Source organism: Xenopus laevis, chromosome 5S (assembly GCF_017654675.1).
Source record: "Xenopus laevis strain J_2021 chromosome 5S, Xenopus_laevis_v10.1, whole genome shotgun sequence".
Lineage (NCBI taxonomy): Eukaryota > Metazoa > Chordata > Amphibia > Anura > Pipidae > Xenopus > Xenopus laevis.
In genome coordinates, this window is record NC_054380.1 from 6,468,639 (window position 1) to 6,540,727 (window position 72,089).

Below are 72,089 nucleotides of genomic sequence, written 5' to 3' on the forward strand. Positions count from 1 at the left end.
CTCTGCGAATATTTTGGCAGAAAGAAATTCGCAGCGATAACGTGCGATAAAATATAGTCGCATTTACCGTGCTTTATTAAATGGACGCCTAAGTATTGTCATTCTTCAGGAGTCTTGGCTGAAGGTCAGGCAAGTTTTGCACTGCAGTGTTGTGTAGAGTATGTGTAGTCAGAACCAGCAGTTGAGAGAATAACAAAGGACAGATACTGATCTGAATAGCAGATATTCTCTTATACTGTACTTTGGTTTATCCCCCTTTAAGGTGGGGGACATGCGGGTGGGGAGAAAAGTACAGTTATCCAATCACACTTATGATACAACAAGTTCTAGCATGAGATTGGGCTACATGCCAGCTGGGTGGCACCAAATGACTGGGGGTTAATTGGCTATATAACAAGTTGGCATGTTGTGCTTGTAACAGCTGTGCCATTCATTAGCACTTGCCATTTGGGCTAAATGAAGCTTCTTTGGTATTCTCACATTTCCCTGCACCCAGTTGTGGGAATTCTCAGGGGATGAGACACCCCAAGGGACTGTAACTCTCCTGATACACCAATAACCTCATAAACCAAACCCCCCACCACATCTTGGCAGCTTTCCTGGAAGGGAGGGGACGTCAGAACAATGTTATATACATTCCAACTTAATTCGGCCACATTATCCAACCAATGGGAAGGCCGGCCTGCATCAGCATACTCTCGGCACTGGAGACCAGTCAAGTAGTTGCTGTGGATGCCAGTGGTTTATTGGCTAGTGCAGGGAGGTAGTGGAGGGGAGTACGAGTCTGGGAGAAGAGGGGGGAGGACACATTGTTTCTTGTGTTAGTAAACAGACATGCATGCTTTATTAACCCTTCCATTACTGGGTGCCGTGCACACTTTGGACTAGGTGATAGGGTGCATAATGTACTAAGACTCCTCTAGCAGCACCCTAGATCTCCCAGACCCTCTGGACGAAGTCCTCTAGCTTCACCCTTTAATTACCAAGCCCTCTCGGCGCACCCTATACCCCCCAAGCCCTCTAGCATCCCCCTTTAATTTCCAAGCCCTCTAGCCACACCCTTTAAGGTGAAGACACACAGAGCTACTAGTAGCAGCTACTTGTTGTACCCTGCCATAGACAATAATAAGAATTGCCCCTGCCAAAAACACAAGTAGTGTCTTAGCAAAGACAATTATCACTATTTTGCACCCATTAACTCCCAAGCACTCTTCATACACCCTTTAATTTTCAAGCCCTCCAGCTGCACCATTTTAACCCGCAGCCTTCTAGTTGCACCCATTTATTCCCAAACCCTCTAGCTGCACTCTTTTATTCCCAAACCCTCTAGCTGCACCCGTTTATTCCCAATCCCTCCAGCTGCACCCTTTTATTCCCAAACCCTCTAGCCGCACCCTTTTATTCCCAAGGCCTCTAGCTGCACCCTTTTATTCCCAAACCCTCTAGCTGTACTCTTTTATTCCCAATCCCTTTAGCTGCACCCTTTTATTCCCAAACCCTCTAGCTGCACCCTCTAACTGCCAAGCCCTTTAGCTTTACGTTTGTCATAGACAATGGGGCATATTTATCAAATAAAGACGTTAGAGATCACCACAGTCCTATAGTGTGAAAATCCACCACTCTCCATTCACACCAAACTTCCTACCCTATGGCACTAGCACCAGAATACCACACCCCATTATGCACATCAATGTACCCCTGGCTTATTGGTTACCTTATCCGCCCCCCCCCCCAACTGATCACATATCTTTTGTCCCTCTCTGGTACACAGGGAGCTTAGTGTCCCCCAAGCATTTCCTCCTGATCTCTAAAGGAGCAGAATCAGACTGACCCCGTCTATCTGATGATTTCCAGCGTTATAATTTAATCAGAAATGAGCCAATGTTGTCCCATCTGTCTCCTGGAACCATAACAGCCATATGAGTGCTGCTTTTTCTTCATCATCATAATCATCAATCAACTCTCAGCAATTTTTATAGAGCCAGCCCATCCTAACATACCCTCTGTACCCCCATCCATACTAATCTACAAAGAGCCTCATCATCCTTCTTCTACCTTCATCCCCCCAATTATCTCGTCTGGGAAACCCCGTAAAAAATATCTGTAGCCTCATCCACATCACTAGTGCCCCAGGCACCCCAAGACAATCAGTCACTACTGCTCCTGGCAATATAACTAGCCATCTCTGCCTTAAGGAGGCCATATAGGGGCAGATTTAAAGGAAAACTATACCCCCAAACAATGTAGGTCTCTATAGAAAAATATTGCATAAAACTGCTCATATGTAAAATCCTGCTTCATGTAAATAAACCATTTTCATAATAATATACTTTTCTAGTAGTATGTGCCATTGGGTAATCATGAATAAAAAATTGCCATTTAAAAAAATAAGGGCCGCCCCCTGGGATCATATGATTCACGGTGCACACAAACAAACCATACTTCATAGGTCACATGAGCCAATTAACAGACAGAGTTGTGTCTTTTGCTTTCACACTTCTTCCTGTTACAGTTAGAGCTGCAGTATTTCTGGTCAGATGATCTCTTCCTGTTACAGTTAGAGCTGCAGTATTTCTGGTCAGGTGATCTCTTCCTGTTACAGTTAGAGCTGCAGTATTTCAGGTCAGGTGATCACATCCTGTTACAGTTAGAGCTGCAGTATTTCTGGTCAGGTGATCACATCCTGTTACAGTTAGAGCTGCAGTATTTCTGGTCAGGTGATCACATCCTGTTACAGTTAGAGCTGCAGTATTTCTGGTCAGATGATCTCTGAGGCAGCACAAAGACCATCACAAAATGGGGGTTCAAGGCAAAAGATGTAAAAGGGAAATATTTACTTATATGGAATATATATTGCAGTTTGGTTAAATGCCACTTAAAATGATATAAACTATCTGTTGCTTAAGTATTCATTTTGAGGGTAAAGTTAAGCTGCTTGTTCAGGTCCTTTAGGATCAGGGCACACAGATTGAAGGCATTAGCCTTTGGCTGTATCTTACCTGGGGGGGGGGAGGCTACTAATGGTTGTGGGAGTTGTGCACCCATAGGGCCTGGACAGAACACCTGTTCACACAGAACTGAAAGTGAATAATAGGGAGCCATACACTAAGATTCACTCATTTGGTGAAGTCGCCAAACAAGTAAATCTTTCCCCTGACAGGCCCACCTTGGGTGCAGGGCCCCTACCTTACTGATGGAGTGGGTGCATTGCCCTTACCTTACTGAGAGAATGGGTGCGTGGCTCCTACCTAAGGTTGCCACCTTTTCTGCAAAAATATACCGGCCTTCCTATACAGTATATTTATCTTTTTTCCCTATTAATAACATTGAGATCAGCCATCATTTTTACCGCCCAGGCCGGTAAAACATCAGCCAGGTGTCAACCCTACTCCTTACTGAGGGCAAAAGGTGCATGGCCCCTACTGTACCTTACTGAGGGCCCTACATTACTATGTGTAACAATTAGAAAATATTCCAGTGTTGCTCCCAAGAGGAGATGTAACTTCAGCTGATGTTGAGATGAGGTTTCAGTACCATAAATTCTATGTTTTTAGTTTCCTGTTATTCAGTGCAGAACCAGGAGACTCACCAGCACACAAAGGGCTAATCCCATTCTCTACCAAGCAGACGAGCAAAGAAACAGTAATGTGGGCAAATCATATAGACTTCCCTGCAGCAGTTCTGGGTATTGAGGATGCGTTGTGATGTGCGAATTTGCCCCTAAAAATTTGCTAAATTGCCGAAAAATACGCAAAACGCATTGAAGTCAATGGGCATCAAAAAAAATCTCTGCACGATAATTTTTTTCGCTACAAAGACATTAAAGTCAATGGCCGTTTTTTTTCTTAAAGGAATAGTTCAGTGTGAAAATAAAAACTGGGTAAATGGATAGGCTGTGCAAAATAAAAAATGTTTCTAATATAGTTAGTTAGGCAAAAATGTAATGTATAAAGGCTGGAGTGAACAGATGTCTAATAAAACAGCCAGAATCCAACTTCCTGCTTTTCAGCTCTCTAACTCTGAGTTAGTCAGCGACTTGAAGGGGGGCCACATGGTACATTTCTGTTCAGTGAGTTTGTAATTGATCCTCAGCATTCAGTTCAGATTCAAAAGCAACAGAAATGACCCATGTGCCCCCCCTCAAGTCTCTGATTGGTTACTGCCTGGTAACCATTCAGTGTAAACCAAGAGAGCTGAAAAGCAGGAAGTAGTGTTCTGACTGACATGTTATACATCAAATCACTCCAGCCTTTATACATTACATTTTTGGCTAACTAACTATATTAGAAACATTTTTTTATTTTGCACAGCCTATATATTTACCCAGTTTTTATTTTCACACTGAACAATTCCTTTAAGGTGACTTTTTTGTCCATTAAAATCAATAGGAGTTTCTTTTCCTGCTGTGATTTATCACGGCGAATTTTCCTGTGCCTAATCTTTTGCAAAAATGCCAGATGGCGAAATGCGGAAGTTCGGTGTAAATCCATGGCTGGTGGAAAAAATTTGCCCATTACTAAGGATGAGGAGGGGCGGGTTTAAGTGGACTGGTTAGTTGTACTTCTATGTAACTGCACTGCTTTCTATTGATACTTGTGACCCAATAAACTTTATGGGCCAGAGTGAGAGCCATTTAGCAGTGCCTTCCATTGCAAATCTTATCTATTCTCTAATCTCACCCTATCTCTGATTCTATCGGCTCCCCACGAGGCTGTGACACCATTCCAGCACGTGTGCCAGTTGACCTTTAAACATAAACTCATCTCTTGCCAACCCACTTTAGTGTCCCCTGCACGGGCCCTAAAATGATCTGCCCTAATAAACTCTCAACACATCATGCACTGAGCGATAAAAGTCCAATAAATCGGCCTCGATAAGATGGAAAATGCTGCAATGTTTGACTATAAGCCAGTAAGCCCTTACTCAATAGGCCAGGACATTACATTATTTGCCATTAACAACCCCCCATAATCAAATTAAACTGTTGTAAAAAAAAAAAAAACCTTAAAAAAAAAAAGAGTTTTATAATTTATTGTTTTAGATAAAAAATATAAAGATAAAGGGAACTTCCTATAGTTGCAGAGGAGATGTCATAGGCTGAAAATGGAGCCATGACAGCTTGTTAGATAGACTTAGAATAAGGTAATGGCATTTGAACTACGGTGTACAGGTATGGGACCTGTTATCCAGAATGCTCAGGACCTGGGTTTTTCCGGATAATGGATCTTTCTGTAATTTGGATCTACATACCTTAAATCTAATAGAAAATCATATAAACATTAAATAAACCCAATAGGCTGGTTTTGCTTCCAATAAGGATTAATTATATCTTAGTTGGGATCAAGTGCAAGCTACTGTTTTATTATTACACAGAAAAAGGAAATAATTTTTTAAAGATTTGGATTATTTGATTATAATGGAGTCTATGGGAGACCGCCTTTCCGTAATTTGGAACTTTCTGGACAACGGGTTTTTACGGATAATGGATCCCATACCTGTACAACATTTCTAACATACATACGGTATATTCATTCATCAACAGGTGCCATGATGTGTGGTTCATTCTGCACACAACCTCCCCAAGCAGACAAAGGGATCCGTACATTCATTTTCATTGACCGTTTTTAATAAAAACAATAAGCAACAGAACTTTTCAATGATATATTTATACTTTAGTTTAAAAATAAATATTTCTAGAGGATAATCTTAAAAGAAAGTGTTAATGACTTTTTTTTTGTATCTTTTTACAATTACAAATCAAAGCACCAATAAATAAAGACATAATATTACAATTAAAAAAAAAATTGTTAGGCACAATTATTTCATTACTTTTTTTGTCTTTTTATCACTTTATTTACAAAAAAAAAAAAACCCTAGCTCTTCCTTAATACACAAATATACATATATGAACCCCACCCCCGGCCCTAGTGGAGCACTTAGATGGATGGGGCTAATAATTCAATCTATGGGTTAGTAAGATAGTGGTAAAATAGTCAGTAGCAGCATTAATGTACCAATCCGTTCCATAGAACCACTGCACATTCACATGCCTTGGCCAATAGCAAGCGACACCAGACAGCCTTGCACGGGGGGGGGGGGGATATAAGGTCCCTGACACTGTGGGTGTATTATACTTATAGGGCATAGAAAATATGGGAATTTGTGGATAAATTAAGCTTTCTCAGACAGTAGACACTGGAGGTTGGGGGGATACTAAGTACCATGATTCACATACAGGTCATCATGGTCTCAATGGAACACCATGCTTCCCAATACTTCCCAATGCTTCCCATTGCATGGCTCTCTCACTTATGATAAAATATATTTTGCAGACCACAGTTTTTGTGTTTTTCTGGGCATTGTAATCTGGCCAAACCAACCCAAATCCCAGTGTGTATAGGCAACAAGCTCATCTGTAGGCAATACACAACTGATATACTACATACATACATACTCTTATACTCTGCATACCACAGCATAATGCAAACACCCTTCCTTTTCCTCCAGTTACAGCACCCTTATCATTCAGATCAAGGCTCGGCTTTAGGGGAGCCCCAGGTACAGGGGAGTCCAATACACTTGGTGGCAGGTCCCTGCTCATCTGCTCAACATTTCCACCCCACTTGGCTGCTTGATTCTCCATTAATGCTGCACAAGACCATTTCTATCCACAATCATTTTGAATGGATCAGGTTCTCATGTCCATGAGCTCTAACGCTGGAGAAATACCAAGGCTGCACTCACATAACATCACCCTTAGTAACTCTATGATATACTCTGGCCAATAGCTGCAGATCGGCATTAAGCACACTGGGTTATATTCTTTCTGCTTCCGAATATGCTTGGAATGCTTTGCCCTTTGAGCCATCACAATGAGTGGAGGGGTGGATGCCTCCATTCCATTAATGTATGCCACAGTTTGGGAAGTCAGGATATTCTGAGCCTACAAAAGAAGAAGGCATGTGGGTCAGTCCTATGGGTGTTTAAACCACTGCATCCCATGAAACTGCAGCTAAACAGATTGCACTAGACAAGATTGGACAGACTGGGTTGCACAGCAGTAGATATTAACATTTAGGAATAGATCAAAGGAGACATTATTCATTGGACTAGAGCACTTGTTACAATGGACCTCCCAGGCTGCACCAAGACTTAATGTTGATAGAACACTGTTGGCTTAGCAGCACCAACCAATCACAAGAGTAGATATGATGACTTTTTTGCTACATTAACTAAAGTTTAACAACATTCTAAGGTCCTTTCGTGGAATGGGCCAAGACATGCCGCTGCCCTGGGGGTTCTCTTAGATCCCACAAAAAACGAAAAAGGGTCTGGGGGAATATTTACTTTACAATTTATACTTTACGCAGTTGACTAAATCATCTGGTTTAGAGAATACTTTGCTTTTTTGGGGGGGAAGGACACATGTAGTAGTAGTAGCAGAGGGGATTATTGTCTGGTTTGGTTCCTGTGGAACCAAGACGTAAGTGTCATGCCAAGGCACAGGGTTACTAGTAGTAGGGTGGCGTTTAGGAAAGCCCCCGGTGCAATGAAATGTGTAACAGGTTTGGGCACAGAAGGTGAAGTCAATGAAGGAGATTGGCTGAAATGGAACCCATCTCCCTCAGCGATCTCAATGCCTCCCAGTAGCCCAACCCCAATCATAATAGAAATGACCACCAGAGAGAACAGATAAAAACATCAGATAATTTATGAAATTCTTTTATAAATACGTTTAAATTTAAATATGACAAAGAATACTGAACCCTCCCAACACTTGATATTAAATTACCAGCATTAATATTAAATAAAAGTACTGTGTGATGCACTGCACTGATGTATACACACACACACACACCCTGCCGCCTGCTCTCGGGGAGAACCCAATGGATCATGTTCAGTGTTGGGAAATGGCCTCTATTTACATCTGTAAGTTCAGATACGCACACAGACTCATTAGGTTGTGTGTGCTATAGTGACTCCATCTCTCACACATACACACACAGGCCAATATAAATATATATATATATATATATGTCCACACACACACCCACGCACATCCACGCGTACAATCCCATTCCATCCTGAAATAGTCTCAATCAGACAAATCTACGTAGTGCCAAATTCTTCACCAACACAAGGACTCTGTCCTGAGCTACAGCTTTTGGATACACTTTGCCCACATTACAGTAGTTTCTTTAATTATAATTGAAAGGCACTTACTAGTTTCAGAAGGTTAACGAGACCCAGTAAAATGCATTATCGGTATTTGGCACAAGGGGGTTCCTAGGAGGATACAAATTTGTTAGGAAGGGTGCAGGCAGCCAGGCACAGCTTGATTTGTGTATGGAGGGAGTTAGAAGACTTGTTAGAAGTGGGGGAGCCATATTTATGCAACAGAAATACAGGGCAAGTATACAAGTAAGGACATTAACTGGTTAAAATAAAAAGCCCCCCAAGGCAGAGCTATGAATCTGTTTGGCTGATGCCACACCAGGCTGTAAAAATGCAAGCGGAGGAAAAGCTGATCCGCTCCATGGTATAAGTGAATTTCCAGCCTGCGCACACACAGAATAGATTTGGGCTCAATAACGCTTACTGTTGTGTTTCTGAGACGAAATGTGTACGCTCAGGCAGGCACTCGCTTATTTACACCATGGAGTGGATCAGCTTTACCTGCGCTTCCGTTAATACAGCCTGGTGTGGCACTAGAGGGGTTTTAAGTAACACTGATTAATGGTAGATACACCCTACTATATCTTCTTACTATACAGCCAGATATCCAAAATGCTCCGCTGCATAACTTTATGCTAGTTTTTCAGACACTGCTTTTTCCTTCATTCCAAGTCTTTTGCTGTGAAACTATTTGATGCAGGATAAATGAACCTCTTCCGTCACACGCAATCACGGCAGGTAGACATGGTTTTATTTTGGCTGCCCCGAAGTGCAAAAACAAGTGCTGGTGACCTCCCTAGGCTGCATGTTCACTAACTCTCGCTCGGCTAGCACATAGAAGACGTGGTTGCTTAGGTATGTTCACAGCCTGAAATAGTATCATCCCAACAGGTGTATGTGTCTGTATACATGAGTTACTAACGCAAGGTTACAGTGAATGTGTCTTCAAGGACTCCAGTGACACCACAAAGCCATGGGACTCGGATCTCTAATTTATGTGCATGGTTTTGATTTAATTAGCTATATGTGTGTGTGTGTGTATATATATGTATATATATGTATATATATATATATATATATATATATATATATATATATATATATATATATATATATATATATATATATATATATATATACGGTACAGAGACCAAGTAGCTACAGATTTTCACACAGGCTGAGCCAGTCCTGTTTCTAACATTTAACAAACTGCAACTAAATTGTGGAGAGTCTGAAAACTCAACCCACTGGAAGGCAGCCTCACTCAACACAGGCAAGTCTCATTCAAGGGAAAGTAGACTGCACTCATTATGAGTGAGTCCTACTTGTATTACAGCACTTCCACTCATTATGAGTGAGTCTTCCTCAATGAGGTGAGAATAAACTCATTGTATCAGTTCCACCAAACGCCCTTTACTTTACTGCTCACAAACGCTTTTCTCCTGGGTTTCCATGTTGTGCAAAGACCACAGAGATAACATGGGCACTGGCTAAGCACGTGTCTGATAAACTGGAGCCAAAAGGTCATAGAATGTCTAATATTTATAATAACTATGTTTCGATGTCAATCTTGCAGGGTCCATCAAAATAAAAAGCCACAAGGACAGTGTTCCTCTTGCGGTTTCCACGTAATCGAGAGAATGCGCTTTAGATTTGCAGTACTCCAAATACACAGATGAATAAGTACAGTATCTAGAAGTCAATAAAACACTCTCAGAACCTTTCCAAGATACCAGTTCTTAGCAAGTTGCGTGAGGGCACGGACACCTTATATTCTTTACAGCAGGATGCAAGCTTGATGTCTAAACCATTCTCATAAGCAGGAGATATCAATAGAGCACTAAATATCCACCAATCATTTGAAAAGGTTGTATTGCTAAACTGCAAATCCAATGGAAAAAAAAATCTAAAAAGTGTTCTTTATCACCCCGAAGCGTATGCGTCCGTGTGTATGGGACATACAGAGTCTTCACTGATATTTCTCCAGAAACAAAAGATGAATGAAGCCCATGGGGTTCGTGGTGCTTGGTGTTTAGCAGCATTAAACATGTGAAAGAAAAAGGAGAATCTGCAAAGGTGTATTTGTCTTGTCCCTCTTCTTGGAATGCTTAAAACCAAAGTGCTGTGCTGAGTACCGATCCTTCATATCGACTCTGTACTTTGTAGGCAGGAAGACCCTCACCGTCGTGGCTTTTCACATCTGAGCACGCATTGAGAGAAAAGAGGGAAAAAGAACAAAAAAAAAAAAACTTTCATTATACTCACGTAAAAAAATAAGTTCACGAATCACAAATGTCTGCTATTCATTCTAATAAAAAGAAAACACATTGATATGTAAAAATACTAGAAACGTCTCCTGCTGGAAAAGAATGGAAAACAAAGAACATCCAACGGCCAGAGAATGTGAAGATTGTACAAAGTAATAGGATAGTTCTCTGCTGCGGGGATCATACTTTTGCTCTTGATTGGTTACAAGAAGTAGGGATCTCGCACCCCATGCAGAGTGCAACTTTATATTAAACTCTCACCCTATTGGATGTGTCAAATGCCCTAAAGATGCCCTAGTGTGGTCCTAGTGTTATTGGCACGCTACCCATTAATTCATGATAAAAGAAATATACACTTACACCTCAAGATACCGTCACTACGTATCGAATTCCAATCAGTTAATGGAAAAGGCAAATGGTCCATGTAATGGGAATATGATTTAAATAAAGTTCCAGAATGCCCCTTGTAAAAAAGTACAGGTGCAGCTGGGGCAAGGCACTGACTACAAGTACATAGACTTGAGAAACAGGTCTAGACATTAAATCGGAGCTCATCCTTCCTGATGAAACGTCTCTCACTTCGATCGCAGCTCTCGCGGGATCTCCCTCACCTCCCCAAGGAAGTAACAATCACTGCACAGTCTTATCCGGCTCCACGGCGCAGATCGAAGGGAACACAAGAGACGGTATTTTTCAATTTTCTTTCGGCTTTATTTGGCACATCTTAGTGAGTTTCTAGCAGTGGGTTGGTGAGAAAAACCTACGCGTTTCGTGCCCTCCCTCCAGGCACTTCGTCACTTACAATACTAAAACATGAAAAGGGCACAGCCAATTGTTACGTGGGGGTCACTTACATTGCTGTATAGAGGTGTCAGAGCGCAGTGAGCGAGGTCAGCAGAAAGAGTGGCCCCCGTATAAATGGATGGCTCTAGGCTCCTTGCCTCTCCTACTGAAAGACAACACACTGCTCTAATTGTTATTTCTGAGGTTACTGATTCCCAGTACCTTCTCCAAATCTCAAGCAGAAAGCAGAAGAGGGAGATCCAGAGGTTCTGTACTATAACAGCCTATATCAAAACATGTTAACAGTTCTGGGGAAGTAGCGGTTTCTAAACTGCTGATGGCTAATAGAGTTGCCATGGGATGGCAGGAGTAAAGAAGCTACGCTATAAATTCCCCTACACACTGTTCCCAGGAACATACAACTCACCTACACACTGTGCCCGCCAGTTGCAACTCACCTACACACTGTGCCCGGCAGGTGCAACTCCCCTACACACTGTGCCCGGCAGGTGCAACTCCCTATACACTGTGCCCGGTAAAGGTGCAACTCCCTACACACTGTGACCGGCAGGTGCAACTCGCCTACACACTGTGCCCAACAGGTGCAACTCCCTACACACCGTGCCCGGCAGGTGCAACTCAGATACACATTGTAGTCAGATTTTTAAAGTTGTGCCAAAAAGAGACAAAGAAATGCATGTGACAGTGCATAGCAGCATAATATAAACAGTATGCATAAAAAGTACACATTTACATAACATTAGCACACAGAGTTGATGAACCCATCTTCTTCCTGTAGACATGTAGGCTTGCTGGCACTCAATGCTCCTTAGAGCTATTAGGAGCTACAGAGTTTTTGGCTTGCTATTATTACACTTGGATTATTGAAAGCCTGTAAAACCAAAATGTTATGGAACAAGTGACTAAACATTCATTTCATTCAGTATTCCTTTGGCGCCTAAGCGCTCCAGTGATGACTCTTATCCACAGCTTGACTTGGGCCGTGGGAACCAGAGACAGGAATGAGGACTGGATAGGACATGTCTCTGCCGAGTTGGGTGAGTGAGAATGTAAGTGGGTAATTACTATTCCAGATCAGCTAAGTAGCATCTCTCAAACACTCGGGCTGCTCCTCCCCAGCGCAATGAAGAGACTGTTGTTACTGTGTGTATGGGAAGACCATGGGTGTAGAGTTGGGCTCAGTTACTATGAATAAAGGCAATGTCTGACTGAACAGTAGGCCACACAGGGAAACATTGAAAAGTGAGAGCTCCAAGGAATGTGTTTAGCATGGCAATAATCAACCTAAGCCTGAAAGAAAGAATACCCAGCAAGTCAGCAGGAAGAAGCAGCTCTACCCTTGAATGGCATATATTTGTGATATTATCATTGATGCATATGCAAGTGCTGGGTGCAAGAAGAACCAACCTGCAAGTCCTCTCGTTTAACTCTAGCTGCCTCGTTTTGCAACGTGAGTCTGTGTTTTTACAGGAGCATTTACATGTCTGGGGATCTTGGACAAACAAGTGTTTTCTCTGGGATTTCTCTGTGCAAGGCTCACAATGACTGCAAAAAGCAAAAAAAGGAAAAAAAGAGAGTTCTAAGCTACAGCGCATAGGCAAGAGAAAACATGCATGACTCCTGAATACATTGCAAGAAATCCCATATCCCACCCCCCACACACCCACTATGTTACACTTTCTCACATTATATAATAAACAATAAAAAGCAACAATGGGGAGAGTCTAGCGGAAGTTGCCCTGGGCAAACCAGGCTACTGGGAGCAGTAATGTAGATCTAAGTTGCCCATAACAAAGATGGCCACCATATCTCAGACAGCCTTGGAGTCTTGTCCTCTCGTCCTATCCTCTTATTGCTGCATAATGTCAGAACTAAGGAAAATTTGGTTCAATTGCAAAGGACAAGAGACCCAAGTACTTCCAGCCATGGTGATCATTCAGCAAACTTTAGTCTCTCTCCAACTCCCACATCCCCTGAGTGCAAAGTAAAGTGGACATAGCATAGCACTAGGAGCAACATTGCATCTGGAAGGTGTGAAATTTTCATTAACTATCATGCAATCAACAAATATTGCAAAGCCATTCATTTAGAAGTGCAGGGATATGACAGGACACAATCCAGGCAATCTAAGGCAATACTTTATGTAGCGTAATAAATGTACAGTATCAGGGACAGGCTCAGGCAGGGGTGGGTTTTATCCAATGTATGAGAACCAATGGCTGCGATTTAGGATTTTTGGAGTTGGCAAAGCCCTTACTGCTGAAGGTCCTGCACAATATTTATAACATTAACACATTAGGCCCGGTCATCTGTACAAAGTCTAAGAAAATGTTAATTCTCTCACAGTCAGTAGTGAGAGGGTTAAGAGGCAGAAGTAGTCTATACGAGACAGATTCCCAATTATACAGCCTTCCAAATGCAGGATTTACCATTGGAAAGAGAAAGAAGAGAGAATTAGTGGAGTATATTAAAGAGGAGACTGTTAAACATAGAAATTCCCAAGGACAGACAGACAGACAGACAGACATGCTAATGAAGCACACAGCAGGAGACACAGGGAATGCAGACACCTCTCAGAACCAGCCTTGGGTTATTCCAACCTACAAATGTGGGGGCTGAAAGAATTTGGTAGCAAAGCTCAAGCATCTCTAGCAGTAGACTTTTTAAAAAAAAATGCGTGCAGAATGATGGGAGCAACAGGAGATTTGTTGGACTAGTGTGAGTGGGTTATGGAACTGATTGTGTAAAAAACATTGTGCTCATGATTCTGGTGGAACAGTATGCGCCACGCAACTGCCTGTGATCCCACTGTCATCAAACCCAGTTTAGTAGAACATGATTTTTGGGGAACATCGCTAAATGACATTCCCCCCCCCCCCCCCTTGGATAAATACACCCAATAATTCTGCAGCTGAAATGGACAAGCCCCAGAAAAGATACTATTTATACTACAGGTATAAGATCTTTTATCCAAAATGCTTGGGGTTTTCTGGATTAGGGGTATTTCCAAAATGTTACACCTTAAGTCAACGCCTTAAACCAATATGGATCCAGCTCATTTAAGATCGAGTACAAGGTTCTGTTTTATTATTATCACAGAGAAAAAAGGGATTCAGATGTAGAAATGTATATGTGTATATGTGTGTGTGTATATATATATATATGTATATATATATATATATATATATATATATATATATATATATATATATATATATATATATATATATATATATATATATATATATATATATATATATATATATATATGAGAAGAATGGCGGCACTCACAGGATTTTCAGGCCTGAAAATCCTGTGAGTGCCGCCATTCTTCACCTACACATTTACCCTGCTGGCTCGGGCACCCAGGTACTCTATCCTGTAAATGGTGTGCACCTTTGGGACTGTATATATATATATATGTGTGTATGTATATATATATATATATATATATATATATATATATATATATATATATATATATATATATATATATATATATATATATTTAAAATGATAGAAGGACTCGCACACCATTCTTCAGTGAATATAACTGTGGTATTTTATTCTTTAATGCATTAAAGAATAAAATACCACAGTTTTATTCACTGAAGAATGGTGTGCGAGTCCTTCTATCATTTTGTATAACCAATATTGACCTACGCACCCGAAGCAACTACAAATCTGGTAAGAGTGCATACACACAAAAACTTATATATATATATATATATATATATATATATATGCTTTCCGTAAAACGGACCCTATAAGAAAAGTACTTCCCGTGATTTTGGATATTTCTGGACAATGGCTTTCCAGATGGGCTTCCATATACGACCATATATAATGCTTTGCTGCTAACAGACTATAGGCAATGGCATGCTTCCTAATGGTTGGGATGTGAAGCTGTGCTGACCCAGTGACACACACACACTCAATTTTGGCCAATATGTAGCAAAGTACTAGTAAACACTCAGCAGTTAAAAGTTTAGTGTGAACTTTAACCTGTGTCCATGTCAAACGAAGCTAAATGCACCACAAGGCTCAAGCTATCAGGAATGATCTGCCCATTCTCAGCATAAGTACAAGTGCTTCTGATCTATAATGCACTACAGCCTGGCATGGAGCAGTGCCTCGGTTAGTCGGGTTATTAGTAGGTGGTCAGTGGTAAAGTCGGTAATGGTTTGGTCCTGTGGGGACAGTTTTATTGCTCTTAATGTCATTTGTTCAATACAAGCAACATTAATGTAGTTATAGTATTAAACAGGGCACCAAGGAGTTCAGTGACCATATAACTATACAGGTTAAAGAGTTCCAAGGCCAAGTTTCCATAAGACACTACAGAAGTGATAACAGTCATTAATAAGCACCTTTTATTGATTTTACAGCTTCTTCATGGTTTCTGTGAATTACATGGGGATTAAGGTATCCCCTGCAGCAGCACAGGATTTGCATTAGAAGAACACTGGTGTCATCATTGGAAGAGTGTATAAGGATATATATTAAGTGTTATATATATTATATATCATTATCATGGAGACCATGGCCAAGGAAAGTTAATGGCTTTGGATAAAACACCCATCCCATGAGAATAAAGATTAGTAGAGATGGAAGCCCCCAAGCAAAAAGATCTGTCAAACCCCCAAAGTGTCACCAGTAATGTCATATCATGAACATCCAACTCAATGCAATCATGAGGTTTTTAGGAAAATATGTGCTTGATTAGGGTGTATATATATTGTGTAGCATAGGAATGTTCCACTAGCAGCAGGCATGCATGGGACTGCAACATGACACATACATGAACCATAAATCAGTTTTATTGAAGGTGCAAATCTCATGGTTGATGCATAAATATATAATAAATAAATCTCATGAAGACATTAAATTGGGGTAATCAGGTGCCACAAACTGCCCTATGAGAGCTCTCCCTTAATTTATTAGCTGTGAGTTAATTCATGTGCTTCATTAGTGTGATGTAAACCAGTAGGGTGGAGGCGCCTGATTGGACTGGATTTTAGCAAGCATACGATACAAACGTACAAGCGTTTTGGTTTGTACCGGATTTTCTTGCGCTTTCGTTTAAGGCCCTTCCCTCGTTTTGCTTTTCTGAAAGAAAAAAATAAAAGAAGGAGAGACAGAGAGAGAAAGGGCAAAAACCGAGGGAAGACTAAATGAAAGGAAAGAGACTGCACAGGCAGCGGCCATGTTGTTACCCCTGGACATCAGAGCTGCTCAGTACAAGGGCAAGTGTGACTATTGGAAGGTCATTGGATCGGTTTGTCTGGAAAGCTGTAGAATATACTGTATTTCTTTGCTAACTAGAAAGGTGGCCATACATAGCAGATTTGCAGAAGGGTGTTTAGTCATAGAGGCAGGGAGGGTGATAAGAGTCCACTGCTCGGTATTTAATGGAAATACTAAGCAGGAATCTAGGGGCGGGTTCAATTTTCTGCCTGCTGGAAAATATTTCTACAACTAAAGTTGCAATTCCTGAGCTTCAGTGCAACTACAGGGGGCAAAGTTCCTCGTTGTGGGATAAAGTGGATGGTAGGAAGCCAGGCCAGGCATGATTAGCAGCCAACTCTTGGCCCAGTCAAGCCTTGTTTGAGCAACAACTTGGCCTTGAGAAGTGTAAACACTAATACGGAGTGAAATAACGTTCCCCCTCCATCCAGCTGTGGCATCACTCTAGCAAAATATTCTGACTTTAGCACATACATTCTGACCCAGTAACAAACATGGTGACTTGAAGGGGTGTGGGCCCTCAGATGCAGAGAACTTTTATTTGAGCTTTCAGTTCAAATCCCTTTTGAGGTCCAACACAAACTGTACCTTAGCTTATGGCACGGTAACAGGTATATGAATATTCATATAATCATTTGATTATACTCCAAGCTTATGAAGGGCTGCAACTAACCTGGAGCCCAAATCTCACTATAGCTGTGCTGAAACATTCTTTCAACTCTCGAATTAGCAGGGAAAGAATGGGGATCTCCTAAATCATCTTCTTCATAAAGATGTCATGACAGTTGCATTCTGCTCCTACTGACAAGGCATTTGGTGCAAGAGACAATACGACTGAGAATGCAGGGAGAAAGCAGGAGGGCACAAGGAGATAAAATTGGGGCTCAGATCTGCAGCAAACCTGTAGGCAACATAAAGGGAACACTAGCTGGTAGCAGCAAGAAGGCAGAGTGCACCTCTCTGAAAGGGACGGTCTCATTATGAAGCCTCTGGACAGCAGAGGTGACCTTTCTCACACGTGGTTTGGTATAAATAGAAATCTAACAGCAATAACATTGCTCATTTGCCCTTCCTGCTGCACTCACTGAGGAGCAACTGGATTGTGGGAGCAGAATAATGACACTATATCGGGAAGCTACTGTACTGTTTTCATACGGGCCCTTTGCTGCTGGAGCCATACACCTTGTCAATAGGGAATCCAAAAACAAAATCTGTCTCCTAAATTGCCAACATTAATCTAAATTATGTTAATATTCTCTTCTAAAGTTTTTAATATGAAAACATAATTCTGTATTCCAAGTGACCATTTCTGTTTCCCAAGTGACCAATTCTGCATCCCAAGTCAACATTTCTGTATCCCAAGTCACCAATTCTGTATCCCAAGTCACCAATTCTGTATCCCAAGTCACCAATTCTGTATCCCAAGTCACCAATTCTGTATCCCAAGTCACCAATTCTTTATCCCAAGTCACCAATTCTGTATCCCAAGTCACCATTTCTTTATCCCAAGTCACCATTTCTTTATCGCAAGTCACCAATTCTGTATCCCAAGTCACCAATTCTTTATCCCAAGTCATCAATTCTTTATCCCAAATCACCATTTCTGTATCCCAAATCACCATTTCTGTATCCCAAGTCACCAATTCTTTATCGCAAGTCACCAATTCTGTATCCCAAGTCACCAATTCTTTATCGCAAGTCACCAATTCTGTATCCCAAGTCACCAAATCTTTATCGCAAGTCACCAATTCTTTATCGCAAGTCACCAATTCTGTATCCCAAGTCACCAATTCTTTATCCCAAGTCACCAATTCTTTATCCCAAGTCACCAATTCTTTATCCCAAGTCACCAATTCTTTATCGCAAGTCACCAATTCTTTATCCCAAGTCACCAAATCTTTATCCCAAGTCACCAATTCTTTATCCCAAGTCACCAATTCTTTATCCCAAGTCACCAATTCTTTATCCCAAGTCACCAATTCTTTATCCCAAGTCACCAATTCTTTATCCCAAGTCACCAAATCTTTATCCCAAGTCACCAATTCTTTATCCCAAGTCACCAATTCTTTATCCCAAGTCACCAATTCTTTATCCCAAGTCACCAAATCTTTATCCCAAGTCACCAATTCTTTATCCCAAGTCACCAATTCTGTATCCCAAGTCACCAATTCTGTATCGCAAGTCACCAATTCTGTATCCCAAATCACCAATTCTGTATCCCAAGTCACCAATTCTGTACAAAAGGCCGACACCTGCTCCGTGTGGGACTGTCCAGGCTCTGCAAATTCCTTGCCCCAGGTCACAGGCTGGCCCTATACAAACTAGGGAACTGGATAATAAATGGATGGGGGTATACTCCTAAAAAAAGCTTGCCTACAGCTGTACAGCCTGTATATTAATAGATTACAAATAAAGTGTGCACACATTCCCCAGTGGCTCCATGGCCGTTACTACAGGGCAGGCTAAATGCAGCAGGCAATAACCCAAGTGTGGGCTGCTCCTCCCCAGTAACCTTGGCATACCATTGCTTTCAGGCAATATTCTTAGTACTGTCCCTGATCTTGGCACATGACAGTCACAGGTCTGAGCTACCCTGTAGTCTGTTTTAACCATATAGGCATCCGAGGGCCACCCCTTTAAAGCTGCTGCTTTTTCAGGGCAAAAGTAGTTGCTACAACCATAATAAAAATGCTCTGATATTTGTTATTACTAGGGTTCCAGAAGGAGAGAGACTCCAGCCTGTCTAGGACTCTACTTACTCCAGGGAGTTCTGACTTTCAGCTGACCGCTGGGCTGCACAAGCCAACGTTGTTATGAAACCCAAGCCTGGCCCCTAGTTCTGAGAAGGATTCGCTTTCCCTTTCTAAAACAAAGAGGCCTGACAATTACACAAATCTGCAACACGTAGCTTTGTTCTGGGTGCCACTGCAGCTCCTCTTTGTTGCCTGCATCAGAATACATGCTGAGGTTTTGGGCAAAAGCATTTACTGCTCCAGTGCAAACTGACAGGTCTGAGCAGGGTCTGTAAATACATCAGAACCTCACCCCCCTCACCTATAGTCTCCACCCCTCGCCCTATCCACCAACCACTACCGTAGTTAAAAGTATTTATCCTTTAATTTCACCCTCTTGCAAGCATGACAAGCAAGGGAGTGAAAGCAAAGGCTTACATAGTCCACTAGGTACATATGATCCAATGGAAGTCAATGTTGGAACAAGGAAAGAAAATGCCTTAAATGTAGAAAGGAACATTTCCAAGACCAGTATATATTTGGAAAAAGTCCAGTAATAAGGGGTTAATAAGGAAGAGGTAGAACAGGCAAGGGATACAAACATGGAACCTTTGTACAGTTAGAATGAGCAGGCTGTGGGGATGTAAATACAGATGAAGCTGACCCAGAGTATAGATGGCCCAGTAAGCAACTTCAATAGACCTTGGCAGAATTAGTCAACTTAGCTCTCAATTGAATTTGCTGGGGGCCCAGTTACATTTAGTTACATTGGAGGCCTGGTATAACGAATAGGAGAGTTGTGCATGCTTTGCTGTTTTCTGTAACTCTTAGATTTCTGTCTGTTACAAATGAATGTAAATGGCTGTGTAACTTACTGGTGCTATAGAACAAACGATGATGGGATTCTAGGCTAGCCTTTGATTTTGCTTCGCAAGAGTTACAGAAAATGGCTTTGAACTCCTATTAAAGCACACATCTATAAGATAATCTCTCCCCCAATTCAGTAGTTTTGCCCTGACAGTGAGTGCTGCGAGAGAGGGGGAAAAGCAATCACGGTTAGTACTGACCTAACTGAACCTGCTGATTGCAGCCATTGCAGATCAATACAATTAGAGCCAAGCGAGTGCTATAGTTCATTTTAGAGATACAGAAGTCACTGGCACAAGCAATTCCACTAGAGCCTGAATGTGCCCCTTCTTCAGAGAAAACATTATGCATTTCCAAATGTATTGCTTCACATCACACATCAAGCAGCACATATTTCATACTCCCCCACACCAGAGCCGAGGGCTCACACAGGATTGAACACAAAGCCGTCACCACCACCAAGTTATTGCCCAGACATATAACCAATCAAGCACCTAGGGGAGTGGGGGTGATGCAGGTATATTGCCTAGCAGAGTATTAAAACCTCGCACAAAAATTAAACCAAGGACATCAGAACACAGGGAAATAAAAAATGCCTGTTTGGCCAAAGTAAGAGTAGAAGCCAAAAGCAAGCATTGACATTCATACCGCTCCATGTACAATACAGATTGTTGGCCCCATGTCACAGAGTTTCACTTTGTGGCATGAAAAGAGTAAGCTCTGGGCACAAGAGACTGGGAATATGCAGCCTTATTACAGCTGCTGGCCACATATGTAGGTCAGCAGTGATTCCCAGCATTCTCTGCCTCTCAAGGTTTCCAGGCTGTTTCATGAATTTGTTTTTAGCAAAGAATAAAGGCATTTTTGTTTCCATTTATGGTCTGATGTTACCATGGACTGGCCCAACACAAACTCAAGGAGAAAGATCAGGAACGGTTACATCTCGGTTAACCCCAAGCTTTGCTGTAGATCTCGTAGACACTATGGGATTGACACAATGATAGAGGTCCCGCAGCCTGTAACATGCCTCTCAGTGTAACACAAACAGACTGTATGGAGTTAAATGATAATGTAAAGGGCACACTTACTTTTCCTGCTTGATCTTTACTTCTTTCTTTGGTCTGAAAGTGAAATAAAATGATTTAGTCGGAAAAAAAACAGTAAAAAAGGGTACAATTATCTTGGTACCGCTGGGTCACTTTTCCAAGGCTTTCAGTAGGCATAGAAAGCACAGGTAGATGGAAACACATGAGACAGGGGGTACATTTTATTGGATCTAGCTGTATAGATATCAAATCTCACCTGCATTCACAGTGACTGTGCTGCTGAAAGCTCATATCCATTATATGTTGGCTTATATGAGGCTTGATTTTCATTATCTGTAGGGCAGACAAAAACAATGTTAGTGTTGGCTTTGTGTTCATGGAGGTGTTCATGGGGCAGGTGTTTTCCACAAAACATTTGGTTTTGCTGAACAAGGTTTAAATAAAGTGGCATGCATCCACGGTCTGGCTATTGAAAGAACGGCCATGATTACTTGTTTATAAGAAACATTACACCTAATTTATTAGGATTTTATTTTACTTGGAATTGAGGGGCCTGGTGGATATGAGCACAAATCCTTTCACCCATAATTAATTCCAAAGCCTGTATCCCTGAAGCAATTTTGGACTCAAGGTGTTAATAAAGGATCCTGTGCAAACTCCAAGCTGAAGTTTTGCCACATCCGTACTTAATGAGGAATGTTAATTCTCTCAGTTTCACAGAATGATTCACTTGTGCAACCTATCATGTCTACTTCTACCAATCTGGGTGCAGAGGGGCTAAATCCCTTTAATGCCATATTTTGTAACACTTTATAGAAACGGTGGCAGTTGGAATTGGCGGAATAGGCCGACACTGGGAGTGGATTTGAGAAAAAGCAGACAGACTAGAATGATATGCTCTGAGATGCCGCCAACACACAGATAAAAAAAACAAAACTAAAGGTTACTGAAGTGTAGGGAAAGATGACAACAGGTTTGACACACAGCGTTCTCACACTCAACTTCATTTCTGTTTTCACACTTGGCAAAAATGAGCTTGTGGCACACAACTTCTTGGGGGGGGGTAGGATTTTCGGAGAGAACACGAGAAATGGGAAAGTCAGTTTGGAAAGGAAAAGACTAGTAAATATTTAATAAAAAAAACAGAAGCATTAACATATTCATTTAGAAATATGTGTTGGAAGTGGCAAGCAGATTCCATGTTAGAGGAACAAGCGGAACTTGACCTGCTGGATAAACCTCACAATTGCTTGGGGTGATATTCTGCGTTGAACATATTATTCATGTCTATCTTTACTAATAACTACCCAGAAAGTGAAATAAGCTATTCTAGCACAAAAGTAGCCCATGTTATACATTAGCCACTGGGATCGGGCACTGACAATAAAAAGGCTTAAGGTGGCCAAACACAGGGAGATCTGATCTGCCAAACGAGCGGTTCTCTCCCCGATATGCCCACATTGAGGTGGGCGATATCAGCCCTAGGGCCCAATGATCGGATCAGATTGGAGGCTACCCAGGCGGTCGGATCGCAGAACCCCATCAACGAACAAATTTTTCTACCCTGCACGATCGGCATCCGGCCGACTCTCGGCCAGATATCAATTGGGGACGCCCGTCGGATCGGCCCACACACGGGCAATAAGCTGGCTACTTGGTCGGCAGCTTTTATCGGCCCCAGTATGGGGGCCTTAATTATTTTCTGTAGCCCAAGCAGTCTACTATGTCCAAGTAGCAGCTACTGATTTCACTATGTGAACTAGGTCCTAGGCTTCTATCAAAATTAATCACTGGGTTACAGGTATGGGACCTGTTGTCCAGAATGCTCGGGACCTGGAGTTTTCCGGACAACAGATCTTTCTGTAATTTGGATCTTCATATCCTAATTCTACTAGAAGATCATGTAAACATTAAATACAGTCAATAGGCTGGTTTTGCTTCCAATAAGGATTAATTATATCTTAGTTGGGATCAAGTACAAGCTACTGTTTTATTTCTACAGGGGAAAAGGAAATCATTTTAAAAAATTCGGATTAATTTATCATAATGGAGTCTATGGGATATGACCTTGCCGTAATTCTTAACTTTCGGGATAATGGGTTTTTAAGATAACGGACCCCAGACCTGTATTAAATCTAATTGAATTGTACACTCCTATCAGAATACATAAAGGCAGAAGTTATTGATAGGGGTAACAATGAATAGGTCCATTTGATGGTCCTTACCTGCATGGTGATGTTGTAACTTTCTGTGGAAACACATTCTAAACTCTCATCATTGCAGCAACCCGCACATCTCATTAGGGGCACGCAGGATGGTTTGAAGATATACTCCACCTCTTCTGGGTATTCCTGGAATATATCCACCAGAATCTCCCGCACCTGGCACATGCTGCGCTCGTACACTTTTAAGAACTTCACCACTGCACTCGGGAGAGAAAAAGAGAGGAAAAGTTTAATGAATTTCCTGGTACTACTGTACTTTAATTCCAAAATAATTTAAATGACTGCAAGATAAGGGAGGTGCTATGTTCATTGGAGAAGGGTGCATCAGTAACCAGAGACAACCAAGATATTTCTCCTATCTCCTCTTCTGAACTTGGACACCACAGCAACCAATCAGATGATGGACAATATATTGGGATGACTGGGGATTTGGCAGCTGTGCTCTCGATCTCAGTAAGGCACCCCCGCTCCAGGTGTAGGAAATGAACCAATTAGTTAGGGAACTGAGAGAAAGCAAACGAAGAGGCAGAACTTGCTACTAGGTGCTCTTTATTGCACACAAAATGTTTCGGGCCACTTGATAATGGGCTCTTGGCCCGAAACATGTTGTGTGCAATAAAGAGCACCAAGTTCTGCCTCTTCGTTTGCTTTCTCTAATTGAACCAATCAGATGATGGCATATCATTATTCTAACAACACTTACAACGAAAGTCATTTGTTGACCGTTGATTGGTTACAGGGTGAGAGTCTGTGTACAATCCTTTCAAGACTCCTTAACAACTCTAACTTAGGGACGGAGCTTGGGAAATATGTTGGGTTGTGGTTAATCACAAGTGCTGTATTATATATACAACCATAAATACTTTCTTATGCCCTACTCTGTCATTTCATAGACAAGCTTGAGAAATTGTAGCTATGTGGAACCATTTTCCTACAAACAAACTGCCAAATATAATTAACAAAAGAAGGGAATAGGAGGATTCACCTTGCTTTTACACTTAGTTACACCCAGTTGTATATATAAAAATATATATTTATGAAACAAACATTTGTAAAATAACATGATCTTTGGGGCAAATAAAGTGGGATTCCCTTCTCTATGCATGGGAGCTGATTAGATCAGCATTTCTTAGGACAAAGGCCGCTAGTCAAGATCTTTTTAGCCACATGGCGTCTGGATTAGCAGAAAAAATCCAATCTTAGTCACCGCATCCCAGTGTGATTGTTCTACCGGCCACAAGGATTAGCATATAAAGCTCAGTGGCATTTCTCAAAGTGCTTTACTTATGAGATGCATAACCCTAGAAAGGTTTCCTTTGCAGAAACCAGAGAAGCATCACTTTATACTTGTGAAACCAATTGGTTTGCCCCAGTGCCCCAATTTTATTTAAAGGAGGCACTCTAAGGGGCTATATATCCGTGTCAAATCATTTACAGAAGAAATCCCCCTGGAAAAGGGAAGGAAAAATAAAATCAAGCTGTTTATAACAAGTCCTCACTTAACTCCCAGAGTGTGCATCAAACTCCCCCTAAACGCTCCTCTCTCACTTCTAAAGAAATGCAAGCACCACAGCCTGTGCCAAAATGACCCTACACTAAAGACCACCAGAGAAGCTCCTGCAGAACTACACTTTATTACTGCCTCTCTTTCTATTTGTTACCTTCCACTTTGTTTGCACCCAGCCTACATGCCCTCCAAGCAGACTTCTCTGTCCTTTCTGTCCTGCCAAACATCAACTGGTACTGACAAATGGCAATTAATAGCTATATTGGTATAGCAAAATCTGCAAAGTTATTTCTGTTATAAACTTTTGGGGGGGAATTCACAAAAAGTGGAGATAGTCCATTTTTGGAGTGAAAGGGGTGGTAAACTGGTATAAAATACTTTCTCCATATTCACAAACAGAAATCTGCCTAAATTCCAAATCAACTGCCACTTTTCATTTTTCAGTGAAAGAAAGACAGTTTACAGGCAGAATTTGTCTTTCAACCAACATAAAAATGGTGCAAAAACGACATTTTAAATGACATATTCTCCCAAAATTTTAACAACGGAGTAAAGCTCAGAGTAAAGGTGGCCATACACGGGCTGATAAAAGCTGCCGACAGACCGAGTCGGCAGTTTATTGGCCCGTGTATGGGGCCCCCACCCCGACGGGCTTCCCTGATCGATATCTGGCCGAAATTCTGGCAGATGACGATGGGACGGGACTAAAAATCCCGTCCGTTACCCATCGTTAGGATCCGATCGTTGGGCCCACGATCGGATTAGCCCGATATTGACCAACTCAATATTGGGGAGAGAACCGCTCATTTGTCGACATCGCCAAACGAGCGGATCTCTCAGTGTATGGCCACCTTAACTCTTCCCCATGTGTCAGATCAATTCTAAAATAATTTGCTCTGCTTTAGTTCAGATAATCTTCATTTCACACCTCTTGTAGGTGCCCCATTGGGGAATTATTATCATATTAATAAGGATTAGCATTTTATAGTCAGGGCACAATTTTGTGTCTAACCCTATAGGTGTAAAAGCCTAATTAACTAAACAAGTAAAACACGGATTAATCAAAAAAAGTGAATTTTATGCAATTTGATATGTATAAAGTAAAAAGTTTGTAACTCACACTTGCGTTATTTTACTAGTTTTAGATTAATGAATGAGGCAATATTAGCAATTTGAGTGAATATATTATCTAAAGGCAAAGTAAAGCCTCCCAGCCATTTTTTTTTTTAGTTTTAGCAGCACTGAGACACTTGACTTAAGATAATAAAACATATTTTCTAATACAAATCCATATATTTTGCAAAATAGCATTTATTGTATTTAAACCCTTATATCTGGATAGAGAATTGGAATTACACAAACATGTAGGCAGATTTAGAAAGGACAGGTTATCCTGAAAACAATTATGTATAATTTGATGTCTGACTTACAGGTTGTAGTAAGAGCTTAAGACAAATTCAGAAAAAAATGTCTATAAAATGTCGTGCAAAAAACAAAATCTGAAAACTATAGACATTTAATCTAAAAACAAATATAGTTTTTTAAAAGACAAATTCACAAAAGTGGAAATAGAGGTTTGTGAATTTGGTGACACTTTTATCTCCACTTTTGTTTTGTCTCAATATGAGCACTTTTGTGAATTCCCCCCTTTGTGTCTTTCAGCATATGTATATTTTGCCTTGTATTTCATATTAGTCTTATCGTCTCAAGATCCCAAACAAAAGAATAATAAAACACACAAAAGCAGCGTGGCAACATTTAATCTAAAAACAAATATTATGATCCTTGGGTTGAGGAGCTTTCAGACAGCAGTGTGACATTTGGGCAAAGGGCTTTGCCTGTTAAAGAGCCAATTGAAAAAAAACCAACAGACACGTACCACACAATATTGGATTAATCCCCCAGGAATCCAGTAAACCTTAAAGCTGTGAAAAGTAAAGATCTGTAATCCCTGAGCGGAGCTTGGGCGACTTGTAGGCCGTGCCGGCTGAATCTACCTGCTGTTTCAAGGTACAGCGAGGAGACCTGTAGTGCTTGTTAATAACAGCCTGATAAGGAAACCTGTTGCATCATGGAAAAATCTGCCTCCACTAAATGAGAGTCGCTGCGGACTTTAGACAGAGGCAAAGCCATGGGGTTTCACATAACCAGACTTTTATAGGCAAATGTTCCCAATAGTGGTGTTTAATTACAACACATATTTGCTTCTGTCTTTTAGAAGCTGCAGATTATGCACAAACATATAGACTATTATACAAGCCTCACTACTACCCCTAATGCAGGAGCCCTTCTTAGCACCCCAAGCTTTTCCCAGGGAGGCACGGATCACATAGTGACTGTTACAATCTGCTTGGGGGGAGCTCCATTCCCGCTTCCTTGCACTGAGCGCTCCCCACGTTTCAGCCGCCTAAAATAAAAGGGCTGAGTAATGTTGAGCTGGTGGCAAGCGGGATAATAATAGAATAGGAAAAAAGTAACAAGGAGGAATATTATCATGTACCCACAAGCAAAAAATCACTATTTAAATTTCCCTGACACCAGATTTCATTACATTTCCTCCATCCTCAGTGCAGAATAAAAGGCGCATGGACTTTGTAAGTAAAACAGGAGCCCACATTAGCCAGACCACTAGCCACTGTGAGTGGCACCAGCACATATAAATCTCCTGTGTGGTACTGGGCAAGGTCACAGGCCATACATTTGCCCCCTGAGCAAAACTGCTTCTCCAGCACCAGGACAGACAAGTGGAAACAAAATCAAGTTCTGACACAGAATGACTTTTATGAAAAAATATTTTGCCCTCTAATACTGCCTTAAAGGAACAGTAATACCAAAATATGAAAGGGTTTTAAAGGAATGACAATATAACGTACTGTTGCCCTGCACTGGTACAAATGGTGTGTTTGCTTAAGAAACACTACTATAGTTTATATAAACAAGCTGCTGTGTAGCCATGGGGGCAGCCATTCATGCACAGGATACACAGTAGATAACAGATAAGTACTACTATAGTTTATATAAACAAGCTGCTGTGTAGCCATGGGGGCAGCCATTCAAGCACAGGATACACAGTAGATAACAGATAAGTACTACTATAGTTTATATAAACAAGCTGCTGTGTAGCCATGGGGCAGCCATTAAAGCACAGGATACACAGGAGATAACAGATAAGTACTACTATAGTTTATATAAACAAGCTGCTGTGTAGCCATGGGGGCAGCCATTCAAGTACAGGATACACAGTAGATAACAGATAAGTACTACTATAGTTTATATAAACAAGCTGCTGTGTAGCCATGGGGGCAGCCATTCAAGCACAGGATACACAGTAGATAACAGATAAGTACTACTATAGTTTATATAAACAAGCTGCTGTGTAGCCATGGGGGCAGCCATTCAAGTACAGGATACACAGTAGATAACAGATAAGTACTACTATAGTTTATATAAACAAGCTGCTGTGTAGCCATGGGGGCAGCCATTCAAGCACAGGATACACAGTAGATAACAGATAAGTACTACTATAGTTTATATAAACAAGCTGCTGTGTAGCCATGGGGGCAGCCATTCAAGCACAGGATACACAGTAGATAACAGATAAGTACTACTATAGTTTATATAAACAAGCTGCTGTGTAGCCATGGGGGCAGCCATTAAAGCACAGGATACACAGGAGATAACAGATAAGTACTACTATAGTTTATATAAACAAGCTGCTGTGTAGCCATGGGGGCAGCCATTCAAGTACAGGATACACAGTAGATAACAGATAAGTACTACTATAGTTTATATAAACAAGCTGCTGTGTAGCCATGGGGGCAGCCATTCAAGCACAGGATACACAGTAGATAACAGATAAGTACTACTATAGTTTATATAAAGAAGCTGTTGTGTAGCCATGGGGGCAGCCATTAAAGCACAGGATACACAGGAGATAACAGATAAGTACTACTATAGTTTATATAAACAAGCTGCTGTGTAGCCATGGGGGCAGCCATTCAAGCACAGGATACACAGTAGATAACAGATAAGTACTACTATAGTTTATATAAACAAGCTGCTGTGTAGCCATGGGGGCAGCCATTCAAGCACAGGATACACAGTAGATAACAGATAAGTACTACTATAGTTTATATAAACAAGCTGCTGTGTAGCCATGGGGGCAGCCATTAAAGCACAGGATACACAGGAGATAACAGATAAGTACTACTATAGTTTATATAAACAAGCTGCTGTGTAGCCATGGGGGCAGCCATTCAAGTACAGGATACACAGTAGATAACAGATAAGTACTACTATAGTTTATATAAACAAGCTGCTGTGTAGCCATGGGGGCAGCCATTCAAGCACAGGATACACAGTAGATAACAGATAAGTACTACTATAGTTTATATAAACAAGCTGTTGTGTAGCCATGGGGGCAGCCATTAAAGAACAGGATACACAGGAGATAACAGATAAGTACAACTATAGTTTATATAAACAAGCTGCTGTGTAGCCATGGGGGCAGCCATTCAAGCACAGGATACACAGTAGATAACAGATAAGTACTACTATAGTTTATATAAACAAGCTGCTGTGTAGCCATGGGGGCAGCCATTCAAGCACAGGATACACAGTAGATAATAGATAAGTACTACTATAGTTTATATAAACAAGCTGTTGTGTAGCCATGGGGGCAGCCATTCAAGCACAGGATACACAGTAGATAACAGATAAGTACTACTATAGTTTATATAAACAAGCTGCTGTGTAGCCATGGGGGCAGCCATTCAAGCACAGGATACACAGTAGATAATAGATAAGTTCTGAAGAATCCCATTGTGTACTACCGAGCTTATCTGTTATCAGCTGTGTATCCTGTACCTTTTCTCCTTTTCATCTTTGAATGGCTGCCCCTATGGCTACACAGCAGCTTGTTTAAATAAACTATAGTAGTACTTATCTGTTATTTACTGTGTATCCTGTGCTTGAATGGCTGCCCCCATGGCTACACAGCAGCTTGTTTATATAAACTATAGTAGTACTTATCTGTTATTTACTGTGTATCCTGTGCTTGAATGGCTGCCCCCATGGCTACACAGCAGCTTGTTTATATAAACTATAGTAGTACTTATCTGTTATTTACTGTGTATCCTGTGCTTGAATGGCTGCCCTCATGGCTACACAGCCAGTTGTACCAGTGCAGGGCAACAGTACATTATATTGTCATTCTCTTAAAACACTTTAATTTTTTGGTGTTACTGTTCATTTAATCTAAGGGCTCAGAGTGCACACTTGAAGAGAAATATGGTGAAAGGTGTGGGGGGTAATTTGATGCAGGCCGATCTGGCTCTGCTCTCACGTCTGTATTTCTAATGTTTGGAAGCTGCTCATTTACAGGTCAATTGTGCGTCTCAAAGTCAGAAAAGCACTTAGAGATAAGGTCTGTACAATGTGAGACGTGATCTGCTGATGTGGACAAGTTCCCAAGTTGGTGAAAAGTGCTGAATATCAACATCCATTTCTGTCTCCCATATCCTAGAAAAAGCAGACCGGGCACACACATGTGCACCAACATGAGGCTATACAGCAGGTAATGGTGGGGAATGAAGCAGACATTTGGAGGCACATTTATCAGGGGTTCAATTTTAAATACATGTGCGTTTTTTTTTTTTTTTTTAAACTCCCATAAACTCGAAATTCGACCATCAAAATCAATTAATAAAATCTAAATTTTCTCAGCACGGACGAATTGAATCGACCCGAAAACTTGAATCGAATTCAATTCGAATTAGAAAATCTCAATTCGAATTTAGAAAAACTCGAAATGTCAGGAAGGCTGCAAACCTCACCAAATTGATCCCTGGACCTCTACCATTGACTTATACAGTAATTCGGCAGGTTTTAGGTGGCCAATAGTCTAAGTCGAGTTCTTAAAAGGGTCAGAGTATAATACATCTCGAAATTCGAATTGAAACCAAATTGAGTTTGGATAATTCACAATTCGAATTTTGAGAGTTTTGACCAAAAGAAATTTCGAAAAATTAAAATTTTCACTTACTAAATCTGCCCCTAAGAGTTACACCGCACTAGTGAAAAACAAATACAATAAATACAAACACTTTTACAACATCTGCTTTAACCAGGAGACCGTGCAAACCATGTCAACCATGCTATTTGCCTATTGCCCAAAAGGTGAAAGCTGGAAATTGCCTACACTGCCTGGCAGTTTTCTAGAAAACCCCTTAAAATATACCATACTACTGAAACTCAAAACCAACCATATCATTTACAAGCCTTAACGGCATTCTCCTCCAATCACTAGACAAGCTGAGAAAGGGTTTGTTTCCAATCACAGATTGGGACACAGTTTTCTGATCATTGTGCTGGTCTGGATGACCTTCACCTGCAATTGGGAAGCCTGGTGGCATTTGTCTCTATCAGCAAGTAAGCCTCTGTGCCTATCATCAAACATGTTTCTGTAGCCTCACTGTCAGTGTGCAGGTCTTAGTGGCATTTGGCTTCATTAACTGTCACGTCTGAGTGGCATTTGCCCATGATAAGGGCAAACAGCCTTGGAAGGAAAACAAAATGCAGGCCAGCCACCCTTATGTGCCAAGATACTCTTTGAATTCTTTCTCAGTCCATGTCCCATAGCCAAATGTAGATATATGGTCTGAGCAGCCTGCAATAGTGACTTCAGTTTGGCACTTAATCCTATTCCCAATCAGCTATTCCACTGCATCTAACTAAATTGGGGCTAAAGGCAGAATCGGAATATACTGCAAATGCTGTGAGTACAAGAAGGCACATCAAGAGTAGTGAGAAAAATGCAATTTTGAGTGCAGAAAGAGGTGACCGCAGAAGCCACAACTGCACTTACGGAAGTACATGAGCCTGAATGTTTTTGGTTGGTCCCAAAGCCCACCAATTCCATTATACAGATCATCCAGAAGAGGGCAGCATATAAATGGAGGTTATTAAATAGACTGCTAACCCTATCACTGTAAGAAAACTATTGAAGGCTCCACTGGTTGTATGTACGCACTGTACAGCAGATGGCTGAAAAAGACATGACAGACTTATGGTGCTGGTGGCAGTGGGACAGAAATTTATATTTCTAGCTGGAGCTTTCCTCAGATTTGGTTTGATAGAAATATTATGCTTAGATGGGAAAGGTGGAAGAAAGCATTATAATCCAAGCCTGAAGCTTTACTCCAATGTATGCAATTAAATAAAATAATTACAAATCCATAGGTCCTTACCTTCTGTTGGCTTATGGTCTCCCTCTCCAGGCATAGGGGCTGCCCCAGACAACTGAGAAAGACACAGGAAGAAAAAGAAGAGTGAACAAAACAAGTAAAAGCTTCTTGCACCAAACAAGCATGCCAAACACATTAGAGACTCACATAAGAAATACAAGTTATTAGGTCTCTCTCACATTCAGATGGCAAGAGCAATACCTTGGGGTACACTGAGCTAAACTGATGTGCATGCATTATTTTTATTTACAGTATATGGACATTTCCCTTCATGATAGGCATTGTGCGACTTGATGATAACTACACCAGCATGCTGGTGGCAAAACCATCCCATTGGTCTTTTTTTCTACCTGCCCTCTTCCAAAAGTCTGTTGAAAATTGTTTGGGGCACGCCAATGTATTGCCATTTGCACAATCACACTATCACTCTTACAAGAAGTCATCCTGAATATGTACAAGGAAAATCCTTTAACTGGTGAATACATTATCTCCAAGAACATCACTCCCATGTTAGTAAGGCGAATGCACAACAATCCCCCGTTCTATACAGACACACAGTGCATACATAGATACATACCGTATATACTCGAGTATAAGCTGTCCCGAGTATAAGCCGAGGTACCTAATTTTACCTCCAAAAACTGGGAAAGCTTATTGAGCTTTCGAGTATAATCCGAGGGTGAGAAATGCAGCAGCTTCTGGTAAGTTTCAATCAAAAAATTGAGGGTTTCTGCTCCCATTGGAGGTGCCGGTGTCTCGTTTTTGGATGCCGGCGACCATTCTTGGAGACTATTCTTGGACGCCGCCGACTGTTTTTGCGCTTGACCCAAGTATAAGCCGAGGTAGCGTTTTTCAGCATATTTTGTGGGCTGAAAAACTCGGCTTATACTCAAGTATATACGGTAATATATAGCATTTCCTTGCACTCATTATAAGAGCAAGGCTATAGTGTATATGTGCAGGTTAAATGCAACGGTTCAGTATCTATGGTACAGACAGGCAATGGCAGAGAAAGTGCTGCTCTACTAGTTCCCGAACAAGCAAACAGAATACCATCTGATACATTAAGTTAAGGAGAATAGTGATGGGCGAATAAATTCGCCAAGCGCAAATTCTGTGCAAATTTCCGCGTTTCGCCGCCGGCGAATAAATTTGCGAGAATGCAGAGAAAATTTGCCGGCGAAAAACCACTGTGTCAAAAACATTTGGGAAAGTGTCAGAATAGTAGCGCATAAAAATTATTTGGACGCCCATTGACTTTAATGCATTTGGACAAAATAGGCGCGCATATAAAAATTGCCGCGGGTGCCGAAATTGACGCATGTCAAAATAATTTTGACTTCAATGCGTTTTGAGATTCTTTCTCCGTTTCGCAAACGGGACAAATTCGCCCATCTCTAAAAGAGAATAATGTAAGTACAAGGAAGTGGGAAACATTTGAACACAGAGTATATCCCAACAGGTTCATAGCTATTCCGTGCCAGCTTTTCCTGAGAGGGCTTTAGGGTTCTTACAGACGAGCGTTTTTAGCTGCGCTCCCTGGCGTTCCGGTTTCATGCGTTCAGCCGCAGGGGTAGACGCACTGAATTCTTTTCAATGGGGCTGTACTCACACAGACGTATGTAAGCGACAAACGCAGGAAAAATGCAACATGCCGAGTCCCATTCCCGTACCATGATTCCAGAGTACACATTTGCCACCCTTATTTTGTTTGTTGCTGGGGATTTTGGCTCTGTATGACTGTAATACAGTGTTATTGTAATGTTATTAAAATAATGTTCATTTTTTGTTGTAAAGTTTTCAATAAAAAAACATAAAAACCCAACCTGCGTTCGGCGCTTACATGCGTCTGTGTGAGTACAGCCCCATTGAAAAGAATTCAGTGCGTCTACCCCTGCGGCTGAACGCATGAAATCAGAAACGCAGGGGAGCGCAGCTAAAAACGCTCGTCTGTAGGATACCTAAGGGCTCTTACACATGAGCGTTCCGACCTGCGCTCCCCTGCGTTCCGTTTTTTGGCGTTCAGCCGCAGGGGAGCGCAGGAATAGACGCAAGTCATTATTTAAAATGGGGCTGTACTCACTCAGGCGCGTGTAGGCGCCGAACGCAGGAAAAATGCAGCATGTTGCGTCTCAACCTGCGTTCGGCGCCTACACGCGCCTGAGTGAGTACAGCCCCATTTCAAATAATGACTTGCGTCTATTCCTGCGCTCCCCTGCGGCTGAACGCCAAAAAACGGAACGCAGCGGAGCGCAGGTCGGAACGCTCATGTGTAAGAGCCCTTAATGAAAGGCACACGGAGGACTCTCACAGGTTAACGTGGAAAGAGACCATATGTTTTCATTAACTGAAGTCTAATTAGACCTCCTGTCTGTTTATTCTTTGTTCTACATATGCATTTAGATATTAACCCTTTCTGTTACCTAGGAGAGACACAACGGGTCAGTACCAAGGTCAGATTTAATGGACTGGAAGTAGGGACTTCAAATTTACAATGAACAAAACCTACACACAAAAAGGCTATGCTGCGCTTTCAATCCAGGGAAGAGAAAAGAATGATGTGACACAAATGAGTCCCAGTGCAGCAACCCAAGTATGTGGCCCACAATATGTGGCTGAATATTTGGGGAGACATGAGAGAGGAAAGCACAGGTGGAGAAAACTTCTATTGCCCCAGTTCTGTTTGCTGCTCACATTTGAATGTGAAGGTCAGTCAGGAAAACAAACATGGGCTGCAGAGGCCTCAGAGATTGGATTTCGGCCTGGTAAAGGTAAAGCTCCGCGGTGCTGAGTTCAAAGTCTATTCTCCAACATACAAACAATCCAGGCCGGCCAGGGCTAAAACAAGCAGGGACATTGTGCAATACGGCAGGGCTACTAAGGTACATTATCGGGAATATGCCTGTAAGCGTCTGTATACACCGGCAGCCCTATCTGCTCTGTACATCTTACATCAACCTTCTCATTTAGAGTAAAAACAACATTATCAAGAGAAGAACATCCAAACATGCAAAACGCGTGGAATGTTGCTCAACATGAAAAAAAAATAGATAACTGCCCCCCATCAAGGACTCTCTGTTCTCATACAGGCCTTGGGCTAAGGGTTCTGTATCCAAGGGCTGTCGGGTTGTGTTGCCATAGTAACCATTACAGAGTGTTTCATCCAATCAATCAAAAACATTGATTAATGGGTAAGAGGGTATTCCCCCACACCAGGAAATGATTCCAATACACAGAAACTCTGGGAGAAGGACCTTATTACCAATTTAAACTGAATTTAAATTAAAGGAATTCTGTCATGATTTTGATGATTTTTATATTTCTAAATGACACTGTTTACACTGCAAATAATTCACTCTACAATATAAAATGTCGTTCCTGAACCAGCAAGTGTATTTAGTTGTAATATTGGTGTGTAGGTGCATCTCAGGTCATTTTGCCTGGTCATGTGATTTCAGAAAGAGCCAGCACTTTAGGATGGAACTGCTTTCTGGCAGGCTGTTGTTTCTCCTACTCAATGTAACTGAATGTGTCTCAGTGGGACCTGGATTTTACTATTGAGTGTTGTTCTTAGATCTACCAGGCAGCTGTTATCTTGTGTTAGGGAGCTGCTATCTGGTTACCTTCCTATTGTTCTGTTGTTAGGCTGCTGGGGGGAAAAAAGGGAGGGGTAATATCACTCCAACTTGCAGTACAGCAGTAACGAGTGACTAAAGTTTATCAGAGCACAAGTCACATGACTGGGGGCAGCTGGGAATCTGATAATATAGTTTAGCCCCATGTCAGATTTCAAAATTAAATATAAAAAAATCTGTTTGCTCTTTTGAGAAATGGATTTCAGTGCAGAATTCTGCTGGAGCAGCACTATTAACTGATTCATTTTTTTCCCCCATGACCATATCCCTTTAAACAGAAAAAAAAGGAAAACACTATTTTGTGTGATGAAGTGCTAAGCGATCAGCCTATAGAAAGGAGCATTTGTTACATTTCACATAAATAATTTGACAGCTAAGCCAATCTTACTTAACGTCAACTTGCCCTTTACAAAGCATAGAGGGGCACTTATTAGCGCCACAGAAGAGAAAACAGCAAAAAAAGATCAATGGCCTGGGACCATGGAAAGAACACACAGGTAGCTGAAAAACAAGGTGGGTGACAAAGGGTGCAGGGGGTAAGGGGCTTGTAAGGTACGAGAGGTCTGGTCAGGCCTGGACTGGCAATCTGTGGGTTCTGGCAAATGCCAGAGGGGCTGCTATAAGGTCCCATAGAAAGTCAGTATTTAGTGGGCTGGTGGGGGCTTTTTGGGCCTCTGTGTGGGCTGATTGGGCCTCTGTGTACCTGAAATGCCAGGGCAAATTTTTATTCTCAGTCCGGACCTGGGTCTGGTCACACCATAACATGATACAGCTGATCGGAGCTATTATTAAGGTGGAGGTGGATGGAAAGAGGCAAAACCCCAATTTGGGATAGTTCCACATCTCACGGCAGCAGGCTATACAAGGATAATTTAGTTGCACAGGGAAGAACTCTGAGAATCTATCCCATGATTTCAATGTCACTATGAGTATCCCACTCAAAATATCCACCGCCATATCTTTCAGTATGAGCAGCTTCAAAGTCAAAGGATTGTTTAAGGACCCCCATACAGTTGCCCCGATTGTCACCTTCATTAGCAAAACTGTAATAACTGAAAAAAAACACAGAAATATGTTCAAACTTTCATAACCTGCCAAATTTTGTATAATAAACATGGTTATTAGGGGGCGTGGTCACAAAAACGGGTGTGGTAAAAACTTCGACGCAATATACACGCCAAATTTTTTGTCCCTCTTTTTCTTTCCAAAATGTTGGGATGTATGTCAGAGCAATAACGCTGCACGATGTTCCTTGGAATCAAAGACAAGGGGACACTGAGGATGACATCCTGAAGGCACAGTAACTGGTTGCTGCAGTATGGATTAAAAGCAGCCAATCACTGAATGATCTGAATTCACGGAGCAAAGCCTGGCAGGCAGCGTATGACATGGTCAGAACAAGCAGAGTTATATGCGATTCAAGTTGTTTTTCTTGCCTTCAGAAAACAAAGTAGATTTAAATCCTTCCTAAAGTGCCCATAAGCTTCTTTGGTTTAAATTAGAGTTTCAATATGTAAAAGTTCAAACACACTCACGATACAACCCAGCGTTTCCTCAAATCACGTGACCCAGCGTGATACTGTATATATCAAACATAGTAATAACTATGAAGACGAGATGCTGCTTGGAAATGGTGTACCTACCGTATTGGTGCAGAATGTGGGCCAAACTTTTCAGAAGCCTCACGCTCCTTTCCTCAGTGGTGCACTTATCCACTGAGGAAAGGAGCGCGAGGCTCCTGAAACTTTTGGGCCACATTCCGCACCAATAAAAATCTGGAGGTACCGTAGGTACACCATTTCCAAGCAGCATCGCGTCTTCAACCAATCTCTTCTGGATCTGAACTAGAAATCGAAACAGATAAATACCCTAATTTGCATATTTCAGAAAAAAACACCATCAGAGCTGTGTGTGGTGCAAAGACTTACAGCCAAATCGCATGTAGGCTGCCGAATGCAGGTTGAGACGCAAAATGCTGCATTTTTTCCTGCGTTCGGCGCCTACATGCGCCTGTGTGAGTACAGCCCCATTGAAAAAAACGAATGCGTCTATTCCTGCGCTCCCCTGGGGCTGAACCCATAAAAACGGAACGCAGGGAAGCGCAGCTTCAAACGCTCGTCTGTAAGAGCCCTACACAGAACAAGGCTCTGTGTATATTATTCAGCTGACATAATGTAAGGCTCCTTCCTGGTGCTCCATCTGTATCTTATCCCACGCTAATCTGGTCCCAGCACATACAGGGGATAATTAGGTGCTACATTACACCTGTGCAGTTATCCATAACAACCAATCAGATCCGTGCTTTCAATTTCTAACCTGTCGTAGACAGTTCAAAGCTAATAGCTGCATGGTTGCTACTGGCAACGGCACTGGTGCAATTTATATTCTTATTTAGACCTACAGTTTTGGCCTTTTTTGCATTTATGGTCCAGAGAAGATTTGTTACCCTTTTTGTCAACATAAGGCATTGCTTTTCTTTGGGGTGCTGTTGAAAAGTTTGCTTCAGTTCATCATTTGCAGTCTACCCTTTTCCTCTGCACCTGTCAAACCCCAAATGAGCAAGCCCCCTCTAAGGGCCCTTACACACAGGCGTTTTGAGCTGCGCTCCCCTGCATTCCAGTTTCATGCGTTCAGCCGCAGGGGAGCACAGGAATAAACGCACACTATTACTGTCAATGGGGCTGTACTTACACACAGGCGTTTTGAGCTGCGCTCCCCTGCGTTCTGGTTTCATGCGTTCAGCCGCAGGGGAGCACAGGAGTACACGCACACCATTACGGTCAATGGGGCTGTACTCACACAGACGCATGTAAGCGCCGAACGCAGGTAAAATGCAACATGCTGCGTCTCAACCTGCGTTCGGCGCTTACATGCACCTGTGTGATAACAGCCCCCTTGACAGTAATGGCGTGCGTTTACTCCTGCGCTCCCCTGCGGCTGAATGCATGAAACCAGAATGCAGGGGAGCGCAGCTCAAAATGCCCCTGTGTAAGGGCCCTTACTGGGCCCCAGCTGTGAAAGCAATGGCTCCTGCAAGCAAGCAGTTCATGCAAGGCCCAGGCGCTGCAATATAATCTGCATTACGTATGACTCTCACAATGCTGTCAGGTCCCTGCCGCTTGCTTTGTGGGTTAGTCAGACAATATCTTTCCCTATCATTTGTGGTTTCATTTGCTGTCAGTCTGCCTAAACATACCCGACTCGATCTCCCCCGCACCTCAGTGGTCTCGTTTACACCCCACACCCACACTGATATTAGGATGTTCCATTCTTTGGTTAAGATATTGTCTTCCCAGTTTGCAGTGCCATACCTCCCAACTGTCCCTTTTTCGGAGGGACAGTCCCTCTTTTGACAGCTCAACCCGCAGTCCCTCATTTGTACTGGAAAGTCCCTCTTTTCTCTGCACTGAACAGCCAGAAAAAGAAACAAAGTTTCTCACTTAATTTGCTTTTAGCAGAGAGCCCAGAACAGCCACAAGTGCAAATAAGATACTTTGTAACAATTTTGAGACACAAAAACACAGTTTAGATAAGGAGAAATATTTTCAAACTTTCATAACCTGCCAAATTTTGTAAAACAAACATGGTAATTAGGGGGTGTGGCCACAGAAAGGGGTGTGGTCAACAAATTGCTGCGCTAAAAGAAAAAAAAAATTTTGTCCCTCTTTTTACTTCCAAAATGTTGGGAGGTATGGCAGTGCTGTGTGGCCTACGGCGGCCGATAGCCCTGGCACAATTCAAGGGCAGTTAGAAAGAGCAAAGTATTTTCTTTTGATGATTTAAAGACAGAAATGCATACATTTTCCAGCGTTAATAAGAATTTCTAGGGCTTCCAGCCTGCTCCACACATTCCACCTTCCATTTAGGGTTTTTCTGAATTACATTTGGAAGGAAGTGTTAAGTAAAAGCAGGCCTGGAACCGCATTAAAAAACAGCAGTTCTGTTCCAGTGGAATTCGGTGCACTTTTAGGTAAAAGAGGAATTTCCGTGCAACATTAACACTTGGCAGCCAGAGCAACAGCCCAGGAAAAGACAGACTCGGAGAGACAGACGGACCCAGTGCTTATTGCAGGATAAAGGCCACAACGATTTTATTCCTGAAGCTCATTGGCTGAACTTCATGCAACTTGGCTACAGTATCACAGAACATTCAGTATAACCTGGTCTACTTCAAGCACAGAGAGCTGTGCGGGGGTTAAGTTCATCTCAAGTCACACATGTGACACTTGCTGAAGGCCCTTTAAAAGTAAAATAGCAAGTTGCAGAGGAAAGATCTATGACCTTCCTGTGCCGTGTGAAGGTCACGTCCATACTGCTCAATTTGCTTTATCCCCGCCTCCCTCCACTGCCCATGTTTCATTAAATATTTCCACCTAACAAAACTCCCGGCCTCTCCCTTTTATCTGCCTGTCTCTCCTCCTCCAAGCCCTTCTGCTGTATAAAGAGCACATGAAAGGATTTAGCAGTGTTTGCTGGGTGTAACTGGGGAAGACGGGGTTAAGCGACAGGAGAGGTGACATAGGGCTGATATGACCAACATCCACATTCTTAGGGAGAGACACATGCGGAGATTCGGGGCGATTAGTCGCCCGTGACAAATCGCCTCTTCTTCGGGCGAATTATCCCGAATTGCCTTCCAGCTGGCTAGATCAGGATGGCACTCGGAGTGCTTAGTTTTCCAAAGTCGGCCGAAGTTTCCTCGAGAGGCAAATTTGGAAAACTAAGCGCTCTGAGTGCCATCCAGACGGCGATTTGACGCTGGGCAACTAATCTCCCCGAATCTCCATGTGTGTCTCTGCACTAAAGGCTAATTTCTGTCTGACATTGATGGAGTTAAACAGACAAGGTGTAACAAAGTGTGAGAGGAGCAGTCCCAAACTAGCATGTCACTTTAAGAACTTTTCAAAGGAACACAATCTGGGCCCTCGGTAATGCAAGAATGGAGTGTGCAAGGCAATAGTTAATCTCATTTAGAGGAAGGGCAAAAGTAGTTTTACAACTTTTCTAGAGCAGGGGTCCCCAACCACCGGGCCTAAGTCCTGAGCTTGGCCGCCAAACAATTAACGCGGCACGCCGAATTGGACGCTGACCCCTCCAGACCCCTGGAAGAAAATTTGGCTCTTTTTTGGTCCCCGGCCCAAAAATGGTTGGGGACCCCTGTTCTAGAGAACTTCGGTGATCTAGTGAAAGGGTTAAATAAGCCACCCTTTCTGCAGACTCTCATTTCTCATTCGTAAGTCTTTGTAACTGTAATAGAGTGGGAAAACAATGAAGGGAAAAACCGGCTTGAGGAATACAAGAGGGCCCTCCACAAACAGGCGAATGGGTAAAGAAGAAAGCCTTATTAAAGAGCAGAAAGAGCCTGGCAATTTGAAGAAGAGGTTATTGAGTCTTTATTGCTACTCCTTTCAGAAATTCATTGCCACTTCTCGCGCATATTATGGGCTACAGCAGGGATGCCCAACCTTTTTTACCTGCGAGCCACATTCAAATGTAAAAAGAGTTGGGGGGCAACACAAGCATGAAAAAGTCCCTTGGGTGCCAAATAAGGGCTGTGATTGCCTCTTTGGTAGCCCCCATGTGGACTGGCAGCCTACAGGAGACTCTACTTGGCAGAACACTTAGTTTTTATGCAATTAAAACCTGCCTCCAAGCCTGGAATTTAAAAATAAGCACCTACTTTGAGGCCACTGGGAGCAAGATCCAACGGGTTGGAGAGCAACATGTTACTCACGAGCTACTGGTTGGGGATCACTGGATTAGAGCCTGTTTGGCACTGGAAATAAATGAAAAAGGGGGGGGGGACTCGGGCAAGTCATATGAAAGAGATTTAAAGGCCTTTCCTCTGTCTCAGGCTATTTAACATTTAGAAAAAGTCTACGTGCGGTATGAAGAGCTTTCCTAGAGCCGGCCAACACATCTGTTCTGGTCACACTATAAAAGGGGAGCCGGTATAAAACAGGGGCCACCGGAGAGAGAAGCAGCAAACGGAAGTGACCCATTAAGAGCAAGAAAGCAATCCTTCTCCCCAGGGGTTAATACCCTGCCACTGTCTGTCATGTCTCTTTAAGAATCAGTTTACTTCAGGGGAATAAATCCATTTGCAAAGAGACAAACAGCAATAATATTGCACATATAGCCACGTGAAACCGTGTACATAGGCACCAGCACACTGATTCCCACATACGCAGGTCACAGACTAAACAACCTGTATAGACTTTTCCATAACAACACGTAAAGGCCAACGAGCTGGAGCTAAATTAACATTTAGATACCAACACTTCTGCCGGAAAGAGAATCGGCAAATATTTGTAGCTGCTTGCCTGACAAACAATTAATACAGGGTCTTGCCTGAGAAAGAGTTAAAGGAACCTTAACACCAAAAAAAGCAAAAGGTTTTACCAGAATGACAAAATAATGTATTATAACCCTGCACTGGTGAAACCTGTGCGCTTGCTTCACAAACACAACTATAGTTTATATAAACAAGCTGCTGTGTAGCCATGGGGGCAGCCATTCAATCACAGGATACACAGTAGATAACAGATAAGTACTACTATAGTTTATATAAACAAGCTGCTGTGTAGCCATGGGGGCAGCCATTCAAGCACAGGATACACAGTAGATAACAGATAAGTATTACTATAGTTTATATAAACAAGCTGCTGTGTAGCCATGGGGGCAGCCATTCAAGCACAGGATACACAGTAGATAACAGATAAGTACTACTATAGTTTATATAAACAAGCTACTGTGTAGCCATGGTGGCAGCCATTCAAGGATAGGATACACAATAGATAACAGATAAATTATGAAGAATCCCATTGTATACTACAGAGCGTATCTGTTATCAACTGTGTATCCTGTGCCTTCTCTTCTTTTTCAGCTTTGAATGGCTGTAGTACTTATCTATTATCTACTGTGTATCCTGTGCTTGAATGGCTGCCCCCATGGCTACACAGCAGCTTGTTTATATAAACTATAGTAGTACTTATCTGTTATCTACTGTGTATCCTGTGCTTGAATGGCTGCCCACATGGCTACACAGCAGCTTGTTTATATAAACTATAGTAGTACTTATCTGTTATCTACTGTGTATCCTGAGCTTGAATGGCTGCCATCATGGCTACACAGCAGCTTGTTTAATATAAATGATAGTAGTAATTATCTACTGTGTATCCTGTGCTTGAATGTCTGCCCCCATGGCTACACAGCAGCTTGTTTATATAAACTATAGTACTACTTATCTGTTATCTACCGTGTATCCTGTGCTTAATTGGCTGCCCCCATGGCTACACAGCAGCTTGTTTATATAAACTATAGTAGTACTTATCTGTTATCTACTGTGTATCCTGTGCTTGAATGGCTGCCCCCATGGCTACACAGCAGCTTGTTTATATAAACTATAGTAGTACTTATCTGTTATCTACTGTGTATCCTGTGCTTGAATGGCTGCCCACATGGCTACACAGCAGCTTGTTTATATAAATTATAGTACTACTTATCTGTTATCTACCGTGTATCCTGTGCTTAATTGGCTGCCCCCATGGCTACACAGCAGCTTGTTTATATAAACTATAGTAGTACTTATCTGTTATCTACTGTGTATCCTGTGCTTGAATGGCTGCCCCCATGGCTACACAGCAGCTTGTTTATATAAACTATAGTAGTACTTATCTGTTATCTACTGTGTATCCTGTGCTTGAATGGCTACCACCATGGCTACACAGCAGCTTGTTTATATAAACTATAGTAGTACTTATCTGTTATCTACTGTGTATCCTGTGCTTGAATGCCTGCCCCCATGGCTACACAGCAGCTTGTTTATATAAACTATAGTAGTACTTATCTGTTATCTACTGTGTATCCTGTGCTTGAATGGCTGCCCCCATGGCTACACAGCAGCTTGTTTATATAAACTACAGTAGTACTTATCTGTTATCTACTGTGTATCCTCACGATAGATCGTTGCCGTGTAAACTTTTCGGAAGAGAAGCACAAGCAGAGAGGAGTGCAAACGATTTTAAAGTTTAATTAGTCGTGGTGGGTTTTTTTTCGTGGTATACTAATGGTTTTTTTTTAAAAAAAAAATATGATGTTACTGGTCCTTTAAAGACTGTTTTATCTCTTGGCTTCAGTACCAACAACCACCAACAGCCTTGGCAGTTAATGAAAAATAAAGATACACAAGTAAATGAAGAATTATACTAGCACAAAAAGGGTTTATAATACCGGTCTGATAAAGATATGGGATCTATTATCCGTAAACCCGTTATCCAGAAAACTCCAAATTACAGAAAATTACGTTTCCCATAGAGGACATTTCATCCTAAAAAAAAAATGTTAAGACAATTTCCTTAGATCCATTCTCCAAAAAGTTCCCAGGTCCAAGATTTCTGGATAACAGGTCCCATATCTGTACTCACTATTTCCCAAAGGCTCTTATCCATCCACACTGTAACTATAGATGCTCCTGTGTTTATATCTCTATTTTTACTATAGATATTAATCTTCATTGTACCCACTGGTGATGCTGTGCTGTTATTCCATTTGTTACTATAGGTGCTGCTGCCAGTGGCGTAACTAGAAACTATTGGGCCCCACATCAAAATAATTTTAAGAAACCTCCAAGCTTTGGGAATAAGATTTTTTTTCCACACTCGTTTTACCCACAGCTACTTTTGTGCAGGACCCAACAAACTATAGTCTCCCTGACCCCTCCGAAGTCAAGCCTGATAGAAGTTCTACTTAGAGATGGGCAAATAAATTTGCCAGGCGCGAATTTGCACTTAATTTCTACATTTCGCGGCTGGCGAATAAACTCAGAAATCTTATGCGTAAATTAGCCAGCGTCAAAAAATTTTGGAGGCGCACCCGAAAAGCCGTTCGCGTCAAAATCGCCGCTCGTCAACACTATTTGGTAGGGATGCTTTCTTTCGCAAAAGATTCGGTCGAATACCGAACCGAATCCTAATTTGCATAAGCAAAGAGGTGGGAAGGGGAAAACTTTTTTTACTTCCTTGTTTTAGAACAAAAAGTCACGAGTTCCCTCCCCGCCCCAATTCAGGATTTGGATTCAGTTCGGCCGGACAGAAGGATTCAGCCGAATCCTGCGGAAAAAGGCAGAATCCTGGATTTGGTGCATCCCTACTATTCGGACGCTCATGGACTTTAACGCCAGCGTCAAAATTGATGCAAGCGACTTTTCAGATGTGCGTCCAAAATTGACGCAGGCGTACATTTTTGAATTTCACGATTTTTTTGCTAGTTTGTAGTGGGAAATTCGCTATTTTTTTGGCGAAATGGGAGAAATTCGCCCTTCGCTACTTATACTTTGATATGTATGTGCACATTGGCTACATTTAACTCATTACAGTGCCTAATAATAGCAGAATCCCTACAACTAGGCACTGCAAATTGATTCCTTTGGAGACCCTGAGCTAGAGTCCTGCGCGGGTCCATTATTTGGAACCCGTACCCGACCAGTACCCGCAACCTGCAGCCCACACCCGCATTCTTACCCACTTGGACTTGCTACCCGACCCGCAAGTACCTTATCCGCAACCCGGACCCGCAACCCGCTGACCATCAAGAATCAGGAAGTTCTGTCATTGTAATCCGGAAGTGACATCATCGGAAGTTGCCGTGAACAGAAAAAAAAGGTGTAAAACAGGAAGTGCTGGCATTGTAAACCAGAAGTGACATCATCTGTAGTAGGCGTTATCAGAAGGAGTAAAAAAATCCCTATTGAGATGACCCGCGTCTATACCCGCACCCGGAAATTCCACTTGCAACCCGCAGGGTACCCAAACCGCTGCAGGACTCTACCCTGTGCTGCTATTAATGAGGATATGCCAACACAACCCAATTGCTGGTGCCAGAGTCGGAGTTAAATGCACACACCTAGGGGCACATTTACTAAGCTCGAGTGAAGGATTCGAATGATAAAAAAAATTAGAATTTTAAAGTATTCAAAGTAAAAATCGTTTGATTATTCGACCATTCGATAGTCAAAGTACTGTCTCTTTAAAAAATACTTTGACTACATACTTCACCATTTTAAACCTACCGAGGTGAAATGTAATGGGGACCTTCCCCAGCACTTTTCTAAGTTTTTTTTTGATCAAAGAAAAATCCTTTTTCGATCGATCGCTTAAAATCCTTCGAATCGTTAGATTCGAAGGATTTTATCATTTGATCGAACGGTTTTTACTTTGATCGATCGATCAAAGAATTTGCGATAAATCCTTCAAATTCAATATTCGAAGGATTTCATTTCGAGGGTCGAATTCGAGGGTTTATTAACCCTCGAAATTGGACCCTTGATAAATGTGCCTCCGAGCAGCTGCTACTTTGGCACCGGCGCATTACTAATCACTATTCCCAGCATTTGTCATAAGATAACGCTAAAGATGAGGGGGAAACGCATTTTCTTTGTACAAGTGCGAATGGTACAAGTTCAAATCCACCTCTGACTGTGATTGTATCGATAAAGGGCTGAATGGGCACAGATCTAAAGCAGCATTTAGTGTCAGACAGAGAAGAAATGAAGTGATAGACATCAAACAGCTGAAAGTCACCACTAGAACTGATCCCATTGCAGAATAATCGAAGCCAGCAGACAGAGCAGCTTTCAGTGCCTGTGACAACAAGAACTAAATGGAGGTGATGTTATAAACTGGGAATAAGAACCATGAGGATCCTATAGGGAAGTTCACACAAGCCATCTGTTCATAGATAGTAGCCCCAGTCTTACTTACTATGCCAGTTACCTGCCGCGGCCCCTCAGACACATCATTCCAACAAAGTAATGCCCTCATTATGCCGAATCGGCATTCACTGATCACATCTGCTGGGGGCGATCCCCACAAGCAAATCCTGATGCAATCTGATCCCTTATTGCAGTAACTTGCCCAATGCTCCGTCTCTCTGGCCCAACCACAGCCATGCCCTCTAAACATTTCCCTCTCCACTACCGCTAATATTAACCATAGCCGTATTTTTTTTTTATTCCTGCAATAAGCACAGATTTTACCTATTTCACTTTATTAAAGGGGTGGTTCACCTTTAAGTTAACCTTTCGCATGTTATAGAATGGCCAATTCTAAGCAACTTTTCCATTGGTCTTCATTATTTATTTTTATATATATATTTTTTCAATTATTTGCCATCTTCTTCCGACTCTTTCCAGCTTTCAAATGGGGGTCACTGACCCCATCTAAAAAAAAAAAGAATTGCTCTGTAAGGCGACAAATTTATTGTTATTGCTGCTTTTTTTATTCTGTTCAGGCTTCTCCTATTTATATTCCAGTCTCTTATTCAGATCAATGCTCGGTTGCTAGGGTCATTAGGACCCTAGCGACCAGATGGCTGAAACTGCAAACTGCTGAATAAAAAGCTAAAGAAGTCAAAAACCACAAATGATATAAAATGAAAAACAATTGTAAATTGTCACAAAAACACACTCTCTACAGAGTTAAGTTAAAGGTGAAGCACCACTTTAAACTAAAAAAAAACAAATGCTCTGTAGGGCGACAAATTTATTGTTATTGCTGCTTTTTATTATTTATGTTTCTATTCAGGCCTCTCCTATTCCAGTCTCTTATTCAGATCAATGCACAGTTGCTAGGGTCATTTGGACCCTAGCGACCAGATGGCTGAAACTGCGAAGTACTGAATAAAAAGCTAAAGTCAAAAACCACAAATAATACAAAATGAAAACCAATTGCGAATTGTCGCAAAAAAAAACAAAACACTCTCTACATTATACTAAAAATTAAGTTAAAGGTGAAGCACCCCTTTAAATTCAGATGAATTAGAATAGTAACACTACTAATAGGCACAACTCCAACAAATACCAAAAGGACAGGGGAGATAACTGAAGAGTATTTTATCTGTATTTTTTTATTTCCATTCTGTTAATGATTTCAAATCTCTAGTAGAAAGGAAGATGAGCCCAATACAACAATGTAGGGCTCGTGTGTTATTAGGGAGCCTGGGCACTTACCTGGGCAAGGGGGATGTAGAGGAGAACAGCCAAGCCCCAGTGGATCCAGCTCGGCAGAAAGTTCATGATTTTCCGGTTAAGGGGTTCAGGGAGTGGGGGGAACCCAAGATTAGGGAGAAGGCTCCCCCAGTAGGTAAATCGACAGCGATTGGACGAGCCTTGACTCAGCCCCCCAGAGAAAGAACAAGCGGCCACATAATCCTGATGGAAAACCACCGGCTCATACAACGTAACAGATACGGAACTAACGTAACAAGATCCCAGGAAAGTTCCACCAAGTCTCAATGCATCGCGCGTAAATGCCCCGGTCCGGGGACTAAATCCGATCTCCTCCACTAAGTGTCAGTTGCACGTGCCAGGCCTGAGGTGTATAATCCTGCTGAGATGTGTAGCCGCCTCGTATCGTCCTATTAACGGCAATTAGCCCTTCCGTGTGCCCGGGACTCAGCAGCCTCTCTTCTTTCACTGTGTTCCTCTCTGTGTCAGCTCCGCTTCTGCTCTCTGCAAGCCAACTGGGCAAATCTCATAAGTCCCGCCCTCTTCACGTCACTCTCACCTCTTAAAAGAACAGTAACATCACCATCATTTATTTATATAGCGCCAACAAGATACGCAGTGCTTTAAAAAGAGTGTTTTAAAGTAATAAAAATATAATGCAGCGTTGCCCTGCACTGGTAAAACTGGTGTGTTTGCTTCAGAAACACTACTATAGTTTATATAAACAAGCTGCTGTGTAGCCATTGGGACAGCCATTCAAGCACAGGATACACAGTAGATAACAGATAAGTACTACTATAGTTTATATAAACAAGCTGTTGTGTAGCCATGGGGGCAGCCATTCAAGCACAGGATACCCAGTAGATAACAGATAAGTACTACTATAGTTTATATTAAACAAGCTGTTGTGTAGCCATGGGGGCAGCCATTCAAGCACAGGATACACAGTAGATAACAGATAAGTACTACTATAGTTTATATAAACAAGCTGTTGTGTAGCCATGGGGGCAGCCATTCAAGCACAGGATACACAGTAGATAACAGATAAGTACTACTATAGTTTATATAAACAAGTTGCTGTGTAGCCATGGGGGCAGTCATTCAAGCACAGGATACCCAGTAGATAACAGATAAGTACTACTATAGTTTATATAAACAAGCTGCTGTGTAGCCACGGGGGCAGCCATTCAAGCACAGGATACACAGTAGATAACAGATAAGTACTACTATAGTTTATATAAACAAGCTGTTGTGTAGCCATGGGGGCAGCCATTCAAGCACAGGATACACAGTAGATAACAGATAAGTACTACTATAGTTTATATAAACAAGCTGCTGTGTAGCCATGGGGGCAGCCATTCAAAGAAGAAAAGGCTCAGGTTACACAGCAGATAAGCTCTGTAGAATATAATGGTGTTATCTGTTATCCACTATTTAACCTGTGCCATATAGCCTTTTTTCCAATTTCCACCATGGCTACACAGCAGCTTGTTTATATGAATTATAGTAGTGTTTCTGAAGCAAACACACCAGTTGACCAAGTGCACGGCAACACTACATGATATTTTCCTTACTTTCATTTTTTTGGTGTTACTGTACCTTTACCCTCCAGTGCCTGCTTATTCTGAAAGTCTAGTCAGGCTGATATATGTCCATGACTTCTGCCTGCCCTCAGCCCCCCACAGCCCTAACCACTGATTTCAACCACACAAAGGCCTTAACTAGGTATAGTAGGGAGAGATGGTGCCTATAGTAACAGTGGATAATAGTCTCTGGGAAGGGAGTGTGACTGTGGGATAGCAGGTATAGTAGGGAGAGATGGTGTCAATAGTAACAGTGGGATAATAGTCTCTGGGAAGGGAGTGTGACTGTGGGATAGCAGGTATAGTAGGGAGAGATGGTGTCTATAGTAACAGTGGATAATAGTCTCTGGGAAGGGAGTGTGACTGTGGGATAGCAGGTATAGTAGGGAGAGATGGTGCCTATAGTAACAGTGGGATAATAGTCTCTGGGAAGGGAGTGTGACTGTGGGATAGCAGGTATAGTAGGGAGAGATGGTGTCTATAGTAACAGTGGATAATAGTCTCTGGGAAGGGAGTGTGACTGTGGGATAGCAGGTATAGTAGGGAGAGATGGTGCCTATAGTAACAGTGGGATAATAGTCTCTGGGAAGGGAGTGTGACTGTGGGATAGCAGGTATAGTAGGGAGAGATGGTGTCTATAGTAACAGTGGATAATAGTCTCTGGGAAGGGAGTGTGACTGTGGGATAGCAGGTATAGTAGGGAGAGATGGTGCCTATAGTAACAGTGGGATAATAGTCTCTGGGAAGGGAGTGTAACTGTGGGATAGCAGGTATAGTAGGGAGAGATGGTGTCTATAGTAACAGTGGATAATAGTCTCTGGGAAGGGAGTGTGACTGTGGGATAGCAGGTATAGTAGGGAGAGATGGTGCCTATAGTAACAGTGGGATAATAGTCTCTGGGAAGGGAGTGTGGCTGTGGGATAGCAGGTATAGTAGGGAGAGATGGTGCCTATAGTAACAGTGGATAACAGTCTCTGGGAAGGGAGTGTGGCTGTGGGATAGCAGGTATAGTAGGGAGAGATGGTGCCTATAGTAACAGTGGATAATAGTCTCTGGGAAGGGAGTGTGACTGTGGGATAGCAGGTATAGTAGGGAGAGATGGTGCCTATAGTAATAGTGGATAATAGTCTCTGGGAAGGGAGTGTGACTGTGGGATAGCAGGTATAGTAGGGAGAGATGGTGTCTATAGTAACAGTGGATAATAGTCTCTGGGAAGGGAGTGTGACTGTGGGATAGCAGGTATAGTAGGGAGAGATGGTGCCTATACCAAGAGAATGTAACCAAATTCAGCCAGGAGATTTTTTTATTTTAAATGGGCATATTACTTACTGACAGATCACATCTGCATTTCAGCTTTATTATCACTTAGAGTAATTTGAGTTTTACAGTCATTAACTTTGTATAAACAACAAGAGCAGAAAATCAGATTTTGCCCACCCATGAGGCCTGCCTGCTTTCCTTCTTAGTGTGGTTAAAGGTAGAAACATATCGATCCACCTCCTATCTGAATGTGCTCCCTCTATACACTCCATACACAGCCGCTGCCCTGTGCTTTGGGTGCCGCTTCTCTGCTCCTTTGTGCCATTGTGAGAAATCAGAGGTGTTGAGCCTTGATGGTGGTGGGAATGGGAAGCCTTTATTTGCCCCCTATGACTGCACATAATGGGTGAGAGTGGAATGCTAGCTGATCCTGGCTGAGGAAATGAGCTGTAATCACCTGGAACACTAGAGATTAGGCAAGAATGGGCGAAGGGCCCATGAAAGGCAAGACTCCCGATGAGCTGGTTATCAGCATGCGATTACATGGAGACAAATAACCGCCATTGTTCAAACACATTCCCAATCCCCTCATACCCCCTCACATTTCCCCTAGCTGCTGCACACTGGCAACTCCTTCTGTTTGCATAGCATCTCCATTGTTCCTTTTAAAGGGGACATGTAGGGTTTTTCACAATAACTCTCATCATGTCGGCAATGATGAATAATAAACAGTGACAACTCTGTTTGATGTTTAAAGGATCCTTACCTTTAAAAATGCCCCCTTTATTGGAGTTTCCCATAGATCCTGGTCCATGGGTTACAAATGTGTGGTGGGTGTGTCCTTATGATGCACAGTTAGATGTGGGGAGCCAATCACAGCTCTGAATTTACATACAAATAATGAGCAGAACTTCTCTGTCAGGTCTCCCCAGCTGTTGATTGGCTGCCACTTGTTCTCTTGCACAGTCTGGGAAAGAAGCCCATAAAGTTACATTTCTTCTATTTTTTAGGAGTATAATACAATGGAAAATACTTGTTTGGACCCTTTATACCAAAATTAAATCCTAATATATACCTATCATTTCTACATGTAACTCCTCATCCAATTCCATATTATACACCCTATAATGCCTTCTATTGGTCCATTTAACCCTCCCAATAACTTCTACTATTTCTCTAGATAAGTCTAGCCTATGGATAACTCAATCCTTTATAGCACTTCTATAGAGTAGCCTGAAATGATCTCCTGTGAATAAACTGCACATGTTTATACTATTTGCACCAAAAAAAGCTGCTATAACAGTGAAATATACACACATTACTTACACAAAGGAGGTATCACTCACTGATAAATAATCACCTCTATACCTGACATCCCAAAGACATACTGGGGCTCATTTATCAACACTGGGAAAATTTGCCATGGTCTGTTACCTATAGCAACCAATCAGATTGCTGCATTCATTGTTCTTCTTGCAGCTGTCTTTAAAAAGCTAATCGCTTATTGGTTGCTATAGGTAACAGCCCATGGGCAAATTTGCCCAGTGCTGATAAATGAGCTCCACTGTGTGCCCGATACATTCAACCTATACATTGACACAACTGAAACACTAGGGAAAAGCAGAGGGACAGAAAAGAAAACAGCCCTTGGTACATAAAACAGTGTATAATGAATAGAGGAAGGTCGGGCTTTAAAGCATGTGCAGTACGTGAGAGTGTAAGAAAGGGAAAATGCGATCACCGTGCAATTAATAGCTCTGGGACGGCACCTGCTGGCCGCTGGAGACAGCAAATGTATTTATTTGGACCCAACAATATAACTTCCTTGTCTTTTTATTTCATTGTTTATAAAGTTCCTAAATGAATAAAGGAAAAAGCATAGTGTGATTTTATTTGTAAACATTAAAGAACTAAAGGTATAATCCCTGAGGATGCCAAAATCCAGGACATTGGGAAAAGAATTGAAAAGAAAATCTTTTCTTGGAGTCTGCCCTTTTTATAGAGATCTCCAGAAAGCTGCTAGATAACCTAAGCAACAGTTATTCACCTGTGTTTAGGTGCTTCCAGATTGAAACTCAGAGAGAAGAACAGTTCACAGTCTGCCCCTGGATTATAGCGTAGTCAGACTGAACCCCAGAGAGAGGAACAGTTCAGAGTCTGCCCTGGATTATAGAGTAGTCAGACTGAACCCCAGAGAGAGGAACAGTTCCAAGTCTGCCCTGGATTATAGAGTAGTCAGACTGAACCCCAGAGAGAGGAACAGTTCCGAGTCTGCCCATGGATTATAGAGTAGTCAGACTGAACCCCAGATAGAGGAACAGTTCACAGTCTGCACCTGGATTATAGAGTAGTCAGACTGAATCCCAGATAGAGGAACAGTTCAGAGTCTGCCCCTGGATTATAGAGTAGTCAGACTGAACCCCAGAGAGAGGAACAGTTCAGAGACTGCCACTGGATTATAGAGTAGTCAGACTGAACCCCAGATAGAGGAACAGTTCAGAGTCTGCCACTGGATTATAGAGTAGTCAGACTGAACCCCAGAGAGAGGAACAGTTCCGAGTCTGCCCCTGGATTATAGAGTAGTCAGACTGAACCTCAGATAGAGGAACAGTTCAGAGTCTGCCCCTGGATTATAGAGTAGTCAGACTGAACCCCAGATAGAGGAACAGTTCAGAGTCTGCCACTGGATTATAGAGTAGTCAGACTGAACCCCAGAGAGAGGAACAGTTCCGAGTCTGCCCCTGGATTATAGAGTAGTCAGACTGAACCTCAGATAGAGGAACAGTTCAGAGTCTGCCCCTGGATTATAGAGTAGTCAGACTGAACCTCAGATAGAGGAACAGTTCAGAGTCTGCCCCTGGATTATAGAGTAGTCAGACTGAACCTCAGATAGAGGAACAGTTCAGAGTCTGCCACTGGATTATAGAGTAGTCAGACTGAACCCCAGAGAGAGGAACAGTTCCGAGTCTGCCCCTGGATTATAGAGTAGTCAGACTGAACCCCAGAGAGAGGAACAGTTCCGAGTCTGCCCCTGGATTATAGAGTAGTCAGACTGAACCTCAGATAGAGGAACAGTTCAGAGTCTGCCCCTGGATTATAGAGTAGTCAGACTGAACCCCAGATAGAGGAACAGTTCAGAGTCTGACACTGGATTATAGAGTAGTCAGACTGAACCCCAGAGAGAGGAACAGTTCCGAGTCTGCCCCTGGATTATAGAGTAGTCAGACTGAACCTCAGATAGAGGAACAGTTCAGAGTCTGCCCTGGATTATAGAGTAGTCAGACTGAACCTCAGATAGAGGAACAGTTCAGAGTCTGCCACTGGATTATAGAGTAGTCAGACTGAACCCCAGAAGAGGAACAGTTCCGAGATTATAGAGTAGTCAGACTGAGAGGAACAGTTCAGAGCGACCAGACTGAACCGATCAGAGTCTGCCACTGGATTATAGAGTAGTCAGAAAGAGAGAGGAACAGTTTCCGAGTCTGCCCCTGGATTATAGAGTAGTCAGACTGAACCCCAGAGAGAGGAACAGTTCCGAGTCTGCCCTGGATATAAGAGTAGTCAGACTGAACAGATAGAGAACAGTTCAGAGTCTGCCCCTGGATTATAGAGTAGTCAGACTGAACCCCAGATAGAGGAACAGTTCAGAGTCTGCCACTGGATTATAGAGTAGTCAGACTGACCCCAGAGAGAGGAACAGTTCAGAGTCTGCCCCTGGATTATAGAGTAGTCAGACTGAACCCCAGATAGAGGAACAGTTCAGAGTCTGACCCTGGATTATAGAGTAGTCAGACTGAACCCCAGATAGAGGAACAGTTCAGAGTCTGACCCTGGATTATAGAGTAGTCAGACTGAACCCCAGAGAGAGGAACAGTTCAGAGTCTGCCACTGGATTATAGAGTAGTCAGACTGAACCCCAGAGAGAGGAACAGTTCAGAGTCTGCCCCTGGATTATAGAGTAGTCAGACTGAACCCCAGAGAGAGGAACAGTTCAGAGTCTGCCCCTGGATTATAGAGTAGTCAGACTGAATCCCAGAGAAAGGAACAGTTTCGAGTCTCCCACTGGATTATAGAGTAGTCTGACTGAACCCCAGAGAGAGGAACAGTTCAGAGTCTGACCCTGGATTATAGAGTAGTCAGACTGAACCCCAGAGAGAGGAACAGTTCAGAGTCTGCCCCTGGATTATAGAGTAGTCAGACTGAACCCCAGAGAGAGGAACAGTTCAGAGTCTGCCCCTGGATTACAGAGTAGTCAGACTGAACCCCAGAGAGAGGAACAGTTCAGAGTCTGCCCCTGGATTATAGAGTAGTCAGACTGAACCCCAGAGAGAGGAACAGTTCAGAGTCTGCCCCTGGATTATAGAGTAGTCAGACTGAACCCCAGAGAGAGGAACAGTTCCGAGTCTGCCCCTGGATTATAGAGTAGTCAGACTGAACCCCAGAGAGAGGAACAGTTCCGAGTCTGCCCCTGGATTAAAGAGTAGTCAGGCTGAAACTCAGAAAGAGGGTCAGTTCAGAGTCTGCCCCTGGTTTAGACTTGCCAGACTCAAACACCAGAGAGAGGAACATTAAACTTTAATTTTAGAAAAACGGTCAAAAATGAAAATCTGGAGCAGGTTTAGGGAATGTGCATTGACCAATCCCGTCACTTTTGTGGTTAATCTGGCCAGACCAAATGCACTTCCATTGTTTCTTTTATTTTACTTAGCCTTGCAGTGCTCCCAAAACCCCTCTTTTTGTGTATTTTTGAAATCAGGATAGAACCAGAAACTACAAGGAGGTGGGGTGCAAGGGTACAAAAAGTCGAAATAGGTTTATGCACAATTGTAAGATGCATAAACTTATGTGTAGGATATATTTATTGCTAAGTCTGGAATAGGACAGGGCTGTCTAACTGGAGGCAATCCTCCAGGTACTTTACTTTCCTCTTGCACCCCAAAAATATTCAAGCAGGTTTATTGGCTCCTGATAAAATAGACTCTAGTATAAGATCATGCAATAGGGCGCTTTAATTGCTAGCTCCATTGGGGCAGGGACTGATGGGAATGTGACAGCACTTGGATTGTTACCTACCATGGACTTTACTGTTGAACACTGTAGTACGGTACAATAATAATTACATATATTTTAAGATGGCCATAGATGTAAAGATTCTTAAAAGATCTTTTCATTATCGTTAGACCAAGCTTATCTTGAAACAAACATTTAAATGTACAATTTGTCAATCAACTAAAAGACCATTTCAAGCTACGTTGTCTAGTTAATAGCCATAAAAAATGCCTTCTTGGCCCTGTAAACAATTGGACAATAGATAGATTTCACTGTGACCGATGAAAATTTTCTAACATAGCGATCAATTTTCTGACTCAAGATCGTTCGATTCCCACAAAACTCACGATAATTTGATGGATTGGTTGGATTGCACTAAAATCGGTCGGCCTTTAAGCAAAACAAGCAGCATAATTGCAAGGTATTATCTCTTGCCTAAAAGCAATTTAATGACCACATATTATTATTAAAGGAAAACTTTACCTCCCGAACAATGTAGGTCTCTATAAAACAGCTCATATGTAAATCCCTGCTTCATTTAAATAAACTATTTTCATAATAATATACTTTTTTAATAGTATGGGCCATTGGGTAATCATAAATTGAAAATTGCCATTTTAAAATATAAGGGCCTACCCCTGGGATCGTAGGATTCACTGTGCACACAAGCAAGGCATACATGTTAGGTCACATGAGCCAATAAACATAGAGTTCTGTCTTTAGCTTCCACACTTCTTCCTGTTACAGTTAGAGCTGCAGTATTTCTTGTCAGGTGATCTCTTCCTGTTACAGTTAGAGCTGCAATATTTCTGGTCAGGTGATCTCTTCCTGTTACAGTTAGAGCTGCAGTATTTCTGGTCAGGTGATCTCTTCCTGTTACAGTTAGAGCTGCCATATTTCTGGTCAGGTGATCTCTTCCTGTTACAGTTAGAGCTGCGTTATTTCTGGTCAGGTGATCTCTTCCTGTTACAGTTAGAGCTGCAGTATTTCTGGTCAGGTGATCTCTGAGGCAACACACAGACCATCACAAAATGGTGGTTTAATGCAAGAGATGTAAAAGGGAAATATTTACTTAAATATATACCAGTTTGGTAAGATTTTTTAATATGCCACTTAATTCAATATAAACTGTTGCTTAAATATTCATTTTGGGGGTATAGTTTTCCTTTAAGGTCTCGTAGGCAGACACGGTTTGGAATTATGAATCCAAAATGACTCTGTTTGCTTAGGTTTATCAACATGTCTCCCTCTGCTTAATGTCAAATGAAGTTCATTTGGTATAAAAAAAAGCATAAGCAGAATGTTTAAATGTTCATTTTCCAAAAAATGTACCATACCTCATTTATGGCCCTCACTGCACCTAAAAATATGCATGAGGAACACATGTTTCAAAACAGTTTCTACATCCAAAGCAGATTAAAAAATGGCTTGACTTAATATCCCCAGTTTAATTTCAACGACAACAATTTCATACAGGTTAAGACAGTCAGTATTATTTTTGCCATATTTATTGAAACAATATTCAACATTTTACCATTGGGTTTCTTAATAAGATTTTTTGGAAAAGTCTGAGATGGCAAAAACTCTTGTAACCAAAAGGCAAATCCTGTTTAGAAATCATGTTTAGTTTGGAGACCCAGATGAAATCATACAAGAAAATCTTAGTTCGGCTACCTAAATTCTCACTGTGGATGCTATTGGGAAACTAGCACTTGACACTGTTCCTTTAAGAAGTCCCTTAAAGGAACAGTAACACCAAACAATGAAAGTATTGCCCTGCACTGGTACAACTGATGTGTTTGCTTCAGAAACACTACTATAATTCATATAAAAAAGCTGCTGTGTAGCCATGGCGGCAATTGAAAAAAGGCTAAATGGCACAGGTTAAATAGTGGATAACAGATTATGAACATTGTGTTCTACGGAGCTTATCTGCTATTTGCTGTGTAACCTGGGCCTTTTCTCTTTGAATGGCTGCCCCCATGGCTACACAGCAGCTTATTTATATAAACTGTAGTAGAGTTTCTGAAGCGAACACACCAGTTTTACCAGTGCAGGGCAACACTGCATTATATTTTTATTACTTTAAAACACTTATTTTTTGATGTTACTGTTCCTTTAATATGGAAGTGACTTTATCAAAGGGCAGAAGAGATGTTTATGAGAACAAATACAAATAGACTGAGGAGGAAAGTCCTGGGCACAAACTTTCCGGACTATGGATAAAACACATTTGAGTTCTATTGGCTGCTTTGGAGCATATCCTGAATGGTGACTGGTTCTTGTGTTACTAACCATCCATCAACCTGTGATCCCTTTCAGTGTAGGACTGGGATGCCTGGGACCCACCAGAAAACCTTTGGCCACAGGCCCACTCTCCAAAATATTTTTCCTTTTTTTTGTCATTCACTTTCTTTATTCTTTTAATCAATTTTCCTCAAATATTATCATTAGTCTCTAGTACCTCCATGTCTTCTTATTATTCTTATATAGAAATGGGGCAACTGTAGTTTTATAGGCATACAAGGAAAATAGTTGGGTGAGTAGATGGGCCCACTGACACCTGGGCCCACCGGGTCTTTTCCTGGTATCCCGGTGGGCCAGTCCGACACTGATCCCTTTAACCTAATGCCGTGAATTTCAAGGTTTATTTTTGGTATTAAGATAGTGCTATGTGTGTAGCATGAGGCATCTAAATACTTTCTGTTTTCAGAAATCTTTCTGCTGTATGTCCTGCATTTCGAAGGGCTTTTTGTCTCCTATTAACCCATCTCACCCTAACCAGATTGGTTTCTTTCCAGGGGCTATTTGCAAACCCTGTGCCGTGCAGCATAGTCAGAACCAGCTACAAAACAGGAGGAGGCTGCATGTTCCCTTCCCATATTAAAGCTTGCCTCTGCTGAACACAAATTATCTATAGCCATTTCCATGTAGACTTTTCAGGATTCCTTCATTGGAAAGACTGACTTTTTTCTGCAGGATATACAGACAAAATAATGGCTGTTCAGGGTCTCTGATTCGTCAGCTGTTCCTCTGCACTTGTTATGACCTTTTGGCAGTGTCAGTGACTTTCGGTAAATGTCCTCAGCCGCACTCCAGACTGGCATCCCACATGTGATCCCTTCTCACTGCCAAAACACTAAAAACCAGTGCTTGTCCAACCACAAAAAAGAAATTCTTGTCACGCCTTCCTCCTAGAGACTGACATGCCGGCTCTTCATGTATTCTTGGACACTGTACCTTCATCACTGTAAACAGATACCAGGTCATTTGAAAAATCATGTCCAATAAATGCAGGTCTCTATGCTGAACCAATTACATCTCATATGAATGTAACCAGTGCAGCCAGTGAAGCTGGGGTTTCTAGATGTGTCCCTGATTTACAAAGTCTGGTGGCCTTAGGGCAGAGACACATGCTCAGATTCGTGGAGATTTAGTTGTCTGGCGACTAATCTGCCCGAACTGCCTCCCGCCGGCTAGAATCCAAATCGCCGGCGGAAGGCACTCGGAGCGCTTCGTTTTCAAAGTCACCCGAATTTTCCTCGTGAGGCAACTTTGGAAGACGAAGCACACAGATTACCATTCCGCTGGCGATTTACATTCTAGCCGGTGGGAGGCAGTTCCCTGGAGATTAGTCGCCCCGAAGAAGAGGAGATTTGTCGCTGGACGATTAATCTCACCAAATCTCCATGTGTGTCTCTGTCCTTAAGATGCCCATACATACAGAGATCCACTCATTTGACGACATTGAGGTGAGCGATATCGGGCTGATTCAATCATGGGCACTAGGGCCGAATAATCACAGCAACGAGAATATGGGAATTTGGAGGAGAGCCCATCAGTTAAATCATTCAGGAGGTATTATTTCCCTAAATACCAACTGCTTATCAACAATCTTGTTCCTCATCCTTTTTATTGGTTTTTACAAAACATAAAAGATTTTCCATTTTTGACAAATAATGTAAACCACAATACAAAAGAGATGCATATGCAATGTAGCTTACACCACAAAAGGACATGAACAAAAAAAATATATATATATATGTATATACAATAACTTCATTGAACAAGAGCTATGAAATGTAGAACAATTAAAGTAATCTAAATAAAGCAAACAATAATAAAAACCAAACCCTGCATGTGGACTTACAAAACTGCATCAGGAGACTTGAATGCAAATGCAGTAACAGCAAATACCACAAAATTACAGAGAGCCAATGTTGCAGCTAGTTAAATAGAGGAGCTAGATCTGCAGTAGCTCTAATGGTCCCCGTAGACGCAAAAATCTTTCGTTGGTGAACCATCAATTTCAGTGCAATCTGACCAATTCGTCAAATTATCGTGAAGTTAGTGGGAAACAAATGATTGTGCATCTTACGATTTTTCACCCACCATTTGTCAGAATATTGATCGGCTAGGTTAAAAAAAAATGTATTGGTCCCAGTGCAATCTATCTATGTTTGCAGGGCCAAGCAGGCAGCTACCCTCAGTTTTCTTGGCAATATCGCTTGAAATGGTCGTTTTAGTTGATGGACAAATGGTACATTTAAATGATCGTTTCGAGATAATCGTGGTCTCACGATAACGAAAAGATCTTTTCAAAATCTATGGCCAGTTTAAGACTTTTGTTTTGTGCCTAGGATCATTTTGATTGAAAAAAAGAGACCAATTACCTATAAACCTGTGTTTCAAGGGGGGGTTAATCGATTATCAGTCGTCTTCTACTTGTTGCTTTCTAACCTCTGCCATCCCAGCCTGCTTGTGGGCAAAGAAGTAACGATTTAATCAGAGACATGGCAGCTAATAGCACATGTATGGAGCTGTGGAGCCACAATGGCCCAGACTGGCAATCTGTGGGTTCTGGCAAATGCCAGAGGGGCTGCTGTAAGGTCACATAGACAATCAGTGGGCTGGTTGATTCCTATTTGGGCCTCTGAGTACTTGGAATGCCAGGGCCTATTTTGACTCCCATTCCAGACCTGACACAGAACCATAGAGAGAGTCAAGGTAAGATCAAAGGGACACAGAGTGGGGCAAATACTGCACAGAAAATGGAAGGAGATAGTGAGGGGTAGATAGGACACAGTTAATGGCAGGTGAAAATGAAGGGCTGATAGAATACAGCAAGAGGCAGATATCAAACGTCAGGAGAGAGGGGCTGAGAGAGTGAGACAGGAGAGAGTGAGGGCATATAGGGCACAGTAAGAGGCAGGAGAGAATGAGGGGCAGATAGGGTAGATAGGGCACAGTTAAAAGCAGGAGAGGAGAGAATGAAGGCAGAAAGGAAAAGTTGGGATAGAGCGACTGATAGGGTACAGTGAGGGCGGACAGTGAGAGTAAGTGAGAGAGTCACAAGCAAGTCTCTATATAGTGAATAAAGTACCCCCTCTTGTAAAATATAAGGATATTATAAGTTACCGAGGAGTTTCATGACGATATAAAAACACGAGGCCGAAGGCCGAGTGTTTTTATACAGGTCATGGAACTCCGAGGTAACTTCTAATATCCTCATATTTTACAACTGGGGGTACTTTATTTAATATAATACACAAGTTTCAGTGAGTCATGTGACAGAAATGACATCAGAACTCACCGTTTATAACTGATGACATCAGAACTCACCGTTTATAAGGATATAATTTACAGGATATTCATGGCTTTTGTGTATTATAAAAGTATAAACCAGTCCTATACGTATTTATTTCCCATATGCTCGGCCTTTCCCCACCACATGTTTTGGCAACTACTAATGCTGTTATTGCAAACTCCATGCTGAACCCATCTTCTTTCTTAAAGGGCATGTAAAAGGAAAAAAATAAAATCCTATTTTTACTTTCTTTAATGAAAAAGAAACCTATCTCCAATATACTTTAATTAAAAAATGTGTACCGTTTTTATAAGAAACCTGACTGTATGCAGTGAAATTCTCCCTTCATTTACTGCTGTGGATAGGAATTGTCAGACGGTCCCTAACTGCTCTGCAGGGAAACAATCATACTTATGAACAGCAGAGGGAGCCCCCGCCTTACTTCCCAGCCATGCAGAACTCAAGCAGCTTTGTTTATGGCGATCCCTAAGCAGCCCAGACCACACTGAGCATGTTTACAGTCTTGGTCTTGCAAAGATGTATAACAAAGTTACAAGATGGTGACCCCCTGTAGCCAACTTTGAAATCAGAAATCATTTGTTTGATTAGGCTTGAGGTGCAGTAAGGTCATGTTTATGTTTAGTATACAAAATACAGCATTTCTAGCCTTATTCTATTTTAAACTTTACATGCCCTTTAAGGTATATTTTGGCGTTACATGTATGCATAGAGTTTGGCAGCAGACTAGTGAGAGCAGCTTGATAAATGCCAGGATCGCGTGCTAGAGAGAGAAGGGATAAGAGCGGTGCAAGGGGCTCGCATGCATTTAGCTAAGATACATAGAGTATTTGCATCCAGGGCTAGACAGTCATTCCCATGACTTTACATAAGCAGCTCAAACCACAGAATGTCCCTGCTGTTTATATGTTGAATCAATGTTTCACCAAGAAACCTACATGATGACTATCTTGTTTTCCAGTTTGCTCTGTGTTTAATAACACTGACTTTATCCAGATAAACACTGCACAAACCAGAATCAACACTCACAGTTACAGACATGCCTTATGCATGGCAGTAATGCCAGAAGCCCAAAAATCTCCTGCTCCTGCTACAATGTACAATTATGTATAAATCCACTACTGCAAAACTGTTGCAATACACAGGGCCGGCCTTAGGCCTATTGGACCAATTGGGCCCAATAGGGCCCCGCACCTCTGGGGGCCCCGCACCACAGGGCAGCACAGATAATATTTCCCTCAGCACATGATGCTGCCTGGCCTGCCCCCAACTTTGAGAGTCCAGCCCATCCCCAAATCCATAGGTCCAGCCCACCCCCAACTCTGATAATCCAGCCTATCCCCCAACTCCATAGGTCTAGCCTGCCCCCAACTCTCATAGGCCCAGCTTTCCTCCAACCTTGATAGGCCCTGCCTGCCCCCAATCCAACCAAACCTGCTCCCAAGCTGAATCGGCCCAGCCTTCCCCAAACTAATTGGCCCAGTCCACTCTCCTATTTCCTCCCTCTCTCTCTTACCCTGTGTGCCCCTATTATGTGCCCCTATTTCATCCCTCTCACTCTCTTACCTTGTCTGCCCCTTTCTATTTTGTGCCTGTATGCCCTTATTTTCCTAAATACTTGGTGTGTCAGTAGCCAGCAACACTAGGGGCCCCACCAACATGGTCCCAATTGGGCCCCACATTTGATAGGATCAGCCCTGGCAATACATGTGCGTATGTATAAATGTATGTAGTGCTAGCAGTAAGTGCATTACACAATCTTACAGTATAGAAAATAAACAAGACTAAATATACAGGGATTAAGTGCCATGTGGTTAGAGATGCAATAGGAAATTGGGCCCTACCCTATAGAGCTTACAATCTAAGAATTACAGACAGGCACAATGGTTCTGGCATTGTCCATTAAGTGGCATGACTGGGCCAGATAATGTTCTACTACTCAGAAGAGGCAAAAGGGCAAGTCAACCCCAAAATAGAAATTTGCCTAATAAAAGAAAACATAATTCCGAGCAACTTTTTCACTAGCGCAACTTCGCAAGCGTTCCGAACCCTGTGGGCAACTTCTGATCTTCGTGAATTAGCTTTGTCCAGGCGAATTTACACCTGGCGAAGTGTTGCGATGTGCACAAAGCCAGCGCTGGCGAATTTATGGCGGTTAGTGAATTTGCCCCTACATGTTTCGGGCCAGCATGCCCTTCTGGCCCAAACATGTAGTGTTGGTGCACTACTAATTAAATTAATTTTGCAGTATAGCTCTCCCCCTCCGCTTCCTCTAATTTTACTTTTATGTTATGTCTGCGGTAGTGTTACAATTCAAATTTAGTTCCTAAACTGGGGTAGACCAATGTACTTCATAGAGGGCCCATTGTGAATGACAAAGTCATGATAAGCTTGATGTTCAGACTGACTTGTATGACAAATGTATTTATATGTAACTTTGTTATGTGCTAAGGGGCCCTGAGCAAATGTTGGAAAATCTTGTCATATGGTTCCCACTAACACTGTTGGGATCGTAAGCAGGAGCAGAAGCCATATGCTATCCATATGTGGGCTATCTCTTCTTGGATCTATTTTGATTAAAAAGAGACAGCTTGTCCAGGTTAATGTGCAATATTATCTGCTATAGTAGTATTTCTCTCTATAGAGATGGATAAAATAAAGTGCCATGTGATGTTCTTCTGTACTGCTGTACTGAGAAATATAACCGCATGGGAGATTTTTTTGTGCTTTCTTACAAAATAATCTTTTTAGTCCCATTTGATGACCCAGCAGTGGATTTGCAGAGAAACTATAAGTAAATCCAATGTGTGGGTGTAAATACAATGAAGTGCAGAAGTACTGCTGCAAAAAGTGCCTTTATTCAGAAACAGAACATGATTCGAGCTTCGCCGCTCTTTATTAAAAGTATCACTTGATATTGATAGACTTGATAAAGAGCGGTGAAGATCGTAACATGTTGTGTTTCTGAATAAAGGCACTTTTTGCAGCCGTACTTCTGCACTTCATTGTATTTACACCCACACATTGGATTTACAGATTGATTGCTTTGGATGGAAACAAGGTGTTGGGATACTAGAATTTGAGCCTAAAGGGTAAATATACCATTGTATATTGACTGTTTTAAGTGAAACTACCTGTATTGTTGCACAAGAGTCGGTATCTTGCAGCAGCTCCAAATGGATGAAATGCGTGTTTGTGTAGGCATAAAATATTTATTTTATAACAGTTACGTATCAATCATTCAAGGCATGTCAATCTCTAAAATTCCTTTGCAATTAGATGCACCTACTGCAGGAGTACCGCAGGAGAAAACAAAGTCTGGTTGGCTCTTTTCCCTCAAGACATACTCCATTCATCATTGTGTTAAGTCAGGTGTAGGGCAGGCTCATATTCTGCATTATAACCATGTGTTCTAGTCTGCATTATAAGCCTGTATTTCTCTTGGTAGAAACACTACTCTGCCAGGCCTTATTCTAGTGAGGTGCTCAGATGGCAACTGGTAGAGCTTGACAATGGAGTGATGCCCACTAACACTACCAGTAGATAAACCCAGGGCCACCATTAGAAATCATGGGGCCCCATACAACAAAATTTTTGGGGCCCCCTGGGCCCCGCCCACACTGACGACCAAACTTCACCCCATATGCCGCCCACTCCACATCGCAGTTAAAAGACCACACAGACATCAGCGCTAAAAAGTAACCCCCCACACAAGTTATAAAAAGCTATTGATGGTCAGGGCCCCCTTATAAAAAATTGGGGCCCCAAAAAAAAAGTAAAAAAAAAATGTTTTTTTAAAAAAAACATTGGTGGCAGGAGCCCCCTTATAAGTTAAAAAAAACTTGGGGCCCCAACAAAAAAAAATGTAAAAAAAAAACCCATTGGTGTCAGGGGCCCCCTTATAAGTTATAAACAAATTGGGGCCCCAAAAAAAAAATTAAAAAAAAAAAGTGGCAGGGGCCCCCTTATATGTTAAAAAAAATTGGGGCCCCAAAAAAAATTTTTTTTAATTTTTTTTTTTTAAAAAAAAAAAAAAACATTGGTGGCAGGAGCCCCCTTATAAGTTAAAAAAATTGGGGCCCCAAGGACTTCGGGTCTTTGCGCCGTTTCAGGACTTCGGCTTCGGCTGTTTTCGTGACTTCGGGTCTTTTCGGCGCTTCGTGACTTCGGGTCTTTTCAGCGCTTCGGGACTTCGGCTTTTTCCGTGACTTCGGGTCTTTTCGGCGCATCGGCTTCGGCTTTTCGGCACTTCCGCATTCGGCAACGCAGAGGGAGGACGTACGGCTCGGGCGCTCGTAAGGGGGGCCCGGAACTTCAAAAAATGCAGCACTGCCAGGCCCCCCTTCATGCCCGGGCCCGGTACGCTTGTCCCCCCTGTCCCCCCCTGATGGCGGCCCTGGATGAACCTTTAGTCAGATTTATACAAATGGCTTGTGTGTGTTGAATTAACTATCGCGGAAATGAAAATGTAATAAAAGTTTCATCCTACTGAAATAAGAAAATTGTCTAAATACAATCAATTAAAAATTCTGTACAGTTTCTGAAATAGTCAAGTTTATCTTCACTATCCCTCTCAGGTGTTATTGACAGTTAGATCCAATATACTGTATCTTATAGGAGGGGTTTCCTTTCCCAGCAGATGAATTAGAGCTCACTCAAATAACAGATTCCAGTACAAACAAAAGCTAACAAAATAACTGCCTTTTGCACATTTTGCAGAAATCCTGGATATAGAGAGCCCCCCCCTATAAGATATATTGGATCTAACTGTCAATAAATATCTGACACCCAACGGCTGCATGAAGAGAGAATGAAGAGAAACTGATGCTGAGAGAGGGATAGTGAAGATAAACTTGATTATTTCAGAAACAGTACAGAATTGATTGTATGTAGAAAGTTTGTTATTTCAGTATGCTGAAGCTTATATTAATTTTTCATATTTGTGATAGTTCCCCTTTAATTATAATAAACTATATTGTTTATTTTCCACTGTGTAATTAACTTTGATTTTCTATGTAACAGTTTTGGGGCAGTAGAGCTAAATGGTATATCTTGATGTTATAACATCATTGAAATTAGGCTCTGCATTGGCCATGACCGAGCATTCCCAGTTTACAAGGCCCGTGATATCCTTATTGTCTGCCATTTCCAGGAGAGTTTCCATACTAAATGGTCAGGGCACATACTTAGATTCGGGGAGATTATTCGACAGGCAACAAATCTCCTCTTCTTCGGGGCGACTAATCTCCCCTGACTGGCTCCCTCCAGCTAGAATGTAAATTGCCGTTGGGATGGCACTCGGAGCGCTTTGTTTTTCCGAAGTCGCCCGAAGTTCTCTTGCAAGGCAACTTCAGACGACTTCAGAAAACGAATCGATCCAAGTGCCATTTGGCGGCAATTTACATTCTAGCCAGTGGAAAGGCGGTTCGGTGAGATTAGTCGTCTGAAGAAGAGGCGATTTGTCGCAGGGGTGACTAAATCTCCCCGAATCTCTATGTGTGTCTCTGCCCTAACAAAATTGATACATTTAGGGGCAGATTTATCAAGGGTCGAAGTGACATTGAGGGAATTTTCGAAGTTAAAAAATTTGAAGACATTTTTGAATACTTCAACCTTCGAATAGGCTACTACGACTTTGCCTTCGACTTCGACCTTCAATTCGAAGTAAAATCTTTTCGATAATCGAAGTACTGTCTCTTTAAAAAAAACTTCGACTTCAATACTTCGCCAACTTAAACCTGCTGAAGTGCGATGTTAGCCTATGGGGACCTTCCCGAGCATATTTCTCAGTTTTTTGTATTCAAAGGAAAATCGTAAGATAAAACCGTTCGAATCATACGATTCGAGGTACGATTGCGCGATCGTACTACGATCGGAATACGATCGTACGGTGCAAAAAATTCTACTTCGAATTTTGTAGTATTCAATTCGGGGGTATTTTCCACTTCGAAATTCGACCCTTGATAAATCTGCCCCTTAGTTGATACATTTCTTATCTTTTGTCCCTGCTGAGCAGAATCCCTGAGTTTCATTAAAGGCAGCTGTTAGAATTGATACAATAGTTGCTGATACTCTACAGATACTGCTGAGAAATGTATCAAATCGATGAATCGAGTTTGTTTCATATGTAGAGAAAAGAAAAGGGTGCGCACGTTAGTCAAGGTTATTCACGATGAAACGATAAAGGAGGTAAAAGAGCAGCAGAGGCAATAGCATCTGGGTGGCTTTATCTGATCTATGGGCTCTGACTGTGCTGTACAGCAGTATTGCTAAACATACCAGCTGAGTCTTGTATTTTTACAGGTGTCACATTGCTAAGAACACAGGGAAGATAAATGACTTTATTTGCTTACACAGTAAATCACAAGTGATCTATGACTGTAGATCTGTCTGATATGGTGGAATCCTATAAACGTATTCACTGGAGTCACAGGGAAGCATTTGTGCAGAGACGTGATATGAAAACTGCATCTCTCAGTGGCAGAGAAATACAGTCAGTATGGAACCACAACTTCTGCCCTACCCCAAATCATTGTTTTAGACACCCCACCCGTCACAACTGGAATACACTGCAAAATATCCAAGCAAAGCCATTACAGCAGGGGTGCCCCAAAAGCTAGATCGAGATCTGCCAGTAGACCTTTAGTTGGTGATCAGTAGATCTCAAGACACTGTCCACAAACAACTTGTCTAGATCACCCTCCTATTTCATGCTTTAAATTCAGATATTTATTATAAATAAGGTTACATAAAATATAGCAATATAAATTCTCTCGAATCAATATAATGTTTAAAGGGATCCTGTCATCGGAAAACATGTTTTTTTCACGCATCAGAATTCGGCACTGAAATTCATTTCTCAAAAGAGCAAACAGATTTTTTTATATTCAATTTTGAAATCTGACATGGGGCTAGACATTTTGTCAATTCCCCAGCTGCCCCAAGTCATGTGACTTGTGTCTGCACTTTAGGAGAGAAATGCTTTCTGGCAGGCTGCTGTTTCTCCTTCTCAATGTAACTGAATGTGTCTCAGTGGGACATGGGTTTTTACTATTGAGTGTTGTTCTTAGATCTACCAGGCAGCTGTTATCTTGTGTTAAGCTGGCCATAGACGCAAAGATCTGATCGTACGAATCGAGGATTCGTACTATTTTCGGAACGTGTGTGGAGAGTCCCGACATTTTTCGTCCGGCAGAGATCGGTCGTTTGGTCGATCGGACAGGTTAGAAAATTTCTGTCGGCTGCCGATAATATCTCTGCGTGTATTGCCAATCGTACGATTTTCAGTGGGAGACTGTCACTAGCTTTGGTCGGACATAGATATCGTACGATTGCTGTCAGGGGCAGAACATCGGCTGATCTGTTCTTTTACTAATCTGACTGGTAAGACTTTGATCTGAATGGTTAGTGGCGGGTCGGGAGATGGGAAAGTCCGATCGTACGATGATTCGTACGATCGGATCTTTGCATCTATGGCCAGCTTTAGGGAGCTGCTATCTGGTTACCTTCCCATTGTTCTTTTGTTTGGCTGCTGGGGGGAAAAAAGGAGGGGGGTGATATCACCCCAACTTGCAGTACAGCAGTAAAGAGTGATTGAAGTTTATCAGAGCACAAGTCCCATGACTGAGGGCAGCTGGGAAATTGACAATATGTCTAGCCCCATGTCAGATTTCAAAATTGAATACAAAAAAATCTGTTTGCTCTTTTGAGAAATGGATTTCAGTGCAGAATTCTGCTGGAGCAGCACTATTAACTGATTCATTTTGAAAAAAAATTTTTTCCCATGACAGTATCCCTTTAAGTAATATTTTCCATGGACCGGAATGCTAACAATGCTTTTATGGATGTAGATCATAACATCACTAAAAGTAGATCTCACATTAGTAAAGTATGGGCCCTCCTGCATTACAGTGTTTATAAACCACTACCTGTAAGAGTGTGCTCCCTAGTCTGGGCTTGGAGTTGCCAGATGACCACTAGCGATGGATAAATAAATTCACCAGGCATGGATTTGTGGCTATTTCCACGGCCGTGAATAAATTCACGAGACAGCGATGAAAAATACGGCGCGACAAAAAAATGTACCCCGTGTCAAAATTGTTGCATGCATAAAAATTCTCGCATGTCAAAATTATTTGGACGCCCCTTGACTTTAATGCATTTGGACAAAATAGTTGCGCATATAAAATTGTCGCTCGCATCAGAATTATTTTGAGGCCCAGTGAGTTAAATGCGTTTCGATAATTTTTTGCCGTTCCGATTTGCCAAAAAATTTGCGAAATGGTGAAAAAATTGGCAAAACAGTGAAGAATTTGCGAAACGTATTAAAGACAGATTCGCCCATCACTAATGACCTCTACATGCCTATATGTGTAATGAGTAATACCAACTGACAGAAGAGGGGAAATGCTCTGTGTTTTTCATGATTTAGACTAGGCCCCCTGGGTCCAGTAAAAGTAACAAAGAGATTCCAAGTTTGTGGCAACTAATTGGGGTCGGCCTATACAATGAAGTCCATATAGAATTGGTTTGTTGAAATCGGAATTGATTGGCCTGCACTGAGCCCTGATGTCAACCCAAATGAGAATCTTTAGGGTGATGTGAATTCCAAGCCAAGCCTGATTCCCAACATCAGGGCCCAACCTTTAAAGCTCTATTGGCTGAATAGAAGAAAATCTGTCCAACAATGTTTTAAAAGGATTCTTTAAACATGCATCAGTTAATAGTGCTGGTCCAGCAGACTTCTGCATCGTAATCTGTTTTTCAAAACAGCAAATTTTTTTATATTTAATTTGGAAATCTGACATGGGGCTAGACATATTGTCAGTTTCCCAGGTGCCCCCAGTCATGTGACTCATGCTCTGATAAACCTCAGTCACTCTTTACTGCTGTACTGTAAGTTGTAGTGATATCTACCCCCTCCCTTCTCCCCCCCAGCAGCCTATCAGCTGAATAATGGGAAAGTAACCATATAACAGCTGCCTAGTAGATAGAAGAACAGCACTCAATAATAAAAATCCATGTCCCACTGTGACTCCTTCAGTTACATTGAGTAGGAGAAACAACAGCCTGCCAGAAAGCAGTTCATCCTAAAATGCCGGCTCTTTCTGAAATCACATGACCAGGCAAAATGACCTGAGATGGCTGCCTACAAATGATAGAGTGAATGTTTTGCAATGTAAACAGTGTAATTTAGAGATACAAACTACACCATAAAAATCATGACCGAATCTCCTTTCCTCCAGTGTCCATATGGAGGGGCGGTGTTCCCATGTGAAAACTTAACATGAATGGAATGATCTTTAATAGATGATCTTGGAGTAAGGTTAGGTACTGTAATAAATGATCCTAAATGTTGCTTGCACATAAATCTCAAAAAAGTCCATTAAAGTTCAGTTCCCCCTCACCTGCTAATACTGGGCAAGTTCCAATTGTTCCAGATAAGGAATACACAGCACAAAGGCAGTAATATAACCTGTATCGATCTATATCTGGCTCAAAAGTGGGGAATCTAGATATTAGGGATGCACCGAATACACTATTTGGGATTCAGCCTAATCCCCGGATCATTGGTGAAAGATTCGGCTGAATACCGAACCGTAACCGGATATGCAAATTAGGGGCAGGAAAGGAAAAAGTGGAAAAAATTATTTTTTTGTGACAAAAAGTCACGTGATTTCCCTACCGCCCCTAATTTACATATGCAAAATAGGATTCGAATTGGGTTCGGCCAGGCACAAGGATTCGGCCGAATCCAAATCCTGCTGAAAAAGGCTGAATCCTGAACCGAATCCTGGATTAGGTGCATCCCTACTACATATATTACCCCCCTTACTTCATTTTTCCCCTAGATTCTGTCAAAGCATTACTGATTTAATTGGCAGGTTCAGCCTTTAGTACATTTCCATTGTTTATGGGCTGTCTGGCTATTAAATTCTCACTTCCCATAGCCCTCCCTTAGTTTTTTCTTTCCCTTAGGAAAAGACAGTGACGGTTGTGAGTTATTTCTCTAGAGTGGGCATAATTCAGCAGGAGAACAGAAGTGCAGAGCTGCAGATTCAGATTTACCCCACTGAACTGGCCGAAACTGTCTAACGGAGCCTTCAATTTTGCTGTTGCCTGAGATTTCATGGGGGAAATTTACTAAAAGGTAAGGTGGCTACGCTGGCGAAAATTCGCCAGCGTGACGTCATTTTGGCACTTTTCAGATTTACTAACGGTAGCTGGAGTAATTTCGCTAGCGTAGATAGACTCTCGCAACTTCGCACTCGTCTTTCGGTCTGACGAAAGAGCGTTACTACACAAATTCACTACGTTTTTGATTTTACTGACCATTACCTCTATCGCCAGACTTGCCTTCGCCACCTCAAATCAGGCGAAGTGCAATAGAGTAGATAGGAGTTCCTCAAAAAACGCTGGCGTTTTTTCCTATTTAAAGGGTGATAGACTGAAAAGATTTTTAATTTTTTTTGGAGCTCCCCTCCTTCCCCCCTACATTTGCTAACATACGGCACCTAAACTATACAGTGGGCACATGTGTAGGGCATTATAACAACTTTATATAATTTTATTAAGGTTCCCTGGCCTTGTGTAGTGTAATGTATTTGCTGCAGCATATACACCCATTGTACTTTAACTGCACGCCGTATGCTAATTAGCGGAACTTCGAACTGCTAAGCGTAATTTCGCTGGCGTTCGGTACCCTGTGCGCAACTTCAGATCTTCATGAATTAGTGTTGTCACAGCGAATTTACACTTAGCGAAGTGTTGCGATGTGCGCAAAGCCAGCGCTGGCGAATTTTCGCCGGTTAGTGAATTTGCCCCCATGACTACTCCACA

At 41.9% G+C, this 72,089-nt stretch overlaps 1 protein-coding gene and 1 long non-coding RNA gene across 4 annotated transcripts; both read right to left on the reverse strand.

Moving 5' to 3' along the window:
* Window positions 1-5,647: 5,647 nt before the first annotated feature.
* On the reverse strand, window positions 5,648-9,223 carry XB22169567.S. The gene is made up of 2 exons (XR_001935884.2): window positions 8,224-9,223; window positions 5,648-6,943 (listed from the first exon to the last, which is right to left on the reverse strand). It is a non-coding gene; the product is annotated as an XB22169567 S homeolog (long non-coding RNA).
* Window positions 9,224-9,235: 12 nt separating this feature from the next.
* On the reverse strand, window positions 9,236-48,284 carry vegfa.S (vascular endothelial growth factor A S homeolog). Of its 3 annotated transcripts, none has more exons than XM_018264180.2 (8): window positions 47,757-48,284; window positions 32,118-32,169; window positions 23,364-23,560; window positions 21,395-21,471; window positions 21,181-21,213; window positions 16,308-16,355; window positions 12,654-12,791; window positions 9,236-10,375 (listed from the first exon to the last, which is right to left on the reverse strand). In XM_018264180.2, the coding sequence occupies exons 1-8, from the start codon at window positions 47,820-47,822 to the stop codon at window positions 10,354-10,356; spliced, it is 633 nt and encodes a 210-aa protein (XP_018119669.1). In that variant the 5' UTR covers window positions 47,823-48,284; the 3' UTR covers window positions 9,236-10,353.
* Between the last annotated feature and the right edge of the window lie 23,805 nt (window positions 48,285-72,089).

Bases quoted from the DNA above. Each gene is read 5' to 3' on its own strand.
- vegfa.S (XM_018264179.2), bottom strand. From the start codon at position 47,822: ATGAACTTTCTGCCGAGCTGGATCCACTGGGGCTTGGCTGTTCTCCTC. The intron at 12,792-16,289 runs GTACGTTTGTAT...TGCTTTTTGCAG, and splicing joins CGGTACAAACCAAAACGCTT to TCATTGTGAGCCTTGCACAG. The intron at 10,376-12,653 runs GTTGGTTCTTCT...ATGCGTGCTCAG, and splicing joins TTAAACGAGAGGACTTGCAG to ATGTGAAAAGCCACGACGGT.